The sequence below is a fragment of the Benincasa hispida genome, chromosome 12 (genome assembly GCF_027475165.1).
Source record: "Benincasa hispida cultivar pf3 chromosome 12, pf3_genome.v1.1, whole genome shotgun sequence".
Classification (NCBI taxonomy): Eukaryota; Viridiplantae; Streptophyta; class Magnoliopsida; order Cucurbitales; family Cucurbitaceae; genus Benincasa; species Benincasa hispida.
The window spans coordinates 59,364,070-59,436,158 of NC_143489.1; the positions used below are offsets into that span (position 1 = coordinate 59,364,070).

Sequence of the window (72,089 nt, forward strand, 5' to 3'; positions counted from 1 at the left end):
TCCTTCTTATTATATCCCTTGTGCTTGGTTTGACCCTTCTTTCTTTCATCTGAAGCCCCGTCTGCTGCTCTAATCTCAAACAACAGAACTACTTGCATCTGGGGTGAAATGACCTGCTGGAACCAAACACAGGTTGAGGCACTTTCTTCGACTGCCCCTTTCTATTCAAATTAGAAGTTGCAAAGATCCAGTTCTTCCTCGGCTTCACAGGCTCAGCCATTCAATTCCCAGAATCAAACGAGACCAGATCTCAAAACAAATCGACTCAAAAGGCTGCATTTGGCGACGACTCTTCCACCCTTTGGACGCCAACTCCACCTTTCGGTGACTCCTCCCCCTTTTTTCTACGTGGGGGCAACTTCGCGCATGAGAGACAGCTTTTTCAGAATAATTTGTTCAATCAGCTCGGTTGAATCAAATATCCCACTCCAGGGAAGATCGAATCTTCTTTAACCCTCTTCTTTTATCATACAGATCTTACGTGAAGCCCTTAGCTCGCCAGTCGAAGTGGGACAGCAACACTTGAGATGTCGGGCCTATTGATCAGATCATACGAGATCTCACCCCACATCTCTATCCATTAAACAGAAGACAGGACGCCAAAGCAGACTCCAAAGTGGGAAGCACGGGCAAGGTCAACTACTTATTGTATTACAGTATTACACAAAGGAGCTCACTTAGGAAAAGCCACTTATTGGGCTGGAAGAACGGGCAAAGGGATGGGGCTTGGGTTCGATTTCAGTAAAATAACCTCGTACCCTAACCTTTAGTAAGAGAGATCCAGGGGGTGACCCTTTATCTCACCTATCAGTACAGGAAGGTGGGCAGAGATGGTATGGAAATCCTAACAAATCGAAGACGCCTTTGGGATGCAGCAGAACCAAGCTCTTAGGATTTAAAACCTTCTAGGAAATCAAATAGGGAAGGCAGGACGAGAAAACTCACTTGTCGAACTAGGAGAAGCTAGAAGGTACGAGCTCTTTTATTAACCAGGCACAAATGGGCAGACTCAGGAAAAGGCGCTTACAGACTTCAGATTGACGATCGATGAACTCACTACGGGAAGCCCGAACCTCGACTTTCTCACTAGGATTTAGACCTTCCTCTGTGGTTTGAACTAGTGGAATTCAATTCTTAGAACCACCTTTTCAAAGTTGGTTTTCCCTCACCAGATTCAACTAATGAGCGATGCCCGCAGTTTGATAATCATTCTTGGGGTTCAGCTTAGTCAGGATTGAACGCTCGGCGAAACGTCAAGCAAAAGAACAATTCTGCTTCAAAGCTCATGCTTTTGGCTTAACAAGCTTGTCGAAGAGGGGATCAAAATAATCAAAGTGGAGGAAAGTCGGTGTTTTTCGCTTCAATCGAAAGTGGAGAAGAAAGCTAGCCTTTTTGGCTTCAATTTACGAAATGGGAGATCAAAAGTAGAATCGGGCAGAGGCAGGAAAGCTCTTTTGCCCTAAAGAGAGAAGGCAATGGGGTGAGCTCGTTCAAAATGAGAAGACGTTTCGTGTTTTGCGCTTAAAAAGGGGCGATTTAAGCAATGACGAAGGCTTGGGACCTTGAATGGTGTCGGGGTTAATGAACTTTGACTTCTCTTCTTTGACTTTTATCTGACCCGAGGGAAAGACTGAATCTTCTCACATTGGGACCGTTCATCCGGATCTACCCAATGGTGTACTCTAAAATTCCCCATCTTGGGGTTCGGACTGGAAATCCAATCAATCAGATCATTTAAGGAAGGCAAGACTCACTTCTTCGATGTCAAATTCCTTCTTTGGAAATGCACCTTCACCTGCCCCTTTTCGACGTGGGCAAAGAGCAAGACATGAACAAGATCTTTTGGATAACAAAGTCATATCAAGGGTTTAGCAACCAGCTTTGAACCATCATAAGTTGTTGACTACATAGATGGAGGATTGCACCTAGATACCCGACTTCGTATCCCACCATCTCCTCTGATCTACGCCCTCCTTCAGCTAGACATAAGCCGGATACAAGCTTACCCTTGAAGTGAGGACTGCCATCTCTTTGAATCACCCTTCTAGTTGACAACCCAGAAAGCTTAGCGAACTCGTTACTCGTTATTAATCTTACTCGGACGGTGGTAGAGCCAGCCCTGAAACATCTTCCTCGGACGCTGGTCGAGCTTAAATATAATCTCATCTACCGGTGCGGTGGGAAAGAAAAGATGTTATGTTGCTATCTCAATTGGTCAAGAACCCCTCTCCTGAGCTTGAAAGAGAGACCTAGGTGTTGCACTCCAACTTGCTTAATATAACAAAAAGGAATCTAGTGCGTGACTTCCATTTAGATTCGTAGGGGTGAGTTCACTCGGGTCTGGCACTTTCGGGTGGGATAAAAAAGAGCCTAAAGGAAGCGAAATAGGAAGAAAGGTTACGTGAAACTTAAGCCTTTGGAGGGAGCTTATGGCTAATCAAATTCTTGTTCATAAGCACTTACTTACCAAGGACGTTAATATATCTTCAAAACCACATCAGTTATAAACGATGGAGCGGGAATATGACTGAAAGATGGTATAGGTCCACAATGGAAAGACTAAATCCAAGTAAGCTTTGTTAGGGAAGTTCCCCGTGGAAGTACTATTTTCTTTGCTGAAAGGATAGCAGTCAAGCCACAAGAGAAGAGATCTTTAACATCGACGCTTCCAAGATACAACCTAAAAGAGTAGGGAGTTCGGTCAGAGACTATAAAAGTACGAAATACTCCTGACTTTCCAGTCTTTTTCTGAAGTTCCTGATAGATTACTGTCAAATAGCTTCTTCTGCCGCTTCATTGTAAGATCGGTATACGAAGGTGTCAGCACTAAGAAAGCAAATCTTACAATAACAATAGATCAGTACTAAGTTAGAAGCAAACTAAGCATCAGGCCCTAAGCCAACAAAATGGGATAGTACCGTAAGTGTCATCACTAAATTGGGTACATCTGGCTTGGTGGAAACTAGGTCCGCGTGTCAAAGAAGATCTCCGTTATTGAGTCCCCTCTAAGCAGGCTCAGGATATGGGCAGCGCATATGACAGGCGATCATTTGCTTCTTAATAGAGTACCAGACTTATCACACGACTATATAACCAAAGATCAGGTCTCCGACCCTTAGCTACTTTGAAACAAGAATTTCACACTGAAAAGAAAAGCGCTTAACGATGTCATAGTCTATACACACCTGACTTATCCCTTATTCAGGATTCGTTATTTTATCATACCAAACAAACTTAGTTTCTCTAATTCCAACCGGAGCGATGTTGGGAATGGAATCGGACGCTACGAATACGATGAATGGGGGGCGTTAGACAAATAAATAGGGCACTACTAGTGTATATACTCCAGATATATTCTATAGAAAGTCTAAAAGTAGTCTCTAGTTTGATATTGTAGTCGTAGTCTCTAGTTTCTAGTAGTAGTCTAGTGTTCAAACAAATAGTCTTTGCCTCGTATACATTTTTGTATACACTGAAGTATACAGAAGAAGAGGAAGCAAGGGTCAAGAGAAGTCAGCTCGGTTTATGAGCCCCTTTCCGATTCCCTCACCCAATCTCATGAGAAGCAAGCCCAGAGGGCCCTACCTTAACCTGTCCCCAGACAGCAAGCCCTCACCAGGCTGCTGGCATTGCTAAATGCTCCGCCATGAAGCAAGCTCTTCTGAATACGACAGATTCGGAAGTGGCTAAAGAAGTCAAAGGAAGAAAGAGTAGTTGGGCAACTGTATGCGCAAGGGTACATTATTAGATTAGTCTTTTGGGAATTGGCAACATTGACAGGAAGAGGTAGGAATAAACTTTTTTAGGTCTAGCTTCAAATCGGCCTAACCTTCGGTTCCCATAACCAAGTTTTTCTTTATCACTCCTTACTTTCTTTCACAAGTCCCCCCCTTTATGTACTTTTTCTTCAGTGTGGGGCAAAGGGCGCCCTCTACTTCTACTTCTAACTAAAGGCGAACAGCCGGCATTGCAAGCAAATAGAGTTTAGTAATGAGCATAACGGCCTGTTCCGATGGAGAGAAGAACTCATCTTTTCGACTGGGAAATTTCCAAATTTCTGAAACTGCAACGAAATCTTTCAATTTCTTATTTGACCAGGCCTAGAAAGAAGAGAAGGATGAGTAAGAAAATCAGAATTTGTCTCGAGCACGACATGTGTTCTCCTGTCGTCAATCTTATTAGTCGGTGTCTCCACTAGCTGTAGGGCGAAGCAAGGCATTCAGCTAAGAGCTGCCAGCAGCAACTAGAGCATCCCGTCTGAAGGCCGAAGGCAGGAAAGCAAGCCCTAAAGTAAGAAAAGGTAGTCCGAAAGGGCGGGATAAGACAAGGCGGCTAGGCTGAAGGCAAGGAAGTCCCGTCCGGCAACTGTTGGCTGGCTGTCGACGAGGAAGAGTCAACTAGCGATGCCAGCTTCTGAAAGATTATGATTTGAATAAAGATTTCCTTCCAAGGCCAGTTCTTCAAGTTCTTGAGTTCCATTGCATTAATGAATCCGGCTGGAAAGACCTACACCTACTACCCTTTATCAAACCTTCCCCTTTGAATAATAATAAGGTCCATGTGGTCAAAAGAGGTAAATTCCTAAACTGTGTTCTTATCTGAGAAGATGTGTGGAAATGAGATAAATGAGAAACTTAAAAGGTTATTATGTTTTGACTGTTGTTTTACCATCCCTGGCAGAGTTAAGAGCGGCAGGCTGATTATGCTCTGGTTCCAGAATTCCAAAATCTTGATATCGTCTTTTCCTTAGGCCATACTGATGCTACCATAAATAATGAGAAAGGTTTCTGGAGATTCATCAGGGTTTATGGGAATCCGAGTAGAGATAAACCGGTGGATACGTGGGAATTGATCGCAGGTTGAATGGGTTTCTAATCTTCCTTCGATTCTCGGGGGTGATTTTAATGAAATTTCAGAGGCTGATGAAAAGAGAGATCGTGCTGTAGAAGCCAAAGTCAGATAAACTAGTTCAGAGAAACTATCGATGCCAGTAAACTATGCGATCTAGGGCGGAATTGTAATAAGTTTACTTGGAAAAGAAAAAATCTCAATGGAAGTTTCATTTAAGAGAGACTTTAGTACATACTCAATAATGATTTGGTGGCTAGATTCTCCTCTATCCAGGTTAGTCACTTGAACTTTCATAATGCTGACCATAGACCTATTATTGAAAATCTTCATGTTTCAGGTGCCTCTTGTCCTGGGCGAAGGGTTGCAAAACCTATTAGGTTTGAAGAGTGTTGGGTGCAATTTCATGAGTGCAGAGAGATTATCCTTGACTGTTGAAGTAAAAGCTAGGAGGGGGGAGGGGTGGCATTCTTCCCTGATAAATTAAAATAATGTCTGAATAGTCTCGCAAATTGGAACAAAGACAGGTTGAAAGGCTCCTTTAGAAGTGCAATTAGAGAAAAAAAAAAAAAAAAAAAAAAAATTAGTGCTCTTATGGGTCCCTCCGTTAGACTGGGGTCAAGAGCTTCTTAACGCGCAGAAGAAGCTTGAGTAGTTGCTGGATAAGGAAGAAAAATATTGGAGAGGCAGATTTAGAAATGAGTGGCTCAAATGGAGGGACATAAATACTAAATTGTTCGATGCTAAAGGCTCCCACTGGAAGAAGAAAAACTCGATTGATGGTATTATCGATGATTATGGGAATTGGGTTTCTGGGAACGAAATTGTGACAAATTATTTTTGCAACCTCTTCCAGTCAACGCTCTGGAGAGAGGGGCTGCAACTCTTAATACCATCGGCTGCTGACTGACCAGAATAAGAGAAATTTAAATAAACAGATTATGAAAGAGGAGATTGAGGGAACTATAAAGAGTATGTGTCATGGAAAAGCCCTTGGTCCTGATGGGGTGCATGCCAGGTTTTATCAGAAGTTCTAGGACATTGTGGGCACTGATACGATTAGTATGTGTTTGAGGGTGCTTAATAATGGCGACGATTTTGGGCTTCTTAACAAATCCTTAATTACGTTGATTCCCCATGTCCCTAGATCAAAGCACATGGTTGAGTTTCGTCCCATGAGCCTTTGCAATGTAAGCTACAAAATTATCGTAAAGGCTCTGGTCAATAGAATGAAAAAGGTTTTAGATGTGATTATCTCCCAAGCTTAGTCTGCCTTTGTTTTTAAGAGGCTTATTTCAACTAATGCTATCCTGGGCTTTGAGGGTATTCATGCCATAAACTACTGGAGGAAAGGGAAGGAAGGGTGGGTGACCTTCAAGCTGGATATGAGTAAGGCCTGCGACATAGTCAAATGCCCTTTCCTCCGCACTATGCTTTTCTCCATGGATTTCAGCCTGCCCTAGGTCCGGACCATTATGATTTGCGTAGAATCTGTCAAATTTTTGTGCTTATCAATGGCACTCCCCTAACATGAGTTTGCTTCTTGACCTAAATCGGTCGGACCGGTTCAGTTGGACTGCTGGTTTGGGTCTCACACGTGTAGTCTGGGCTAGGGTGAGCAACATTGCAATGCTCTTACCCCAACGTTGCGACACTGCGGGAGATCTTCAGAACTCTGGGCTATTATGAAGAACAGCATTGCAACGCTTGATGAACAGGGTTGCAACACTGTTGGACAGAAAATCATTTCAAGGTTGCAGCAGCTCGACCTACTTCACTTCTTTCTTCAATTACATTCTAATTTCAACTCTAATGACTCCAATCGAATTATAGACACTTAATTACACATTAAGACCCATCGATCAAGAGCCAATTACAAGAATTACAACATAATTGAAGAGAATTTAATGCCAAAACTTGGAAAACCCATATCAGTTTACCATTTTCATACAACTTATGAAAAACACCTATCAAGCCAAAATTAAACCAAATTGAATGCTTAAATGATACTCTGATACCAATTGATAAACTTAGGAAACATGTAACGGAAGAAAACAAGATCATTAAGCATTCTAGTTCATTAATTTTGGCTTTAAAATCAACATGCTCATGAATTAAAAAGAGGGTTTCATCACTAACCTTTGAAGATACACTTGAATCACGAATTTCAGTTGCAATTATCCCTTCTTTTGGATGTGAACCACCACAAGATCTTCCCTACTATCCTCTTGGTATCTTAGATTGAGTTGTGGGACTCAGGATAAGCTTGAATTGGGGAAATGGAGGAGAAAGGTTTTCTGATTTCACTATGAAGAATAGTTTTCTTCAACCTTTAATTTCTCAAAATTCAGCAACAATTACATGCTCATTCCACTCAATATTCCTGCTTTGTATTGCATGACTTTCATGCAACTAACAACCATGCATGAATCACAGCAACTGCTTTGCATTTGAGCTAGAAATTGAAGTGCTTTGGTGAGTAAGCTACTTCAAAGAAAGTGGGAAAATCCCAAATTTTGGATTTTCTACTTTCTCTTCTTTTTTTTTTTTATTTAAATTTTGTTTTCCAAAATAAAAAATTCATTTCAATTTTTTAATTCTTCAATTTAAACATGAAATTTTATTAATTTTAATTAATTAATTCAATAATTAATTTTCTAATAAAATTAATAAATTAATCAAACAATTTAATTAATTCTATTAATTTAATATCAAATATTAAATTATTTTGTCACCAAATGAATCCCTATTCATGAATTTAGTATTTAAATCATATTTAAATATTAATCAATTCTTCAATTTCGTTTAATTTTAAAATTAAACATGTAATTATATCACATATAATTACTAATTCCCTTAATTTGAACGTTTCAAATCAACTTATCATGCTACTCTAAGGTTAATTCGTTTGTGAGTTAGTAGGGGGACCTAATGGACCTACAGATCATGAGCTCCAATGATTCGAGATTAATTGGCTAAATTTTTTACATTGAATTAACCCCATTCATTAACTACTGGGTCACTCCACTGAAGGCCAGAGTTGCGCTCCCCTCATTGTAGATATATTATGTTCACTCGATATAACCATGGTTAGTAAGTTAACCCTTCACAGATTTTTCATAATAATGACTGGGTCAAATGACTGTTTTACCCCCGAGATTACCTCTTGTTCCTTAAGTCCCACTGATCCTCTAATGAACAATTGGTTTGTGATCCGATCATCAAAACTGAGTCCCACTCGGGCCAATGAGAGGGTGGGGCCTCTTGGTCTAAGTCAGCATTTTAAGGGAACAACCTCTCTACTATCTCTGAAAGTGGGTAGGATTAAATTCCATCTTGCACCCTATGTCCCCAGCTATCTACCCAGTCTTACCCCTGAAATGGGAGGCTTATTGAGCCGGCGCTGTTGAACCAACCCTCACCCATGCAAATCTAAGGATAATCCCGAATAAACAGGAGTTCATAGTTAGCTCAGGATTCAGGTTAAGTTACCTAGGTCATTGTTGTGAAATAGTCAATCTTAAATAGTAAACAACTGTATAAAGTAAGAGTGACTTATTTCGTGGTCCGATCTTGCACAAACTCATTGCACAGGACGCTCCCACTCTTCATGTCATTATATGTACGAATTAGGATCACTTCATCTGTAGCACTTTACAACTCTTTGTAACAACTATAGAGTGAATCGCATCCTATAGTGTTATTTGAATAAGGTACCCAACCTTATTCATATATCATAGACCATTTTGATTATTTACTCAAACCTGATCCACTTTTATGTCTCCACTTAAAGTTCAAGTACTCATGTAATAGTCATAGATCTTTTAGTTTATTGGATTTATTTATAAAATGAAATAAGCAATTCATATATTTAATACATCTTTATTGAATTAAACTTCAATAACAACTTTATTGATTTACAGAATGTGTTTATTGTTTACAACCACGAGTTTTAGGATATAAAATCCAACAAACTTCTACTTACACTAAAACTCCAGTGGTAACATACGTATGAATATATAATGCTGAGTTTTTGAGTTTTACGGAAAAGTACAATAAATTAAGGCATCACATACCCATGGTTTACCTTTAGGTATCACATACCCATGGGTTTTTCTCCCGTTTGTCCTACGTTATATACCTCATAGTCCTAGTTTTACTAGGAGATTCTCAAAAACTTTAGCCAAAAAAATCATTGTAAACACGTTAGTATACAATGGACTTCTTATTAAACTATATAAAGAATGCATCTAATTTTCACAACTCTTTGTTTTTCGATGTCGTCACCAAGATTTGATGACTTGAGTTTTTAATAAACTCACAATATGGCTAGGCTGTCATACATCCCCCCATTACATCGAGGTACCCTCAACTCTTTGAGTAAGATGCATCTAACCTGACCAAACATTTTTTGTTACGGTGTCAGCTTTAATCAATAACTCTTATTGACATGTACCATACACTAACTTTTATGGAAACTAAATAATACATGGTGATCTTGTATATTTTTTCAAAAAATTTAGTATTTGTCAATACAAATAGTTAATTTCTTTCTACTTTGAAAAATATACTACTTTTGGATTGCCTACAGACAGGCATGTCTTTTAAATAATATTCCAACACTCAAGGGTTCGACACTAACATATGTGTCAATCTTTTCAGATTTCTGAACCTTGTAAACATCTTGTACGTATCATAAATAACTTTTATGAGTTCTCCATATCTCATATAAAGCTTTAGAAAATACCTTAAATTGGAATGATATTCAAAACAATTAAGGCAATTACATGTAGAGAGTTTTCACTGGATTTCATGTTCTCACAATAGCCCTAGAAATATAAAACTCTATATATTCTTTATCTTGATCTAATCGAAGTGTTCTGATTATTTTACCTAACAAGTTTTATACACCTTGAACTTTTCAAGTGTTCTAAACTTATTACTTAGGTTAAATAACTATTTGCCTTTAGCCTTTTTAAATATCTAAATATTTGCAAATGGCTTTTAATTGGTTGGTTTTAACAGAAGTAGAACAAATATAACTTTTGCTAATGAACATTTCATTTATAACAAAAGTTTTATACATAATATTTTTTTTGACAAAAGATAAAAGAATTTTCATTACAATAATAAAAGTAAACAAGTTTATCTTCTGTCAAAACTACATCTTCCACTGGTTGATCTGAGAAATTCTCCCCTGTTCAAAACTTGGAGTTTACAGGGAACTAGTTTTCTTGTTTTGCTTTCTCTGCTCTTTCCTCTCCAAGGTATTGTGGGCAGTTTCTCTTCCAGTGTCCTTCTTCGCCACAGTGAAAACAATTTCTTTTATCTGTAGCTTTTGCCTTGCCTTTTCTGCCAGTAAGTTTCTTCTTCCTTTTCCCTTTATTCTTCTTTACTGGAATACTCTTACTCTTTGAAGAATAAGCAATATCATGCTTCTTAAAGGACGATCCTCTTTTCTCAGCAGTGGTAACATTTACTTCTGAGTTCAGTCGTCTAGCTCTCATCATGGTCTGGTAAGCCTGTAGCTCATCAAGTTATACTCTATGTTCTTCGTCCGTACAGAATTGCAAGAAACTCTTCAGAAGAGATTCAAGAATAAAACCAACTAGACTCTTCTCATCAACGACAGCACCGTTTACTTCTGCCACGTTGATGGACCATCATGTCCAGGACATGTTCTTTAACAGAGGCCCTTTCTTTCATTCGGCAATTGTAAACATATTTGATTGCATCATGCCTCAGGGAGAAGAACAGTTGTCTAAACATCCCACATAGAGATTCCATAACCTCCCTAGTAGTACTCATGCTCTCATGTTTCTTGGCCAATACATCAAATATGCTGGTAAGAATATAGGCATGAGCTTTCTCGTTTGCCTTAATCCACCTGTCGTAGGAATCCCATACATTTCCATTTGCATTTGAGCTAGGAACGGGAGGACACTCCTCTATTAAAGAGAACCTCAAGTCATCCATCACGAGTATTGTATTTAAGTTTGACTTCCATGTAGCATAGTTATCCCTGGTAAGTTTATCAGAAGCCAATAGTTGTACTAAAGAACTCGTCATTCTGAAATTATAAACAAATTTACTCAATGAATAACTTTTAAACCCAATCATGTTTTAGCAAAGTAATAATGTACCAAAAATTCATTATTTTTGCATGGATACTATAGTGAATCAGAATAAGTGCTATAGAGGGGCAGTCAATTACTCATTCACTAAAGCAAGACATTATTGACTAAATACTATCTTCAGAAAACTCTTATTCTTATAATCATTTAGCTACCATTTTCGGTCAGAACTTACTAATACCTTAGTAATTCTGTAAGTGTAACCCTCTATTTTCAGACCTTAAAGGTTGGCTCTAATGATGCTACCGAACTGGAAAGTCAAGGTTGGAAAATGACCTAAGAAATCCTATCCATTTCTAGAGTTTGAGTTGTTTCAAATCCTATGTTATAATCCTCCGAGGGGATGGCTGTCGTTTAAACGACTAGCACTGGCCGCTTAAAGCTAACCAGCAGGCACAACATAGGATTCTCACGATCCAAACCAATGGAAGAGACCGTAGGACATGTTGATACATATCCTTCACCCACTTACTATGAACTACTTCCCCATTCACCTTGATCTTGACTCATACAAACACTTTCAGAAGAGGTCACTCCCAGGGTGACACGAAGCGTCATATGAATCTCACGATGTGAACTTTCTAGGGACGTGAGAGTTGAAAGCAATATATCATATATTTTATTTTTCATTGAATAACTTCCCCTCATTCACAATGATATTGATTCACGCAAACATTTTCCTAATGGAGGTCACTCCCAGGGTGACACAAAGTGTCACATGAACCTCACGACGTGAACATCTAAGGACGTGAGAATTAAAATCAAAACATCACATTGGATTTTACGGTGAATAACTTCTCCTATTCACAAATGGAGGTCACTCCCAGGGTGACACGAAGTGAAGCATGAATCTCGATTGTGAACTCTTAGGGACACTAGAGCTAAAAATAATATATCATATACATTATTAATCTCCCACTGAAGTGTTCTAACATATCATATATGTTATTTTTATTCGCACTGAAGTGTTCTCATAGCATATCATATGTTATTAAACTCTCACTAAAATGTTCTAATGTTTATGTGGGAATACTTTTTCTCAGGCTTGTTATGGCTAATTAAACAATCTAAGTCTAGGTGTTTATCCAAGTATAACGTTTATATTTGGATTTAACCTACGATGTTTAGGTGATAAACCAATTTTAAAACCTTATACCGCTCACTTATTGCTCATAAAATTGGTTAACAATGCTTAATTATTCGGCCATAATCCTTAAGTAGGAGGTGTTACGTAAACCGTCAACTTAAATACGCCCAAACTTAGACAGGATTATATATCGTTGAGTTTGTAACCCTAGTTTTACAAGATAACAACCTATTTTAACTATTAAAATAAGTGGTTAATCTACGTGAGCATGCAACTTATCTTTATTATGGATTTTAAATGTCTAACCCAATTTTATAACAACTTACAAAATTTTAGACATGCTAAGCATCCATAACATACATCAAAGGCATTCAATATTTAATATAACACTTATATTAAATAATAGAAACCCTAAACATGCATACTATATATTATAACACTTTATAACATATTTTTAATGTATGTAACATACTTCCTATAGTGGGATTTTAAATCTACATGGCATACTTTATGTACATACAAGATTTATTTAATTAACATACATCACATGCATAAATAATTAAACACAGACTGACATGGTTTTAATTTTGGCATTTTCAAGCAAACAAAGGCCTAACTATTACAAAATTTAGCAAAATTTGGCTCCAAAACACTTCTGGACTGCTCGAATCACCTCGAACCAAACCCGAACCACTCGAATTAGACCTCCAAACCTTCAAAAGTGGCTGAACCAGGCTGAATCAAGTCAGCCCGGACCTTCTTGACCCAAACTGATCGGACCAGTTTAGCTGGACCTTCGGTTGGGTTTCATGCGTGCATGCTGGGCTAGGGTGAGCAGCATTGCAACGCTCTCATCCTAGCATTGCAATGCTGCGGGCGATCTTTAGGATTCTGGGCCGCTACGAAGAATAGCGTTGCAACACTGTTAGGCAGAAACTCATTTCTAGGTTGCAGCAGCTTGACCTTCTTCACTTTTTTCTTCAATTACATCTTAATTTCAACTCTAATGATTCCAATCTAATTATAGACACTTAATCACACATTAAGGCCCATCAATCAAGAGCCAATTACAAGAATTACAACATAATTGAAGAGAATTTAATGCCAAAACTCAGAAAAATTATATCACTTCACCATTTTCATACAACTTATGAAAAAACACCCACCAAACCAAAATTAAATCAAATTGAATGCTTAAATGATGCTCTGATACCAATTGATAGATTAGAAAACATGCAACGGAAGAAAAAATGATCATTAAGCATTCTAATTCAGAATTCCAGCTTTAAAATCAATATGCTCATGAATTAAAAAGAGGGTTTCATCACTAACCTTTGAGGATACACTTGAATCACAAATTCCAACTGCAATTCTCCCTTCCTTTAGATGTAAACCACCACAAGGTCTTCCCTACTATCCTCTTGGTGCCTTAGATTGAGTTGTGAGACTCAAAATAAGCTTGAATTGGGGAAATGGAGGAGAAAGGTTTTCTGGTTTCACTATGAAGAACAATTTTCTTCAACCTTTAATTTTTCAGAATTTAGTAACAATTGCATGCCCATTCTACTCAAAATTCCAACTTTATATTGCATGACTTTCATGCAACTAACAACCATGCATTAATCACAGCAGCTGCTTTGAATTTGAGCTGCAAATTGAAATGCTTTGGTCAAGAAAATGAGAAAATCCCAAAATTTGGGATTTTCCACTCTCTTGTTTTTTTTTTTCCTTTAAATTTTGATTTCCAAAATAAAAAATTCATTTCAAATTTTTAGTTCTTTAATTTAAAAATGAAATTTTATTAATTTTACAAAATTAACTCAATAATTATATTTATAATAAAATTAATAAATTAATTAAACAATTTTATTAATTTTATTAATTTAATATCAAATATTAAATTAATTTGTCACCAATTTCATTACCATGAATCATGAATTTAGTATTTAAATCATATTTAAATATTAATCAATTCTTCAGTTCCATTTAATTCCAATATTAAACGTGTAATTATATCACATATAATTACTAATTCCCTTAGTTCTAATTTGAACGTTTCAAATCAACTTATCACGCTACTCTAAGGCTAACTCTTTGTGAGCTTGTAGGGAGACCTAGTGGACCTACAAATCATAGGCTCCAACGATCCGAAATTAATCGGCTAAACTTTTTACATCGAATTAACCTCATTCGTTAACTACTAGGTCACTCCACTAAATCCCAGAATTGCACTCCCCTCACTATAGATATATTGTGTCCACTCGATATAACCATGATTAGTAAGTTAACCCTTCACAGGTTGTTCATAATAACAACTGGGTCAAATGGTTTTTTTAACCCTGAGATTAACTCTTGTTCCTTAAGTCCCACTGATCCTCTAATGAACAATTGGTTTGTGGTCTGATCATCAAACTGAGACCCTCTCGAGCCAATGAGAAGGTGGGGTTCTTTTTTCAAGACCCAGAGTCAGCAATTTAAGGGAATGATCTCTCTACTATCCCTGAAAGCGAGTAGAAGTAAATTCCATCTTACACCCTATGTCCTCAGCTATCTACCCGATCTTACCCCTAAAATGGGAGGCTTATTGAGTCGGTGCTATTGAGCCAACCCTCACCCATGCAAATCTAAGGATAATCCCGAATAAACAGGAGTTCATAGTTAGCTCAAGATTCAGGTTAAGTTACCTAGGTCATCGTTGTGAAATAGTCTGTCTTAAATAATAAACAACGTTATAAAGTAAGAATGACTTATTTCATGGTTCGATCTTGCGCAAACTCATTGTATAGGACGCCTCCACTTCTCATGTTATTACATGTACGAATCAGGATCACTTCGTCTGTAGCACTCTACAACTCCTTGTAACAACTATAGAGTGGGTCACATCCTATAGTGTTACCAGAATAAGGCACCCAATCTTATTCATATACTATAGATCATTTTGACTATTTACTCAAACATGATCCACTTTTATGTCTCCACATAAAGTTCAAGTACTCATGTAATAGCCATTGATCTTTTAGTTTGTTGGATTTATTTCTAAAACGAAATAAGAAATTCATATATTCAATATAACTTTATTGAATCAAACTTCAATAACAACTTTATTGATTTACAGAATGAGTTTATTGTTTACAAACCACGAGTTTTAGGACATAAAACCCAACAAACTGTCTCCAGGAACTAGTTTCCTGAGAGAAAGTACAGATATGATTAGTGGACTTGAACCTATTATCCAGGTCTTTTTATCATTTTCCACTAAGCATGTTTCGATGACAAGTAAATCATATTTACTTTGTCGTTCTACTAATGCATTCTCATCTATAATCTTCAAAACTTTTATAGATGAGTTGGGAGATAGAGAACATTCCTTTGTTAAAACAAATTTTGAATAATCATTTACTAGTACTTTTGATTTGCATGTTGATATATTATTACCGTTAATTAAAGCGGAAGCGAGTATATCTAAAGAATTCGACGTGCTGAAATTTTAAACAAATTCTTATTAGTAAATTGCAACTAAACCCAATACAATTTTTAGCAAAAGTAATAATGTACGAAAAACCATTATTTATTTGCAACGATACTATAGTGAGTCAGAATAAGTGTTATCGAGGGGTAGTCAAATACTCTTTCGCTAAAGTAAGACATTCTTGACTAAATACTATCTCTAAAATAACTCCTACTCCTATTCTCATTTAGTTACTGTTTTCGATTAGAAATTACTAACACTTAGTAATTCTGTAAGTGTAACGCTTCATTTTCAGACTTTAGAGGTTGGCCCTAACGATGCTATCAAATTAGAGAGTCAAGGTTGAGAATGGACCTAAGAAATCCTATCCATTTCTGGAATTTGAGTTGTTCTGAATCCTATGTTACAACCCTCTAAGGGGATCATTGTGGTTAACGACTAGCTAGTGTCGCCTAAAAGGACAACAGGTACAACATAGGAATCTCACAGTCCAAACTAACAGAAGAGACCGTAGAACACGTTAACACGTATCCTTCACCCACTTACTATGAACTAATTCCCCCATTCACCTTGATCTTGACTCATGCAAACACTTTCCGAATGAAGCAATCGAGGTATAATCAACATGAAGCGTTGAACGGGTCTCACGGTGTGAACTTTCTTGGGATGTGAGAGTTGAAATTAATATATCGTATATTTGATTTACTATGAACAACTTCCCCTTATTCACCTTGATCTTGACCTTTGCAAACAGTTTCTGAATGGAGCAGTCGAGGTATAATCGACACGAAGCGTTGCACGGATCTCATGGTGTGAATTTTTAGGGACGTGAAAGCTAAAATCAATCTTTCGTATACTTGATTTTACTGTGAACAACTTTTCCTATTTACCTTGATCTCGACTCATGCGAACACTTTTCGAATGGAGGTCACTCCTAGGATGACACGAAGCGAAGCATGAATCTCAATGTGAACTCTTAGGGATGCGAGAGCTAAAAACAACATATCGTATATGTTATTAATCTCCCACTGAAGTGTTCTAACAACATATCATATATATTATTAAACTCCCACTGAAGTGTTCTAACAATATATCATATATGTCATCAAACTCCCACCAAAGTGTTCTACTATTTGTTTGGGCAATAGTTTACCCAAGTATAACGTTTATAAATAGATTTAACCTACGATGTCTTTGTGATAAACTGTTTTATTACCTTACACCGCCCACGCACACTTATAAAACCTATTAATAACACTCAATTATTCGACCATAATCCCCAGGTAGGAGGTGTTCTGTAAACCATCAACTTAAAAACCTCCTGCCTTAGATAGGATTATACACCAGTTGAGTTTATAAACCGTGTTTTATAAGATAACGACCTATTTTAACTATTAAAAAAAATGTTTAACCTACGTGAGTATGCAACTTATCTTTGTTATGAATTTTAATGTGTGATCCAATTTTATAACAACTTATAAAATAAAAGACATGCTTTGCATCCATAACAATCAACAAAAGCATTCATAATTTAATATAACACTTACATTAAACATTAGAAATCCTGAACATGCATACTATATATTATAACTCTTTTATAACATATATCCAATGCATGTAACATGCTTCCTATGGTGGGATTTTAATTCTACATGACATACAATATGCACATACATGTTTTAATTTAAATAACATATATCACATGCATAAATATTAAACAACACTGATATGGTTCAACTTTAGAATCTTAAGCAAGCAATAATAACTAAATTATTACAAAACATGTCAAAAATAGCATACATTTAAAGAATCCTCCAAATCTAAGTTGGTTTTCACGAAATCTCAGCTTCAAATCCTTAGTGAACCACCAAGAGATCTTCTCTACTATTCTCAACCTTGAATTTAAGTGGTGGAACTTAAGATTGAAGTGAATTGTGAAGGGTTTAGAGAGGGTTTTTGCAGAAAACTAATATTACAGCAGTTTAGGAGATAATCAGCTTTATCATCCACTTCAATCTGAAATTGAAGTATTTTTATCTCAATTTTTCATGCAAGCACTGAAGGATCAACTAATGCCCACCTTAATTAGATTAAGGAAGTGGGCTAGGTGTAAGTGTATGGTCAAAACACATCCATTTTTCCAAGAAGTGGAAAAATCCACTATCAACCTCAAATTCCATTTTCCATTTCTAAATTTAATTAATTCAAAATGAACTAATTTTTTTTTAAAAAAAACAATTCAATTTCTGAAAATGAAAATAAAAATTAATTTGATTTTAATTAATTAATTAAATAATAATTTAATATCAAATATTAAATTAATCAAGCATCTAATTTTGAACAAGAATCCTATTCAAGTAATTAATTTTTAAATCAATGTTTATATATTATAAACTCTCCAATTTCATTTAATTTCGATAAATTAAATGTTTAATTATATCGAGTACAATTATTCAAACCATAATTGCAATTTGAAGACTTCAAATTGAAAACCCTAAATTCAATTTGAACATTTCAAATTGAGAATTTTAATTTCAATTTGAACATTTCAAATTGAGAATTTTAATTTCAATTTGAAAATCACTCAATTTACTAATCCAAGGTGTTCATGTTTTACGAGCTAGTAGAGGGACCTTATGGACTTACAAATCATGAGCTCCAACGATTTGAGATTAATTGACTAAAACTCTTTAGACCAAATTAATCAATATTTCTTAACTACCGAGTCACACCACTATAGCTCGATAGTTGCACTCTCCTCACTGTAGATATATTTGTATCCACTTGATTTAACCATAATTAGTAAGTCGACCCTTCACAGGTTGTTCGTAATAATGGTTGGGTTAAATGTTGTTTTACCCTCGAAATTACATCTTGCTCTTTAAATTCCATTGATCCTCTAATGAATAACTAGTTTGTGATCCAATCACTAAACTGAATCCCTTTTAGGCCAATGAGAGGGTGAGGCCCTTGTTCAAGACTTGGAATCAATACTTAAGAGAACAACCTTTCTCCTATCCCTAAATTGGGTAGGCATGAATTCCATCTTACACTCTATGTCTCCCAACTATTTACCCAGTCTTACCCCTGAAATGGGAGACTTATTGAGCTGGCGCTGTTAAGCCAACACTCATCTATGAAAATCTAAGGATAATCCCGAATAAACAGGAGTTCATAGTTGGCTTAGGATTAAGATCGAGTTACCTAAGTCATTTATGTGAAATGGTCAGTCTTAAACAATAAACAACATTATAAAGTAAGAATGACTTATTTCTTGGTCTGATCTTATGCAAACTCATTACATAGGACGCCCCCACTCCTCATGTCTCAATACATGAACGAATCAAGATCACTTTGTTTGTAGCACCTTACAACAAATTGTAACAATTACAGAGGGGGCCGCATCCGATAATGTTACCAGAATAAGGTACCCAACCTTATTCATATACTATAGACTGTTTTGGTTATTTACTCGAACTTGATCCATCTTTATTTCTCTATATAAAGTTCAAGTATTCATATAATGACCATGGATCTTAGTTTATTGGATTTAGTCTTTACAAGTGCAATTTACATATTCAACAACAACTTTATTGAATAAATATCAAATAACATCTTTATTGATAATAGAATATGTTTAACTTTACAAGCTGCAAGTTTTAAAACATACAACCCAACAGAGGATTACGTGGGAATGGTGCTAGAATCTATGTTCACAAGGATCTCTGGCTCGAGGGCATATCCTCTAAAGTTCCGTTATGTTTGAATAGAAACATGGAGTTAAAACGTGTGTGATCTCCTAGATCCTGACAAGAATTGGAATTATGCTTTAATCAGTGACTATTTCCTCTCGGATGATGCTAATTCCATCCTTAACATGCCCACAACAAGTCGAAGTGGAGCTGATGAGATTGTTTGGGGTTTGGACCTTGAAGGTTGTTTTTTAGTCAAGAGTGCCTACAATCTACCTATTTGTGGTGAAGTTATGGTCCATGCCTCTAGGTCAAAATTTTTTAGGCATAAGCCTTTTTAGAAGTCAGTTTGGGGGTTTAAGGTACTGCCTAGAGTGAAGCTCTCTGTGTGAAAAGCAGTTAATGATATTCATCCAACTTTTGGCAATATCACTAACAGAGGGATCTCTACTAATCCTCTTTGTTTGTTTTGTAGGAAGTTTGTTGGGACTTCAAATCATGTGTTATAGGGGTGCATGTTCTCAAAAGGTGTGCTTTCTTTCTTCCCATCCTTCTATAAGCTTTTTGGTTTTTTTAGGGAATCCTGGAGCTCGGCGAACTGCTGAGATGAGGTCGTGAGGGAGCTATCTGGTTTAGGATTGGGAGGTTGTGGCCATCCTTATATGGGATGTGTGGAATTATCAGAATCTAGTGAATTCCAGTGGCTCCACCCCTAATGGAAATGTGCGGTGGAGGATCTCTTTGCATGCTTAGGAGTTTTTTATGTGTGTTGTCAGGGTGTCACCTTGCTTAGAGAAGTGAGTCAGCCAAGTCATGGTTCATGGTCTTCTCTTAATTTTGGCCTCTCGAAAATCAACATTGACACATCGTGGGTCAATGATGATGTAGCGGGTGAAATGAACTGGGCTGTTTGTGACTCCGTTAGGTCTCTTGTTCTTGATGGGTGTGAGGAGGTGAAGGTGAATTGGGCCATTAATATCCTAAAAGCCCTTTCTGTTATCTAGGGTTTATCTGACTTTCTTTCTAGGTTTTGATGATGGTCCCTGAAGAATCTCTTATTTAACGCATTCATAAATATACAGAATAGTTATGCAACTTATACAACATTACAACAAGCTTAAGCAATCAAATACAAAAAGGAATGAGAGACATACCTTTGAAGAACACTTCTTCTGTAAATCTCTCGCTCTCCTAAACAATTGGATAGAAATCTCGCTCTCGTGAGCAATTGAATAGTAACCTCTCGTTGTCATCACAATCGTCTAGCCAATCTCTCGTCATCGTTCAGATCACGAATAGTCTACTCCTCGGACAAGAACCCTTCGACATTACCACTTGGCAACCTGGGTATTCTTGGATTGAGAATCCAGGAGGTGTGGGCTCTGTGTGAAATCGAACTACATGATCAAGTAAGTGGGAGAAAGAATTTGTCTATCACATAGACAGCGAGTGCTTGATTTTTTTGAAAATCTCGCTCTCTTGAGAATCGCCTAGCTAATCGCTTAGCAAATCTCGCTCTACATGATCGTTTAATCTCTCACTATACATGATCGTTTAGTAAATCTCGCTAGCACACGATCATTTAGTAAATCTCGTTTTACACGATCGTTTAGTAAATCTCGCTCTACACGATCATTTAGTCTCTTGCTTGAAGGCTGTTGTGTAGTCTCTCGGGAGCAAACCGATTAGTAATTTACTAAATGAAACGATCACTTTGTAAAATGAAAACACTTTTCATTTTATTTTTCAGTTATAAAAAAACTGAACATAACCTCCCACTTCATGCATGGTTAAAGGAGAAACCAAATAACAATCACAATTATCATATAATTGTTTTATTATTATAAATAAATATAATAACCAACTTATCATATTATATTTATAACATGTAGTTTTAATATCACATCATATGTAACATTTAAAACATAGTTCTTTTCTCCTTTATTTAATATAAATCATATTTATATCAAATTCCTCCAATTAATGTATCTCATACATAAAATGAATTATATCACATATAATTGAACTAATTTAATTATATCATATATAATCAAATTCCCTCTTGTTAATTTGAACACTTGAAACTAACCCAAAAACTTATTCTCAACTTGAATCCATTGAGCTACTAGGGGGACTTTATGGACCTGTAGCTTGAAGCTCCAATGGTACGTGAATAACTGACTAAACTCTTTAATCACGAAATCTACCATCTGTTAATTTTCAAACACTCCACTAAAGACCGACAGCTGCACTCTTCTCATTACAGATATATTTCTGTGTCCATTGGATATAACCAATCAACAGTACGATAACCCTTCACAGATCGCTCGTAAGTACAACTGAGCCAATTTACTGTTTTGCCTCTGTAGTTACATCTAACTCCTTAAGTATCACTGATTCCTCTAATGAACAATACATCATAGTCCTACTATAAGTGAACACTTCTCGGGTCATGAGAAAGTATGTGGTGCCACATCGTTCAAGCCCTGAAATCAACCCTTAAGGAAGCAATCTATCTACTTACTTCTGCTTCAGGGAAGGAGTGAATTCCATCTTGTGTAGTTGAGTTCCTAGCTTCCCAATCAGACCAATCTCCAAAGTGGTAGGTTTGAGTCAGAAATCTGGCCACTCACACCCATGCAAATCAAAAGACCGCCCTCATAGGCAGAAGTTCCCAACTCACTCAAGATTAAGGTCAAGTTACCTATGGTCATCCTAGTGAAATGAAAGTCTCTGTCATGAACGATGTTATATAACGAGACTAAACATTTCGTGGTCTGGTCTTACACAAACTCCTTTGTATAGGGCATCCTCGCTCGCATGTTTCCACATGAATGATCAGGATCAGACCATTTTTAGCATTTTACAACACTTGTAACATCTACAAAGCGGGTCGTATCAATAGTGTCATAAGGATAAAGTTTACCTTCTTTATCCATATACTACAGACCATTTAGGTTATCACTTAAGGCATGATCCACTTGTATGTCTCCACATACATGCTTAAGTTACAACGATAACCAGAGATCTTAGTTTATTGGTTTTTGGTTAATGCAACTGAAATATCTCATGTTTCATAGACAACAGTGAAGAAAATATCTCATATTATTGCATCACAAGCGTTTGTTCATATAGGTGTTTACAAACTACAAGACCTTACATGATTTAAGGCATCAATCCCAAAAATCTCCCACTTCTCTTAAAGCGAGTGGGTGTACAAGATAAAAACAAGTACAAAACAATAAACTAGGGAACTAAGGCCCAATACAAAATCTCCCACTTGCCTAGTCTAGTCGCAGACGGCCCCGTGGACCCATGCTCTATAGGTGACCCTAAAAAACTGTAGCCGTGAGAGCCTTCATAAACGGGTCAGCAACGTTGTGCTTCGAAGCAATCTTCGTAACTATCACATCCTCTCGATGCACAATCTCGCGGATGATATCATACTTCCGCTCTATATGTTTGTCGCGCTTGTGACTCCTAGGCTCTCTAGAGTTTACCACATCACCACAATTATCACAATAAAGGGTGATGGGCCTAGACATGTCTAGAACAACCTCCAAATCAGTTAGGACCTTCCTGAGCCAAACAACTTCCTTAGCAGCTTTACAAGCCGCTTTATACTCGGCCTCCATCGTGGAGTCAGCGATGCACCCCTACTTAGTGCTTCACCATACTATAGCCCCTCCGTTAAAAGTGAACACTGATCTTGAAGTGGATTTCCAAGAATCCTTATCAGTCTGAGAATCAGAGTCCGTGTATCCAGTAAGGATTAAATCCTTAGATCCATACACGAGCATGTAGTCCCTCGTTTTCTAAAGATACTTGAGGATGTACTTGATGGCAGTCCAGTGACCCTGTCTTGGATTAGACTGATATCTATTGACTAAACCTACTAGCAGATGTCAGGTTTAATACATAACATCGCATATATCAAACTGCCAACGGCAGATGCATAGGGGACCTGTCTCATTTCCTCAACCTCTTGAGGTGTCTTAGGATACTGTTCCTTACACAATGTAACTCTATGCCGAAAAGGTAGTAGGCCCTTTTTGGAGTTCTGCATCGAGTACTTGATCAATATCTTGTCAATGTACAATGTTTGAGACAGCGCTAGCACTTTGTTCTTTCGATCCCGAAAGATCTGAATATCGAGAACAAACTGAGCCTCTCCCAAATCTTTCATTTGGAATTGGGTCGCTAGCCAATTCTTAACTAAAGTTAGTAAACCTAATCATTCCCAATGAGTAGGATATCGTTTACATACAACACTAGGAAAAGTACTGAACTGTTGATGATTTTCTTGTAGACACAAGGCTCATCAATGTTTTGGTCAAAGCCATAAGATTTGATTGCAATATAAAACCTAATGTTCCAATATCGAGACACCTGTTTTAGCCCATATATGGACTGATTCAGTTTGCAAACCTTTTTCTCTTGAACTTGGGCTATGAATCCCTTGGGCTGCACCATATAAACGGTCTTCTTAAGATTACCATTCAGAAAGGTAGTCTTGACATCTATTTTCCATATCTCATAGTCATAATATGAGGCAATGGATAGAAGGATGTGGATAGACTTCAACATGACAACAAGTGAGAAAGACTCCTCATAGTCAACTCCCTCTACCTGGGTATAACCCTTTGCCACAAGTCTAGTCTTGAAGGTTTGCACCTTTCCATCAGCACCCTGTTTCCTCTTATAGATCTATTTACAACCTATAGGTTTAACCCCATCAGGCTGATCTACAAGATCCCATACTGAGTTGAAGTACATATACTCCATCTTTAGATCCATGGCTTTGACCCATTTATCTCGTTAACATCCTCCATTTCCTTCTGAAAATACAACGGATCCTCAACTTCGCCATCGGCTACCATAGCAAGAATTTCAGTGAAACCCATGTAGCAAACAGGTGGGTTCGCAACCCTCCCACTATGTCGAGGTTCCCTTAACTCTTAAGGTGGATTTGACATACCAGATGAACTTCCATCAACAACTCTTGTTGATGGAGCAAGCTCTTCAACAACTCTTGTTGAAGCTTCAGTAGTTTGGTTAGAAAGTTCACGCAACACGATTTTACTACGTGGACTATGCTCCCCCATATGATCCTCCTTCAGAAGGGTAGCATTTTTCGACACAAACACTTTATTTTCCTTAAGATCATAAAAGTAACCTTCCCGCGTACCTTTGGAATAGCCTACAAATAGGCACAGCCTCGAACATGGTTCCAATTTCTTAGGATTAGCCTCAAGTACATGTGTTGGGCAACCCTGAATGAGAAAGAGATGCAAACTAGCTTTACGCCCATTCCACAACTCCAAAGATTTTCTGGTAACACACTTAGAAGGAATACAATTGAGGATATAAGCTGCAGTCTCCAATATAAAACCCAAAACGAGCCCGGTAAGGAAGCGTAACTCATCATCGACCGAATCATGTCCAACTGGGTTATTTTTCTCCTCTTCGATACACTATTCTACTGAGGAGTACCAGACACTGAAAGTTGGGAAATGATTCTATGTTCTATCATATAGTTCTAGAATTCAGAATCCAAAAACTCTCCACCCTGATCTGATTAAGCGTTTTAATCCATTTATCCAATGCATTTTCAACTTCAGCCTTAAACTCTTGAACTTTTCAAAGGATTCTGACTTTCGTTGCATCAAATAAACATACCCATACTGTGAGTAATCAACAGTAAAAATGATGAAATACTCGTAGCCTCCCTTGGCTTAAACATTCATTGGATCATTGAGGTCTGAATGCACTAACTCTAGAGGTTCTTTGGCTCAATAACCATTTCCAGTAAAAGGTCTTTTAATCATCTTACCTTTAAGGCATGACTTGCATACAGGTAAAGAATTTTCCTCTAACTCACTTAGAAGTCCATTCTTCACCAACCTCTCAATCCTATTGAGATTTATGTGCCCTAATCGAAGGTTCCTAAGTTGAGTATTTTCTTTAGGAGAAATATTAAGTCGTTTATTTTGAGTTACGACAGTTTTAAATATCTCTATGTTATAGAGGGAATTTTTTGTTAACAGTCTTAGCACATACAAATTATTTTCCAATTTTGCTGAACAAATCTCAACACCATATTTTAGAATAAACATTTTATTCACCGAAAAGTTGAGAGTATATTTACATTCAATCAGACACTTTACAGAAATTAAGTTTCGCTTTAACTCAAGAACAATATACACATCATTCAAAATGATAAATTTATTATGTAAAGTCAACTGAAGTCCTCCCACTGCCACAACTGAGACAACGTGCCCGGTGCCTACTCGCATCATCATCTCACCAGCCTCAAGTTGCCGCCAAGATCTAATCCCTGAAAAGAATAACAACATGATTAATAGCGCCGGAGTCAATAATCCAGGCAGAATTATCATTCTCCACTAAACAAGTTTCCAAAACTAGTAAATCATATTTACCTTGTTTTGCCTTGGCCTTAGCCTTTTTCTTCTCCTTCAACCAGCGAGGACAGTTTCGCTTCCAATGCCCGTCCTGGTTGCAATGGAAACATTTTCTTTTTTCAATCAGCACTAGTCGTCTACCCTACTGTGCGGCATGTTGTGGGTTAGCAGGTGTCTTCCCCTTACCACCCTTCTTCTTCTTCCACTTAGAAGTGTTAGAAGTAGAGGGTGCAGACTTATTTTTTGAGGTCGAACCCCGATGGAACTTCTTAGATAATGAAACAACATTTGTCTCACCAACCTTCTTCTTCTTACTTTTCAGTAAGGATTGGAATGTCTACAACTCGTTGAGGAGAGTTGCAAGGGTATAGTCAACTTTGTTCAGCACAGCATTGCTGACAAAATGCAGGAAGCTTTCTGGAAACGAGCACAGAATTATTCTAACCTGATTGCCCTCATCGATGCGTGACCCATTCATCTCCGCCACATTAAAGTGGACCATCATGTTCAGAACATGTTCTTGAACAGATATACCCTTCTCCATTTTAGAGTTGAAGATGCATTTCAGAGCTTCATGTTTGAGTTGTTCAGACGATTGTCTGAACATCCCCCGCAAGGATTCCATGATCTCACGCGCAGAGACCATAGACTCATGCTTCTTGGCCAATACATCGTTCAGATTGGCCAAGATATAAGCTCGGGCTTTCTCGTTCACCCGTGTCCATTTCTCATATGCCTCTCGAACATTTCGAGCAGCAGTTTGAGTTGGAATAGGAGGATATTCCTCCGTAAGGATGAACCTTAAGTCATCGATGATCAATATGGTATTTATCGTATTTTTTCAACTAGCGTAGTTTTCGCCAGTCAATTTATTGGCACTTAATAGAGCTAATGTGGCTGTAGCCATTTTAAAGTTACTGAAAAACATGAACAAACTTAGTGAGTCTATGCATTATCACTTTTAACACCAGTTATAGTTTTAGCAAAATAGTTTCTATGTACCCTAAGTGAAAAAACATTTATTTTGCAATGGTGTCCCAGCGAGGCAGGACAAAAGTCACCGTTAGGGTGATCAAGTGCCCCTTCACTGGGATAAAACATTTTCAACAATTAGACAGAAGCAACTCTTGTAACTGACTCTAACAGTCACCATTTTTTGGTCCAGAACTGTTAACCTTTAACAATTCCACGTAAGTGTAACCCCTCATTTTAGACTCTAGAGTCCCACTCTAATGCGCCCATCGTAGGGAAAAAGTAGATTAGGACAAAAGACTAAAGTTGACCTTATCCTATACAAAAGATCAGATAAAGAGTCGTGCAAAACTGCCATCCTTTAGGGGGACATTCCCAGGGTACCTCGAGGCGATGCACAAAACGTTATCCAACCTAATGAGAGAGACTGTGGGATATGTTGTCACACGTCCCGCTCTCACTTACTATGAACTTTCTCTCCATTCACCTTGGTATTGACATACCCAAACACCATCCTTTACGGGGACACTCCTAGGGTGCCTTGAGGCTGAGGATAGATCTCACACTGTGAAAATTAGGGAGAAACTTGAAGAGGTTTAAGTGAAGTATCATATATCCCAAGTACCTCCCATTGAATGTTCTACCTAGGGGTTCATTAACTTATACAATCTAGCTACTGATTTTATCTAAGTGTGTGTTTAATTTTCTAAAAAAAAAACTCTTTCTTTTGATAATTAAACAAGTTCGAATCAAGTTCTATTAAACACTTTAATGGACTATCATCGAATTTGCATGCACGCATCAAATCTATCTAATTCATCTTTCCATGTAGGTTCCCAGGTAGGGGTGTTCTGTTTCCGTCAGTTTAAGTACCTTAGCCCATACAGAACCTGCCTTAGACAAAAGGTCCTTTATAGATAGATTTGGTACATATTTAATCTTTTATTAGTCAATTTAATCCTATTAAATTTATTAGAAGTTTAAACCTTAGGTTTATAACCTCATTAGAACCGTGATCTTAGGCCTATCTCCATCAAATTTTAAAACTCTTTTAAAATATGATTCAAGCCTAAGTTTGCATGCATGTTTTTCTTATTGATTTTAGTTCTAATTTCCATTATACCACTTATAAAAGAAAACAACCAAAATCATTCACATTGCTAAGCTAAACTAGGTATTTATAACTCTTATAAATTTAACCTATGTGTCATGCTTCATGCAACGTCCATTCATTACTATATATAACTCTTATATAAAGAAGTAATGAGCTAAGCATACATGCTTCCATACACCCTTATACTCTAACATTTATAATATAAAGATGATGCATGAATATGCTTAATGCATGCATAAATATAACTCTTATATTATATAATGCATGAGCATACTCTTGAAGTAATTTAATCATGCAAACTACTATATCATAACTCTTACAATATAGAGATGATGCATGATAAATGAATAACCTATGGTGGGATTTAAAACTATATGACATATAATAAAAACATACATCTCATGTACATTCACTAAAATTAATGGACCGGGATGATTAGCCTAAAAAATCGAAAATAAGTCTATCTATTACATTAAACCATCGAGCAAATTGGTTCAACAAGAGAACCGGGTCTTGAACCGCCCGGGCAAAGCCTTCTTTGTGATCGTCTAGCAAAATTGGTCAAGTAACCACGATCGTGTAGCAATGATCGAGTACCTTTGACTATGCAATGAAGCATGAAGGCCACTTGATCGTGCAGTGCACCAAGTTTAAACACAAGCCTAAACGATCGTGAAGACGACTACTATGCTATGAAGCATGATCGTCTAGACGATCAAAGAGAAAGCACTAAGTAACACTTACCGAGCGATCGTGTAGCCAGTGACTATGTGATAAAGCATGTTGGCCTACACAATCGTTTAGTGCGCGCGCATCTACCTTTCAATGAGTATCCCATACTCAACGATCATTTACCCCATCGTTTACACGACCTGACCAACTCTTGGTGTTCTTCTTCCTCGAAGTAATGCGCATCTCCATGCCTTGAAGCTTCATCAAGAGCGACTTGAAAAGACTCATACTCTTTGAATTACAGACTCGATAGCAAGTTAATATATCCAAAAACACAGGGGCCCTTACAATTAACTTTGAAATGTAAAGGAATTCATTAACCAGAGGCAATCATCTCAAAAAATCCATTAACCCACATCCACAGATACATTTATCACTTAAACATGATGTAGACATGCTTAAACACCCACCAAGAATGAAAATGCAATTCTATACAACAATGGATTTGGAATATCAGAACCTGGCTCTGATACCAATAGAAGGATCTTTTACTCAAGAGAACCCGTGAGAGAAAGCAAGATCTTTCCAAGCCCAATGTGAAAGAATTAAACGAATTCACAAACATACAAAACAGTTATGCAACTTATACAACATTACAACATGCTTAAGCAATCGAATACAAAAAGGAATGAGAGACATACCTTTGAAGAACACTTCTTCTGTAAATCTTTCACTCTCGTGAACAACTGGACAACAATCTCGTTCTCGTGAGCAATTGAATAGCAACCTTTTGCTGTCGTCACAACCGTTTAGCCAATCTCTCATTGTCGTTCAGATCACGAACATTCTGCTCCTCGAACAAGAACACTTCAACACTACCACTCAACAACCTTGGTATTCTCGGAGTGAGAATTCAGGAGGTGTGGGCTCTGTGTGAATTTGGTAAAAACGATCAAGTAATTGGGAGAAAGGATTTGTCTATCGCATGGACAGAGAGTACTTGATTGTTTAGAAAATCTCGCTCTCGTGAGAATCGCCTAGCCAATCGCTTAGCCAATCACTTAGCAAATCTCGCTCTACACGATCATTTAGTCTCTCGTTGTACACGATCGTTTAGTCTCTCGTTATACATGATCATTTAGTAAATCTCGCTAGCACACGATCGTTTAGTAAATCTCGCTTTACACGATCTTTAGTAAATTTCGCTTTACACGATCTTTAGTAAATCTCTCTCTACACGATCGTTTAGTCTCTCGCTTGAAGGCTATCGTGTAGTCTCTCATGAGCAAAACGATTAGTAATTTACTAAATGAAGCGATCACTTTGTAAAATGAAAACATGTTTCATTTTATTCTTCGGTTATAAAAAACTGAACATAGCCTCCCACTTCATGCACGGTTAAAGGAGAAACCAAATAACAACCCACAATTATCATATAATTGTTTTTTTATTATAATAAATATAATAACCAACTTATCATATTATATTTATAACCTATAGTTTTAATATCACATCATATGTAATATTTAAACCATAGTTCTTTTCTCCTTTATTTAATATAAATCATATTTATATCAAATTCCTCTAATTAATGTATCTCATACATCAAATCAATTATATCACATATAATTGAACTAATTTAATTATATCATATATAATCAAATTCCCTCTTGTTAATTTGAACACTTGAAACTAACCCAAAAACTTATTCTCAACTTGAATCCATTAAGCTACCAAGGGGATCTTATGGACCTGTAGCTTGAAGCTCCAACGGTATGTGAATAACTGACTAAATTCTTTAATCACGAAATCTACCATCCGTTAACTGTCGGGCACTCCACTAAAGACCGATAGCTGCACTTTTCTCACTACAGATATATTTCTGTGTCCATTGGATATAACCAATCAACAGTACGATAACCCTTCACAGATTGCTTGTAATTATAGTTGGGCCAATTTACCGTTTTGCCCCCTGTAGTTACATCTAACTCTTTAAGTACCACTGAATCTTTTAATGAACAATACATCATAGTCCTACTATAAGTGAACACTTCTCGGGCCATGAGAAAGTGTATGGCACCACAAGCCTCAGAATCAACCCTTAAGGGAGTAATCTATCTACTTACCCCTACTTTAGGGAATGAGTGAATTCCATCTTGTATAGCTGAGTTCCCAGCTCTCTAATCAGACGAATCCCCAAAGTGATAGGTTTGATTCGGCAATCTGGCCACTCGCACCCATGTAAATCAAAGAACCGCCCTCATAGACAAGAGTTCCCAATTCACTCAAGATTAAGGTCATGTTACTTATGGTCATCCTAGTGAACTGAAAGTCTCTATCATGAACGACGTTATATAACAAGACTAGACATTTCGTGGTTCGGTCTTATACGAACTCTTTTGTATAGGGCATCTCCGTTTGCATGTCTCTACATGAATGATCAGGATCAGACTATCTGTAGCACTTTACAACACTTATAACATCTACAAAGCGGGTCGTATCCGTAGTGTCACCAGGATAAGGTTTCCCTCCTTTATCTATATACTATAGACCATTTAGGTTATCACTTAAGGCATGATCCACTTGTATGTTTCCACATATATGCTTAAGTTACAACTATAACCAGGGATCTTAGTTTATTGGTTTGTGGTTAATGAAACTAAAATATCTCATATTCCATAGATAACAGCGAAGAAAATATCTCATATTATTACATCACAAGCATTTGTTCATATAGGTGTTTACAAACTACAAGACCTTACGAGATTTAGGGCATCAACTCCAATAGTCCCTCCACTCCCTTGATTTTGGAATCTAATTGTGTCGATCTCATTAGTGTTGTTACCCGTAAAGGGCTTGATCTTTTCAAACTCTGTTGTTTGGGTTGGCAACATTTCCTGCAAGATCGGGTCTCCGCGGGGCCCTGTCCCGAATGGGGCAGGGAATCATCGATTTGACCGGTGATGGGGTCAAATTGGGGACGGGGTGGGGATGGAGAGGGTATCCCCACCTCGTCCCCACCCCCGACCCCTCCCCGATTAGGTGTATATATATATATATATATATATATATATATATATTAGGTATTCAACTTTTTACATTTAACTTAGTTTTTAATTTAGTTCAATCTAAGCCCAACTAAAGTGTCCAAGCCAAACCAAATAGAAATTTAGGGGGAAAATAGTCCCCACAAAAAAACAATAGGAAAAACAGGGAATGGGTCCCCGCGGGTCCCATTTCCCCAATGGAGATGAAGGTAAAATCCCTTAACAAGGATGGGGATAAGGAACCCTCCCCCACCCTGCCCCGACCCCTTGTTTTGTTAAGGATATTGATGATTTAGCTAGGACCGCCATAGTTACCTCTTTCGTCTGGTGTCCATGCTCGGCTAATGAGGCTGCCCACCGCTATGCTCATGGCACAGTTTGTGGTGGTAGTCATAGGGTTTGTTTTGTTAATCTTTTTTCTCCTTTCTCTAAAGATGTTGGTTAGAATTCTTTTGTGGTTCCTGGTTGGTTTTCCTCTACTTGTGAAAAGGCTTGGTGTTTGGACCTTTCCTTGTTTCAATGTATTATTCTTTAAAAAAAGAAAAATGAAAACTCTCTAAATAGTAAATACTACATCTTTACCTCTTGAACTTACTTTGGAAGTTTGCACATTGGGAATAATTATTATTGGTTGGCTTTATAGTCCCTCATTTTCACAAAGATCTCTCAAATAATCAAAATTCAATCACAATTCTCAACACTTTAAATCTAATAATTTTTACTTTTTATTATATATATATATACACTCACACACACACATACATACACTATTATAATTATTTTTTTCAAAAAGTTTCTCAAACCCATGTGTCACGTGGGATCACCCAATTTTAAATAGGACCGTAGTATCCTCCATGTAAATTATTGGCTAAATTACTAGGTTTAATCTATCGACTTTCAATTTGAGATCCACTAGATGTATTTTTTAATTCAAATGTGTATTAAATATAAAATTTAAAATTCATATACTTTTTAGGTACTTACTAAATAACTTTTAAGAGCGAAAATTTAAAAAGCTTGAATCTTCAAATATCTCAAATATAGATTTCTAAAATGCATGGAATATTTAGACAACTATGCATTTATTGATATCATATATGGGAATGACTTATGTTTATGTGTTATAACAATAATTTTCTTACTAAAAGTTTTACTTATTAGTCTAATATAATTTAAATTCATAGCACGTGCATTTTAGTCTTGATTAATTTAGAGTCATATTTGTATATCAATTTTAGTTTATACTAGCTTTATGTGTTATTTTGTACAATTAATTAATTTATATATATTAATTCAATTTTAACTCTTTTTTTTTTTTCCAAATGTGACCACTAGTATAATTGAAGGTATTTTAGGTAGTATATGTATATATTAATTTATTTTTAATAAAAAAAATACAAAATGTGAAATAAAGTGAATTAACAAAAAATAAATAAATAAAAGATAAATGAAAGATAAAAATATCATTAGAGGATATCATCCACTTTAAAATCTTAGAAATCCGTGATTCAAAAGGACATCCAATATTGGTTAGATCTCCCTCGTGGCAATACAAATGTCCTAAATCATTGAAAATCTTATATTACCGTGAAACAAATGTCCTCTAAAATTTAAGAACTAAAATTGTAATTGAAGTTAAATTATTTGAATATGACAATATTAAATTTAAGAAAAATTTTCACAAATAAAAAAAATATCAAAATATTTACAGAAATAGCAAAGTGATAGACTTCTTGATAGAAACCTTTATCAAAGAATATTAAAATTTTGTTATTTTAGGTAAATAATTTTCCTTAGTTTTTTATTTTTTAAAATGTGCTTAAATTTAATCGTGTGATATTTTGAGTATAACAAAGATGAGATATATAAATTTGAGTTTGAAGTTTTATTGAGCTATAATTAGATTGACATAAAATTTAATATAGAAGTTAAAAAAAGAGTTTTAAATTTATCTGTTGTCGCAGCATTTAGAGAAAGGATGAATGATTGAATAATGGTGTGGGGGGTTGAGGAGAGTGGGGTCATTTGGATTCAGATGTTTGTCTCCCGCCTTCTCCTCTCCCCTATTCCTACACAGTCTTTTGCAAAATACTCTTCTTCATTATCCCCAAACTACCCTCCCAATTTTTCAATTTTTCTCTTTTTGCCACTGCCCTTGTTCTATCCTCATACTGTCAAAATAGTCCTCTTCAGTTTCAATCTTTCTTTTACCCCCATACCCCTTCTTTTCGCTTTATTTACATTTTCCACCCTCCCTGATTCCCTCACAATCATTTCCCGGGATCGGACAATTGCCCCATTCCAATCCCAATCCTATTCCTACTTACATTTTGAAATTGTGTTTTCTATGCAAATATATATATGTATAGTTTTTAAATAGGGAGTTTTGTATCCATTTATATGCTAAACTTTTTAAATTACAAATTTAATTTTGTGCTTTTTTTAAAAAAAAAAAAAAAAAAAAAAAAAAAAAACTTATGAATCTACTGGACATAAATTAAATTAAATTTACTTTCACCTATTAGCTTAAGTTTTTTAGATCAATTGATGATTTAAGATGATATCATAACAGATTGGTTCAAGATGTTATGTTATGTGTTCAAACCTCTATGATGTTATTTCCTTCCCAATTAATATTCATAGCTCATAAGTGAGGAGGAATGTTAGTGATATAAAATTAAATTTATTTCACCCACCAGCTTAAATTTTTGGATCAATAGGTGATTTAAGATTTTATTTGGTAATCATTCGGTTTTGTTTTCTTAATTGTGTTTGTTTTCTATCAATTTCCTGTCACGAGTTTCATTTTTCTTAAGTAAAAGAGTTGAAATCTTAACCAAATTTAAAAACATGCTTTTCAATTTGTTTTGTTTGTTTTAGTTTTCACAACTTGGTTTGGTTTTTTTTGAAAAAATATACATTTTTTACGATATATAAGTTGAGATAATCGAATATTTTACTTCGAGGTTGATAGTACAAGCACAATACTAGCATAGTTATGCTCATTTTGACATTTTTTTTAAAAATATCGATAGGAAGTAGATAATAAAATACATAAACTTAAAAGTTGAAGTGAGTTAGTAGGGGTGTTCAGATGACTCCATAGGCCATACTCGGAACAACCCGAACTACCCAATCCAAATTGTAAGAATTGGGTTGGGTTGAATTTTTTATGTTTTTTTTTCTGGATTGGTTGAATCTGAGTTACACTTTTAAAATTTGAGTTAACCCAACCCAATCCGAATTTCTATATATACATATATAAACTCATATATTTTCATGATGCTTGTAATAAATATCTTAGATTTTGATATTTAACATTTTATTATTATGAAATTTTAGTTATATAAATAAATAAGTAACTTAACAACCCAACCAATCCAGGATTGAGTTGGGTTTCAGGTAATTTGGATAGCCAACTCAACCAATCCAAAATTTTGGGTTGGTCAAAAAAATCTTCTCAACCCAAGTCATATACATCTCTAAGTAATAGACTTAAAATCTAAAATCAAATGATTCCAAAATCTATTAGGCATAAAATTCAAACTTAAAATCTAATAGAAGAATTATTATTATTTTTTTTTTTAAAAAAAAAACGTACTGTAGACTATTTCTGAAATTTTAAAAACTAAATTAAACTTGTAATTTAATAATTTTTAATTTAACTATATATAACTAATAAGAACTCGCATTTTCATCAAGGATATGTACTTAAATCAATTTCGCCTACGCCAACAGAGAAAAGTTATTTTTAGTAGAAATAGAGTAATAAAAGTATTGGAACGATTGTGTAGGGCAGTTCTATGTGCCTCCCCTCACATTAACAAATCCAAAATTCCAAAACAAAATCCCCACTCTCTAAAAATCTTTCTGTGTTTATTTCTTGAGGCCCTTTGACTCAAAAACCACAAAAAGAAAAAGAAAAAAAATATTATATATGGATTGAGATATGACAGCTCTCTGTTTTTTCTCGTTTTCTGTTTCGATTTTATGACCTTACTCCACTTCACTTCCTCCTCCATTTCTGGCCGGCGATGGCCGTAGTCCTCCTCTACCACCACCACAACCGCCACCGTCGCCACCGCAGCCGTCTAACCCTTTTTCTTCTCGCCGCGGTTCTCCTCTTCCTCACTACCGCCATTGCCGCCCGCCCTATCCCCATCGGTAAGTTCCATTTTCCTTTTCTTTTTCTTTTTTTTTTAAATCCCAATTCTTTCGGCTCAAACCCATTTCTCAATTCTTCTAATTATTAACCCATTTGTTAAAAAACAGAGTTTCCAGCAGGAACAGAGGAGCGAGTTGTGACACGGCGGAGACTCAGCGGGCCAGGGTCGTCACCGCCGACTTGTAGATCGAAGTGCGGCAGTTGCAAGCCGTGTACGGCGGTGCACGTGCCAATTCAACCGGGACTGAGTTTGCCGTTGGAATATTACCCTGAAGCTTGGCGATGCAAATGCGGCAACTCCCTCTATATGCCATGAAATTTTAGCAACGCTCTGTGACATTAAACACTCTGTTTTTTTTTTCCCCCTTCTTCATCTTTGTCAAATATATTCTGCTCGATTGTTTTTGCCACTCGTAGTCACTTCAATGGAGATTTTTTCCTCCCTTTTTTTGCCCTTTTTTAAAATTGTCTATATAATATAGTGTCATCGGAACTCGAAATCCCCCATTGTTGTTTGTTTTGCTGCGTTGGGAAAGAAAGTTTAGGACTTTGGAAATACAATAGTTTTCTTTTTCTTTTCTTTTTTTTTTTTTATTAGGCCATCATTTAAGAAAAAAAAAAAATCCCTTTCATTTTATACCATTACATATTTTCTCATACCATTTTCTAATTTAAAATTTTCACAATAATTAGACTCATCGATGAAGAAGAGCTCATTATTCTTATTTTTTTTTAATGTGGTCAATGTACGTGGGTGTATTTATATTAGGTTTCATAAATAAGTAAGAATATTTTTCATGGTTATTAAAGGGGAGGTAAGTTTTTTGCTTAATTAAAAAAGATTGTGACAAAGGGATGTTTTGAGAGTGGGCAATTAGATGTGAAGGGGAAGAATAATAATAGGTTAGCACATTCCTATAATTAGGGTAGCAAGAGTTAGTTGGACAAAAGGAGTGGAAGAAGGAAAGCAAAGCAAATTAGAGTAATGAATGAGTGACATGTTATGTATAAAAGAAAGTACATGAAAGGGGAAAATGGGACATTTGGGCCTTTTTTTTTTTAGTTCAATAAGAGGGAGCGATGAATTCAAATGTATGACCCCTTTGTCAACCACGTATACTAAACTAGGAAAACATTTCTATGCTGCTGCAGTTTGAATATTACTCTAATTCGTTTGTCATTCTAATTTGTTGTAAGCCACGTCAACATCATTTAAAAATCATATATTAAAACCTTAATTAGTCGAACTATGTGCAAGTTAATATGGTTTGTGTCGAGTCTTTCATAAAATTCAATCTCTTTCCTGCTCTCCTTGAGTAAAAATTTGGCTTTTTCTCCCTTTACTACACACTTCTTTATTTATTCAAAGACTTTGGGTTCGTAAATCCTCAACATGAATTTGTGCGTAAAAAAAGGTATTTCTAAGTTAGAAAATTTCAATCCAAAATGCCTTTGATAAAGATGGGCGATTTTATTCAAGATTCTATGATAGTTTTTCCTGTTATAATTCTCGAAAACCACAACAGAATATAGAACATTGAAATCACTATTTACAAATTTATGATTTTAAAAAGGATAACTCCATAAAATTCAAATATCTTTTCACTCGTTCTATTTTTCCTTAAATGTAATTAATTACGAAATAGTTTTCAAACATGTTAACGACGAATAGAATAAATAAAGGAAAAAATCACACACGAAAGAAAGTTGACATAGACGTCAACTTAAGTTAAAATCTATTAGATTTTTTTCACATACGCGACAATTTAAATTTACAAAGTCGAGCCAATTAGAGAAGATTAATTTAATTATCCTTTAATGAAGACCTTTTTTTTTTTATGAACTTGAAATGGTGTTTATTGAGGAGAGTAAGGTTTGAAGGAAGATTATTTTGGTGCCGCATAAAAGAGAAGTAAAATTTAACCAAAAAAAGAAAAACGTGTAAACAGTGGTATACAAATTATAACGTATGGCAAGATGCTAAAAGTGGAGACTGTACATAAATAAATAAATAAATAATGTTCATTATTTTTGTGAGAATATTCCAGAAATGCCCTTCTTGAAATGATTAAATTACTTTGATTTTGAAAATTATATATTTATTTAATAAATAAAGGATCCAAGTTTTGCCCCCCTCGTGCATGTGCCAGAATTTCTCAGCTCCCACGTGGGGCCGTTCTCACTGCTGTCAACCTGTTTTATATACAATGTATTTTACTAACCAATTTTTTCCCACAAAATTATAAATATATAAAATTGGTGTCCGGAGAATTTTGAATGGTCTATTCTATCTTAATTAAGCTTATTTCATAGAGTAAAAAAAAACCAAATTAGAAACGACTGTTCCAAAATTAAGAATTCGAATTAATGTAGATTAGGGATTTTTTTAATCCCAAATTACATGTTTATTAATCATGCATAATATACTAATGTTACGATATTATGATATTGTCAACAAGAAATTTAAACTTCGGAGGATTTTAAACCGATAATAAGAATGTCCCCACATTTATTAACATTTTATCCACATCCTAACTTTCTAATTAGGAACCATACCAACCCAATTTTTTGGAATATATTTTTAGGAGAATTTTCAAAAATAGAAAAATAAGATAAACGGATAGAAGTCTATAGTGATGGAAATTACTAAAAGTCTACCACAGATAGACCTGGATAGAAGTCTATTAGTATTTGTCAGTATTTTTTTACCCAACTTATAGGTCGAGGGTATACACTATTATGCCTAAATCAATATAATCATGGAGATCTATTCATAGACCATGGGCAATGATTTTATATTATAACTGTGGAAATAACACTGTTATCCCAAACTTTCATTGAAATAGCATTTTAGTTCCTAAACCATCTTGTAACGATTTTGTCAACATACTTGAGAGTTTGTAACAATGTAGTCCTTAAATTTTATCATATAACAATTTAATCTATATACTTTCAACTATGTAACAATTTATTTCATTTATTTTGAAATTATTCAAAATCAAGTATCGATGCAGCAACTAAATCTTTATGGTCTGTAAGCAAATTTAATCCTTAATCAATATATCAATCTACATCTACATGTATAAAAAAAATATTATTAAATCTTGATAATATTATTCACAACACGAACAAAATTTTATAACCTACAAAGTTCAAGAACCAAATTATCATTTCTATTAAAGTTCAAACACCAAATGATTTTCAACTCAAATTAATTATAATTTCATTTGACTTTTAGTATACGATAATTGTAATCGATAATACTTTTAGAGTTAATAATTAAGTATATACCAACATTTTTTTAAAAAGAAATGCAAATATAACAAAATTTACTGGTGATAGACTCCTATCAAAGATAAATTGATAGATTCCGAAAGCTTGATCTAAAATTTATTATATTTGCAAATTCTTTGAGCCTAATTGCTATATTTGCAAATGTCCATTTAATATAAGAATTTATAAATATACACAATAAAATGAAAAAAAAAATTCTTGAGCATTTCATTTTCGAAAAGTACAATATGATTTAGTTATCAACAATAATTTGCATTTTTCACACAGGGAAAAGATAATTTTCACAGAATACACTAGATCTTACTTTTTAAAAAAGGATTGAATATTAATATTCATATACTCTAGTTCTACATTCTTTTAGTTATAGGTCCACCTCAACATTTTTGTTAGAGTGATGGGGTCCACCATGGGTGATGATAAAGGTTTAGGGAAAAGGTGAAAAGAAAAGTATATAAGGCTTGAGGAGAGGGATGGTGGGGAATGCTTGTTTAATAAGAGCAAACAAGATGAGATTTGGATTGGTTTTAGAGTCTTTAGACTTGGAGATTAAAGAAACTAAGGCATTGGAAAAGGGGGAAAAATAGGAAGAAGAAGACATTCAAAGAAAGGACCCACTAGTTTTTTAGGGATAAAAAAAGGGGAAATTGAACAGTGAAATGAATTGAATTTACAAAATTATATATATGAAAAAAAGATTGTGTATGTGTTATGTGGGTGGGGAGAGAAAGGTTTGACAAGGAAGATGTGAAAGGTGTGGGCCATTGCTCCATTCCCTTCACCATCTCCTTTTGGTTTTAGTTCTCAGATGGGTCAAGAAATAGGAAAAAATAATTAAATTTAGAGAAAAAAAGGGGGGTTTATTTTGGTGAAGTGATGGCTGATTTGATGGAGAGGTTTGGAAAGAAGGTGGGTGTTGCAGACTTTTGATGCTGCAGTCAAGACCAAAGACCATGACCCTCCATTCCCATGTCTATGAATTTTCATCCATTCATTTTAACTCTCCCCCCCTCCTCCTCAACAATTATCCACTGCCAAGGACAATTTTCAGACACTTTCATGGGTTGTTCTGATTTCTTTTAAGGAAATTCTTCAAATGTCTAAGAGATAATCTCATATTTATTTGCATTTAATGAATCTTTAAACTATAGAACAAATTCTATCCAAGTAAGTAAGGTGGTTCATGTCTCATAATTATTTAAGCATATGAAGTTGAAAATTAAGAAATACGGATATGAATACAAGACATAGATATAAAATAATACGGACATGGAGACATGACAAAGACAATGTTTAATCAAAAAAGATATTTAAACATATACCATTCCCAAACAAGAAGGGAATTCAAAGTCAATGAGTTTATTTATTTATATGCTTAAAAAAATTAGTTTGATGAATCACTCTCAAATTTTATTATTTTTGTCATATGTGCCTATTCAATAGACACAACGAGTGTTCAATGCATGATTAACAAATGCGGGTCCTATTTTGTCTTTGTACAACAATGTCTAACACATTAGTGCCATAACAAGTGTTCTATACGTATCTAACAAGTGTAGAACACATGTCGAACATGGACATACTAATCAAACTAAAGTGTTCCTGCTTCTTAGGTTAAGAGTGACATCATGTCAAGATGTTATACTGGCTTCCAATTTGGTTACTTACAAGAAACAAAAGTCATTATAGTATAATCTCAAAGCAGCTCAAGGATGAAACCTAGAAATGTGATTTAATCAAAATTTGCATATCATTATCTGCAGAAAAGGGAAGAAAAAGAAAAGAATAATAAAGTATAGAGGGCCTGACCTGATGCATAAGGTAGTATCTAAGTATGATATGACGCTAAAATTATGAGAGCATGTATTGTTAATGTCAGTAATTCAGTGTCGAGAGCATGTGCTGCCTCTGCTGTTTGCTTTGAGGAGATGGGAATAACCTAGGGAAACGAAAATCTCGGCTTCTTCTTCCATGTACAGAGTATTAGGGTTTATTTAACAAACAAAAGAATAGTGATAAAAAGAAACACAACTATTTTCATTGTTTAGCACTCAAAAGCTTTCTTTGACTTTGATTTCTCACAGTCTATTTATGGGAACTGTCCCTCTCAGTTTCATCTTTCACCTGAAACCCATGTCTGCACATTATGAATAGTTTGAGTTACAGGCAGCTCATTTAATCTTACATCTACCAACAATCACTTAATTCTCGAACTGGGTTCAAGTCTTTTCCATGGGTTCGTCATTGACATCCCCAGCTACTTCTTGTTCCTCCATGGTTTCGGCCTCTTTACCTTCCTTTGGAGCTACTTCGGATGTTGGTTCATTTTGAGGTGTAGGGAACACCTGTTCCACCATCGTCACAAGCTCTTGCATTCTTCCTCCATCAACTCCATCATCTCCCATTCGAGCTTCACAGCTCTCTATAATCTAGAAACAAAAGGAATAGACCCCCCATCAATCTACATTTCAATTTAACCACTCATCCAAATTAATGTATTCATTTTCTTCGTCCATCAGATTCTTATATGAACTCGTAAACAAAGCATCCCAAGTTTCCAACATAGAAAGAGGACCATGGTAAAAGCACCGACAACAATTCGAATGGGAACTATTTTGGAAAACAACATTGCCTCCCAAGAATGGCCCAGTATTAGTTGACATGAGTTCTGGAATGTTGGGAGATATAAAGTCTTAAGTTCAAGGTTCAAGTAGAAAATTATAGAACTAAAAAAATGTGTTTGAGATTTAGTAAGATTGTCAGAAATAAGTAAAATATAAGAGTGCTATAGGTACCTTTGAGGTATGACGGAAAGAACTTTTTACTTTCATCTACAGAACTATTTTCAAGAATAATTTTTGGGCAGCTTGCAAAGGTTAAGTTATATTTTGCAGTATACACGGGGGTCCATCGTTTTGGAAGGAAAAAGAAAACACTTCACTATACTATTTCTGAAGCAACTTAACCCACGAGTAGAACTTTTGTCCAGAAAGCCGAATGCTATTCAGGAATCCTTCCGACCACCCCCAAGTCAGTCTTTACAGAACTACAGATTAACTGATGAAGATGACTATAGTTGAATTTTAACTACAATTCCTGACACCTACTCCACAACGTTCTTAATAACTAGACAAATGTGCTTCATAGCCAGAGAATCTAAAGCTTTTGTATTGTCAACAGAAAAAAGAAAGGCTACAAAGACTACGTAATTCTCTTCCAACACATTAAAAGGTATCATTTTAAAATAGCTGAAATATTATGGATCTCCTCCGTCCACCAAACATTCTAAGGCATTCACAGTTCCTTGACCTCCTAACACAAAGACTATTCAGAAAGAAAATTAAGACACCAATGAAAAGAAATGGCCTCATTCACATATGGGAAAATGTAAGATGAATTTAAAACAGAGAATACATACCAAAACATAGCATAATATTCATATAAAAATTTACAAACATACGGGAAGAACTACTGTCATGAAAGGGGGAAATTACCGGAAATAACTCAACCGGGGCAATCGGCCGACAATTAATGATATTGAGAATTTCAGCTTTCGCGAGATCATACTCTTTGGACCTCTCGACAAACTCAAGAATAGCTTCTCTCGATTGATTACAAGCAGGAGTTTGATTCAAATAATCATAAACCTAAAATAAAGAAAAAAAATGATTCGATTAAAACCTGCAACATCAACTCGTCCAGCACAAAAGAAGAGGAGAAACATATATAACCTTGTATTCAGATGGTGCTACTTTCGCAAGAACCCTAGTGGGATCTTTCGCTGCCCCCTTTGATCTTAAAAAGTCGAGAACCTCAAAATTCGTAAGAGGGCCTGCATTGGCTTCTAATCTGCAAACAATACTTCCGACTAGATTGTTAGCGACAGTAATTTGACGTCGATATTAAACAGAAATCATGGAATCAAATAGTTCGAACAGTTTTGAAACAAATAACAGGAAGAATAAGGATTAAGAACTTACATTTTCATGGAGAAGAAGCTTCAAGATTTGGCCGGAATCAAAAACCACTCGACGACGGCGACTAAAACCCTCGTCGATCCGAAATCGTCCATTACCAAAAATTTGTCAAGAAAGTGTTTACTTGGGCTTCGGAAAATGACTGACTATTGGGCTTTTAAATGAAAATTTTGGCCCTTTTGGAGGTTTATGTGCCGGGCCAATATGAGTGGTGTAATTTTGCTCCGTGTTAAATTTAGATTAATGGAATAATATGAGAGGTAATATTGAAAATTATTTGTAACTAAATTGAACTGTGGTAATCATTTTTTTTAATATATATATATATACACACATCATTTCCATTTATTAATTATTTAAATTTAAGAAATTTTATATAGGAGGAAAAAGCTATTAGTAAAAGCACACACACCAACAATGTTTTTAAATTCCATCTGATAATTTTTTTGAAATAAAATGCATTTATTTAATTTTTGTAATTTCAAATGAAAATCGTCATCGTGTCATGGAAGATTTACAAACTTGAAAACAAAAATCGGCATGATCAAAATAGTATATGATAAATGAAAACTGGAAATCAATATCAAATCCAGAGAAAACCCTTATGTATACGAAGAAGAAGAAAAGGGGAAATTTGATAAGAGAGAAAATAGGGTGATTTTTTTTTTTTTTTAATGAATTCCAAAAGTTCAGAAGATTGCTCCTGCTTTATTTTTTTCCATCTACTATGGAAATTTATATGGATGACCCATTTTTTGTGTCTAAAATGTCAAATGACCCATTTTTTAAAAATAATGTCAATTGATCCTCTGCTGACATCATCATCATACCAAATTACATAAATTGTCCTCACAAGTGCCTCACGTTATAAGTCTCGCTCTCGTCTAGTTAAACACTCTCGCTTTCACTTGAAATTCCTTTGGTTTGATGTGATTGCTCGTCAGTGTACGAATGATTTGACAATTTTCACGACTGAAGCCTCAAATCAATAATACCTAAACACAATACAATGGTGAATTCTTTAAACTCTAAACTCCATTTCAACGGTGATTACTTCTCTGGTTTTCGACGATGTTTTGTTGAATGGAGACTTTTCGAACGAGGATTTCCAAGAAAAGGCTTTTTCATAATGGAACAGGTTTTTCAGAATGATGTTTCATTATTTTAAGTTTGTTTCATTATTTTTGTTGTGTTATTTCTGGAAAGGTAGCATTACGAAATTTTGTATTGGGAGAGAGAGAGCGAGAGATAGAACGAGAGTGAGAGAGAGAAAGAGTAAGAGAGAGAGCGAGATTAAAATAGAGAGCGAGATTAAGAGAGAGCGAGAGTATACTTCAATTGCTTGTACAACTTAATGATAAATGTTCTCTTGCTTTGTAGGATGACAGAAAAGTGTCTATTGATTTGATATGAAGGTGATTAGGATGAGAATGAAAGTTCGTATATTGGGGGAGAGTTGACAGGATTCATTGTGCCTGTTACATTGAAGTATGAAGAACTTAAATCTCACAGGGTTACAAATGTCAGTTCTTCAGAGTTTGATCTTATAATGAGAGTTAAATATAAGCTTGAATATGAAGCGCTTCTACAATACATAAGGAATAATGATGATGTTCGCTTCCTTCTTTTCCGAGATGAGCTTAGTAGACTTCAGTTATCTATAACACTAAAATCAAATCAGGACGAAAATATTAGAATGGGGTTTGGAAATGTGAGTTATGATGATATGACTGTGGACAGACAATACGAGGAATCATATCAGTTTCATCGAAAAGAGGATGATATTCCATTGTCTACCAACACTATACCATTAACATTCTTACTAGACAATGACCGCACTAATCCAGGAAGATTGAATTCAGAATTGGGCGTGTTGGGGTTGATGCCCTAAAGTCTTGTATTCTATAGTTTGTAAACAGTTTGTAGAAACGTTTGTGATGTATAATATATGATATTTTACTTCGCATCTTGATTTTGCTCAGTTGTTTGTTTTTTTTGCTTTACCACAAACCAATAAACATAAAATCCTTGGTTATTTGTATGTAACTTAAGCATGTATATGGTGATATACAAGTGGATCATATCTTAAGTGATAACCAAAATGGTCTGTAATATATGGATATAGGAGGGAAACCTTATCTTGGTAACACTATGGATGCGGCCTTCTTTATGGAATGGTCACAAGTGTTGTGACTTATCATGGATGGTCAGATCCTGATCATTCATGTAAGGGATATGCGAGTGGGGGCGTCCTATACAAAGAGTTTGTATAAGACTTGACCACGAAGTGTTAACGTCTCGTTATATAACACCGTTCATGACAGAGACTTCACTTCACTAGGATGACCATAGGTAACATGACCTCGATCCTGAATGAGTTGGGAACTCCTGCCATTGAGGGTTGTCCTTTGATTTGTTTGGGTGCAAGTGGCCAGGTCGCCGATTCAAACCTATCATTTTGGGGATTCGTCTAATTTAGGAGCTGGGAACTCAGCTACACAAGATGGAATTCACTCCTTCCCTGAGGCAGGGGTAAGTAGATAAATAGCTCCCTTAAGGGCTGATTCCAGGGCTTGAACGATATGGCACCACACACCTTTTCTTCGCCCGAGAGGTGTTCACACATAGTTGGACTATGTTGTATTGTTCATTAGAGGAATTTGTGGTGCTTAAGAAGTGAGATGTAACTACAGAGGCAAAATGGTAAATTGACCCGACTGTACTTACGAGCATCTGTGAAGGGTCATCGTACTCATGATTGGTTATATCCAATGGACATAGAAATATATATGTGGTAAGAAGAGTTCAGTTGTTGGTCTTTAGTGGAATGCCTGGCAGATAACGGATGATGGATCTTGTGGTTAAAGAGTTTAGCCAACTATTCATGTACCGTTGAAGCTTCGAGCCATAGGTCCATAAGGTCCTTTAGGTAGCTTGGATAAAGTTGAGAATCAGTTTTTTGGTCAGTTTGAAATGTTCAAATTGACAAGAGGGAGTTTGATTATATATGATATAATTGAACTGGTTAATTATATATGTTATAATTGACTAAATGTATGAGATACATTATTTTGGAGAAAATTAGATATAAATATGATTTATATCAAGAGGAGGAGAAATTACTATAGTAGATATATGATATCAAACTATAGGTTAAGAATATAATATGATTATATTAATTTATTAATTAATTGATTGGTTATGTGATAATTGGCCAAAACTTTCTCCTCAGTCGTGCGTTAGTGGGAAAATAAAATTCGGTTATTGTAACTGAAGAATAAAATGAAAATTGGTTTCATTTTACAAAGAGTTCAAAAAAATCACTCAAGGTGTGAAAACGTAACGATCGTTTAGCTGAGAGCCTATACGATAGCGCCCTATCGCCTAAATGATCGGAAACCTCACGTACTAAACGATCGCACGCGTTGTCTAAACGATGACTCAGTTTTCTTAAATGATCGTTGATAACTTGTAGAAATACAAGTTATTTATACCATCTTATTTAGAATATGCGGCAAAAAGAAGGAAAAAGTTGCGTCGAACATATAGAAATTGGCTTAGAAACGCAAAAGTTGTAAAGTGTCAGAAACACACCCGCTAACCCCATTGCGATGGCAAAAAGGGATGTCCAAGTCTTTGTTTTGTAGGAAACAGGTCACCGCATGCGACGATCGCTTGAGGACAAAAAGAGCAACGCATTCGCACCGAATGCGATGATCGATCGTGCATGAAAAGAGCAACGCATTTGCATCGCATGTGACGATAGATAAAAAGAGCAACGCATTTGCGCCGCATGCAACGATCGATCGTAGATGAAAAGAGCTACGCATTCGCGGGGATTTTTTAAATTGTACAGATTTTCTATTGTACGATCTGAAAAATTAAATGTGGAGCAGAGCGAACGTTTTCACTAAATCATGGCAGAAAAAACAGCTTTTCAGAGCGGGACCACTAATGAAGGAGGTGCCAAGGTCTATAAATTGCTACATTAATTCCAAAGAAAAGAGGTTGGTCTGAAGAGACATTGATAGAGAATTCGCGGTAGGCTGGTCTGAAGAGACACTGATAGAGAATTCATGGTAAGCTAGTCTGAAGGGACAGTTAGAGAAAATCCGGGAGAACGATGAGAAAGTTCGAAAGGAAAGTCTCGGGAGCCAGAAATTCTTTCACAATTCCGAAGAGAAGCTCTGTGCAAAGATCAACTTTATTTGGGAAACTAACCTGAGAAGGAAGTCTTCCATCACACTCCTCCCACACGCCGGCAAGCAAATCGTCTCCGATCGGGATCTGTGTCAAGACATTGACATGCTTTTCTTATTTGTTCTCACTTTCTATTCATCAACTGAGTTCATTTCTAATCTTTCATTCATCCATTTGTAACAAACGCTTATCTTTATCTTTTAATATCATTATCATATTTATCATCATCTCTCTGTTCTCATCCATACATTCATTGTCTATTTCTTTCACTATGTGTAACTAATCCCCTAGGGTAAGGGGGAAGGATTAAGCGAGTAAGTTAATCCTTATTGAAGAAATCAGCTAAGTTTAGCTAACGCATGCTCAATGGCATCTTCACCTGTGAGAGCAGAAGTGAAGATAATAATCCACCTCTCGAAAGAAGGTTGGAAGAATGCGTCAACTAAAGCGAGAAGTATTTCTAAAGATGGAAACAACCTTGCATTCGCAACGTTCATCCCCGATTCACCATAGAAATATGGGAATGCGGCTGATCACTGAGAGATGTACGCCAAGGGAAAGTGGAACCTTAGTTGCATTCTCAATATGATTGAAAAACTTGCGATGTCCTTTCCCCCAACCCATTCTTTTTCTGACACATTTCACAAGACTTTCCATCACATTCCATCAGATATTTGCACATCTTCATAGTTGTTTGTTTGTTTATTTATTTAATTGTCACCGCATTTTATTTGTCATTGTATTTTACTTTTTCAATACAATTCATTATTATTTTGTTTTCAGTCGCATGTATCACATTAATATCGCATTGATCATCGCAATCCCCGTGTTCGACCTTAGATCACTCTGAGAAACTTACGGTGGAATTATACTTGGTTCCAGCGCAAGAAAACTTGTAACATGCACGTACTACATGAACGCATACTACGAGTGCATCTAAGCAGCATCGCATACATTACTTTAAAACGTAGTATCACATTTATTATTGAGAAATGTGATTCATCACCGCATACACATCAACCACACGTCATCACTATCAATCCATTTCACCATCTTTGTGGCAGCATTACATTGCATTACGTTACGTTCCGTCCGCCTAAATTTCTTTTCAAAATTCATTCGAACAATTGCTTAGCGCGCCGAGTTTTCTAAACGATCACTTATTCTTTACTAAATGATCGCTTAGTAAAACCTACACGATCATGTAGCTTTCTCTAAACGATAAGCATCCGCTATACGATAACCTTCTCTCACTTGCTTGTCGTTCTATACGATCACCCCTTTTCTCTTTCCTCTACCAATTCCATCAAAGACCACTATTTTGATTCTCACTCCAAGAATACCAAGGGCTCTAAGTGGTGGTGTCGTCCCCGGTCCTGCTTGTTCGTGTAGACGATCGTGCTATTGGTAGCCGATTGTTTGCTAGGCGATAAAGAACGTAGAAGGTTGCTTTCGTTGGATTGAGTTTGAAGTGAAGACAGTCTTCAACTGGTACGTATACTCAATCTTTTCTTATTTATTTGTGAAAGAATGCCTATAATTAGAGTTAAATTGCATACCTATTTGTTAGAATGTGTGTGTGGTAATTCGATCAAAATGAAATAGGAAAGATCCGAACGCGCTCATGGATGCTCTTGTTTAAGAGTTCCTTCAGGGCAGATCCGAATGCGCTCATGGATGCTCTTGTTTAAGAGTTCCTTCAGGGCAGTACTTCAGTTAATGGTAATAAGAGATCATCTAGACTTAATTATATGGATTGTGGTCATCCAGAGAACCGTTGTGGTCCTTTAGTGGATGTTAATGAGCAACCAACAAGATTGAATGAAATGGATCGTGATCATAGAGATGTGCGTTGTTCTATAGCAATTTTAGTGGTTCCACCATCTATGTCTTTAAGTCATAGGGGAGAGTTGATTATGTCTGATACCTCTTCATTTGGGACAGAGGACATTGAAGTTAGTCAATTATTTTTTAGTAAAAATGACTTGAAAATGGGATTATCTATTTTGTCTATCAACAAAAATTTTGAATTGAGGTCAGAAAGTCAATCAAATCTTTATTCACTGTGAAATGTATTGGGGAGACTTGTAAGTGGAGCCTTCATGCAGTGAAAATGGAAGGGTCTAATATATTCAAGATCACAAAGTACTGCAGTTCGTATATTCCATCGGAATTCTGAATCACGACCATAGACAAGCAACTGCTACAGTTGTTGGTCAGTTGATTAAAGATGAGTTTATAGGAATATGACATATTTATAAACCTTGTCATATCATTGAGAATATGAAGAGAGATTATGGCGTGAACATAAGTTATGATAAAGCGTGGCGTGTAAGGGAAGCCGTATATGAACTCACTAGAGGTACTCCATAATACTCATACTCCATACTACATGCTTATGAGGAAGCTTTAAAAATAGAGAATCCAGGTACAGTGTTTGAGATCAAACTTAAGAGATGAGACGCATTTCAAGTATATGTTTATGGCATTAGGGCCTTGCATTAGAGGTTTCGTGAGCTGTCAGCTTGTGATAATTGTTGATGGGTCGCACTTGAAAGGAATGTACAAAAGGACCATGTTGGTTGCGGTTTCTATAGATGCCGGACGGGAACAATTAATTATACCCACTAGCATATGCAATAGTGGACAATGAAACCGATCGATCATGGAAATGGTTTATGTTGAACTTGAAATGCAATATCAAAGAACCCGATAATCTGTTGTTTGTGCCTGATCGGATGGTATCTATCAACAATGCTATTCGTGCATTTTTCCCACGACATTTCATGGATTGTGCACGTGGCATATATAAGATAATCTTATTACAAACTTTAAGGATAGTATGATTGTTGGGATATTTAGAGATGCAGCAAGGGCATTTCGCATGAAAGAGTTCCAGACAAAATGAGACAAACTCCGTAGTTTTTGAGACGGTGTTGTCACGAAATATCTAGAAGACATCGGTCTTCAAAGGTGGGCACGGGTTTACCAAATAGAACAAAGATATGACAATATGACGTCCAACAGTGCAAAGTGTTTCAATTCCTTAACTAAAGAGTATCGGCTATTACCTATAGTATCTTGATTGAACATGTTAGAGGAATGCTCCAATCGTGGTTCTATGAACGGAGGAATTATTGGGCATGTCGAACGACATTACACTCTGACTACTGTGAAACCCGATTGGCAAGTAAGGCCGATAAGGGCAAATGTTATCGGGTTGAGCCTATTGATTGTTATCAGGTCCACGTGCGAGACAATCGATTGGACAGTATTGTGAATCTTCACACGAAGGAATGCACATGTAAGGAATTCGATTCACTTGGTATCCCATGTTTGCATGCAATTGTTGCCACCAAGGAACGAAACATACCCATTCAGAGTCTTTACAATCGATTTTATATAGTGGACTCTCTAATGACTGCGTATGCGGAGCCTATAAATCCACTTGGGCACATATCTGAATGGAAGAGAGCTCCTGGATATGTAGAAAAGACTATCATTCCTCCAAAGTTTGTGGCACAAGTCAGACAACGGAGAGTGAGAAGAATACTATCTAGAGGAGAATTTTGCAGATAAATGAAAGGTGGTCGGTGTGGGGATTATGGGCATAACCGCCAAAATTGTAGCGAACTGCTCACAACCGTACGACGTACTAAAAATACCAGAAACTGTGACACAAATACCTTTCATCTAGTTTAGTTTATAACTAACTTTATCTTATACGGTCTGTTGGTATGTGTTATAAATACCATTGATCAGGCCCTAAAGAAGAGTTTTTCATACTTTCTATTTTTCTGTAAACAAAAACATGCTGTAAGCAATCTTCATTTTTCTGTAAACAAAAAACAATAACAAGCTAAAGTATGAGTATTTTTTCTGTAAAAGAAAGTGAATCTTTTTACAAATCACGAAAACACAATATTGTTATCAAATCATATCGAAATTTCGCTCTCTCTCAAAGTCTCGCTCCCCCATTTCGCTCTCTCTCAAAGTCTCGCTCTCCCAATTCGCTCTCTCTCAAAGTCTTGCTTTCTCAATCTCGCCCTCTCTCAAAATCTCGCTCTTTCAATGTTTGAACTTTGATATAATGTTTTATATATAATGAAAAGAGTAATAGCTCAATTATACATGTTTTGATAAAATGTATAATATTGAACTTTGAACTTTGAACTTTGATAAAATTGTTTTACACATGTTTTACATACATAAAACATACATGTTTTTACATTCATAAAAAAATACATGTTTTATACACATAAAAAATACGGAGTGTTCGCCCACAATTGACACGCTAACTGAATTCTATATTCACTCATTTTCTCTTGAGTGATTACGGACAAATCAGCATCAATCACCAAATGTTCTAGTAATTTTATTGCAAAGATGCCATAATCAAGCGATCTGTGCTGTATGTCAGCGTTCATAGGTCGCGAGATTTTCCAACAAGATGTGGATAGGTCCGACTTTGAACGATCCATGTCACAGTAGTGAAGTAGGGATGGTACTATGATAGTCAATGGCTCTAGCCAAGTCCCCAGCTTCGTCATTGGTGTGTATGAAGGAAGTGAATCAAACACGAATATATGGCCTCTGTTAATGTCCATTGCAAGGACCATCCAGTGCTCACTGATATTCATTGTTGTATACATGAAATCCACATCTACCCATTTGACATCGAATTTACCAGTGACGTAGTCCTTGTACGTGTCTTCATCCTCCCATACTAGGGCAGCCTCCAGTCTCGTCTTATTCTTTATTCGTTTAAATACCCCACCACGAGCATTAAAGTGACTTTGCCAAATAAAATGAGAAATTAAGTAAAGAAATATACCATAATAAAATGACTTTGCACAACAAAATATATCAAAATTTACCGTTACACCAATTGACAAGATGGTGAATTTGTGCATGCACATGTCAGGTCGGGTATACAATTTTTCTTTCAAAAAATGAAATAAAGTATTTATGGTCTGCATAAAAAATTACTATGTCAGTCAAAATACAAGATATCCAACTATAAAGAAGGCAAGACTAGGAAACTTACATTGCACTCGACCCACGAACTCAGTTCAATCAATTCCTTGAAAAATTGCTTGGCAAGTGGTTTAAAGGAATTCTTTCGAACCTCGTTATCGGTATTCTCATCTGAGATCTAGCCCATCATTTCTGTAAAGATATTAAGTGGAACATCATGTGCTACGTTGTACCCAACAATCACTCTGGATAGTGATGTAGGCACACCCGGGAGAGGATACTTAACCACACTTTTCTTCTTTACTTAAGCTGGAGGTCTATATTTATTAACAACTTTCCTCTTACGAGTAGTTCTTCAAGATTCCTATATAAACAAATAACAAAAAATTACTCATCAAGAAATATAAAAATATAAACAAAGATTACTAATCAATAAATTATTCACCAATGTAACTTCTTCTGTGATCGTAACAATACCAGAAGTGTCGGCCTCTGGGATGTTAGACATGTTGGCCTCTGTATGTGGCATGGTGAGTAAGTCAGATATGTCGGTCTCTGTATGTGGGACGTCGGGCACTATAGGTTGGATGTTAGTGGGTGATATTGTGGCATCGAGCTCTAGAGGGGGGGATGGAAGTAGGTGAAGTGGTGGTATTTTGAGGCTTTATAGGGGGGATGGGAGTATCAGTGGTATCGGGATCTTGAGATGGGATGAGCGACATTGTGGCATCGTCACCTAGTATGTAGGATGGGTGAACTTTTCGTCTCCTCATTCACTGTGGAATCCTTCAATTAGTAAAGTAAAATGATGAGTTCACGAACACGTAAAAACTAAACACGTAAAGACATAAAATGATAGTAAATGTAAACCTTGCACATAGACTACAACAGTGATAAGATGGCCGACAATTGTCCTTTCATGCCTTTCATATTTTTCTCGATATTGGATACACGACTATCTAAACTCGATATACGACCATCAACATCGATAGTGAGCTATCAATGGTCCGCAGGTATGAATAAATAGAATCGTTGGGATTGGCTCCCTCCCTGCAAGCAGTACACTCAGGACACTCTTCATCCATAGATTGCTCTCTATGAGAGTCCGTAAGATGGACATCAGGTGGGTTCAACTCATCCTCATCGCGTACATCCCCCACCACATCATGGAACATATCATCACTAGATGTGTATGTCCCTCCTTCCACCCTTCCACATTCAGCATCCTCGTGCTCAGAATGCTCGTGTTCATCCCCTCCCTCCACCCTTCCACATTCATCGTTGTTACCTCTACGATGATCATCACCATCGCTTTCAAAACTACCCCCATTACTCGACCTACTTCCACTTTCAGCACTATCATCATTGGCACCTAGATCAAATATAGGTCGTTTTTCCACTGGTGTATCCTGAAACTCCCTCTTAGCATCTGTCATGATAAGACCCTCTTTAACCTTTATCTGCATTAACAACCCAGTAAACTAGTTAGCGTCAATTTAACAACCAAATAAACATATTATGCATAGAGTAAACATACATTTTTAGACTCGAATATGTCTCTCTCGAGTACTTTGAAGGACACTGAGTGGAAGCATGACCATCGTAATATGTGAGGCAAAGTCACCTTGCTCCTTTGCTCCGCAATGTTCCCAACTATCGATGCTGCTAGGATCTCGTACGTCCATATCTAAATAAAATTTAACATATATTAAGAACAATAGTAATGTTAAATCAAACAATACAATTATTAAGTTAAGCAAATTTACCTGGAACGCTTATGAAAATCCACGCAAAGAGTACTTCACGACGTAATTTTTATTTCCTTTCACCTTCGTCTTGTATAGACTACTCTTATCATTCAATGCATTCTTTAGGGCATCAAGTATCCTCTCCCAAATAATGGTACCTCAGTCTAGACTGTTGTAGTACTATATGTTTTGAACGTTCTTAAAACATTTAAGGTCCACTGCATTTTTCTGTTTATTCTTTCCCATCATTTCAACCTTTGTATAGTAGATTAATGTGATCTTCACAACATCCTTGTCATTTTTAAACTACAACTACTTATATTTTTCTTCCAGTAGATGGACATGTAAGGTGTCCTTTGTTGGGATTGGTGTCCTAATTCTCCCAGAGTCTCATTATTTGTAATTATACACATTGTTTATGAATAAAATAAGAGTTATTTCATTTTGGTATTTACTCATATCCAATAACCAAAGCTTCATGGTTATTGTATGTAAACTTAAGCATGTATATAAGATATACAAGTGAATCATACCTTAAGTGATAACCTGAATAGGTCTGTAGTATAAGGATTAAGGAGGGATTCCTGATTCTGGTGCTACTACGAATACAACCCATTTTGTAGAGGTTTACAATTGTTATAAACTACTATAGATGGTAGATCCTGACCATTCATGTGGAGACATGCGAGCAAGGGTGTTCAATACAAAGAGTTTGTATAAGACCAGATCACGAGATGATTCGTCTCTGTATATAACGCCATTGATATTGGAGACTTGCATCTCACCTAAATGACCATAGGTGACATGACCTCAATCCTGAGTGTTTTTGGAACTCTTACCTTTGAGGCCAGTCCTTTGATTAGTATGGGTGAGAGTGGCCAGATTGCCAACTCAACATGCCTACCTTTTTAGGGACTTGTCTGATTTGGGAGCTAGGAACTCAGTTACACAAGATGAAATTCACTCCTTCCCTAAAGTAGGGGTAAGTAGATAGATTGTTCCCTTAAGGACTGATTCTGGGGCTTGAACATAGTGGCCACAACTTCTCTTTAGAAGAGATGACTCAGTCATAGTAGGACTATGACTTATGTTCATTGGAGAGATCATGGTACTTAAGGAGTTAGATGTAGCTACAGGGGCATAACGGTTATTGGTCGAGCTATAGTAAGGAAAGTTCAGCTATCGATCTTTAGTGGAGTGCCTGACAGTTAACGGATGGTGAATCCCGTGACTAAAGAGTTTAGTCAGTTATTCACGTACCGTTGGAGCTTCGAGCTACAGATCTATAAGGTCCCCTTGGTAGCTCAATAGATTCAAGTTGAGGATCAGTTCTTAGTATTGATTTGAAATGTTCGAATTAACAAGAGGTATTTCAATTATATATGATATGATCGGTATGGTGTATGAGATACATCTAGTGAAGGATTAATGTAAATGAGATTTACCTTAAGTGCCATGAAATAGAAAAGGAGCTATGGTTTGTATGTTTCATGAGATGAAATATTAAAACAATAGGTTATAAATATAGTATGATAAGTTGGTTATCATATATATTTATAATAATATTAATTATTGGATAATTATCTTTCTTTTTCTAATAACCAATTGAGTGAGAGGTTATTGGTGGTTTCATGTAACCTTGAGATAAAAGAAAAAATGTTTTCCTAAATTTGAAAAGTTGTTGATTTGAGAATTCCATTCTCGGAAAGTTCTCACGAAAGGTTATCAAGTAAATAAGATTTACTAAACGACAGCTTGGAGAGACTAGACGACCGCAGAGTGTTTCTACTGTTGGACTGGTAGCAGCACGCAGCGGAAGCGACCATAATTGATAAACACTCTAATTGATTAATTTTGGCAGAAATGAAAACATGCTTAAACAAAATTTAATGGGTTTCAAGGCATACCTTTGAAGAACCTTTGAAATCTTGATTCCAGCTGCTAATTCCTCCAAATCTTTGTGCGGACTACCACAAGATCTTCCCTACTATTCTCTTGGTGCTCTAGATTGAGTTGTGGAACTCAAAATAAGCTGGAATCAAAGGGAATTTGGAGAATGCTTACAACAGCAACCCAAAGGAAGAACATCTTCTTCTACTCGAATTTTCAGCTAAAATTCTATCGGTTGCATTCATTTCAACTTCATTCCAATCTCTTCAATATATTGCAGACTATCATGCAAAGAGATTTGCTACATGGGATGCAGCTCATGCTTGGAGTTAATGAAGCTTGAAGATAATGGGTTCTTTGTGAGCTAGTTGAAGATGAAGTTGAAAAATCCAATTTTTCATTTTTGTATTTTTCTATTTCTAAAATCTATATTTTGGTTTTAAAATCATATTTGATTTCTAAAATCAAAATTTATTAATTTTACAAATTAATTTTCTAATAAAATTAATAAATAATTATTTAAAAATTTTAAATAATTCTAATTAATTTAATATCTAATATTAAATTAATTTTATACAAATCAATCTTCATATATTTAAATATATATTCTCCAATTCCGTTTGATTCTAATTTGAACGTTTCAAATTAACTTATCACACTACTCTAGAGCTAATTCAATTTCGAGCTAGTAGGGGGACCTCGTTGACCTATAGATCATGGGCTCTAACGATCCGAGATTAATAGGCTAAACTCATTAGACCGATCTAATCTCTATTCGTTAACTAATGGGCACTCCACTAAAACCCATAATTGAACTCCCCTTACTGTAGATATATTATGTTTACTTGATATAACCATGATTAGTAAGTCAACCTTTCACAGGTTGTTCGTAATAACGGCTGGGTCGAATCTCTGTTTTACCCCTGAAATTACCTCTTGTTCCTTAAGTCCCCACTGATCCCCTAATGGACAATTGTTTTGTGATCCAATCAACAAAACCGAGTCTCTCTCGGGCCAATGAGATGGAGGGGTCCCTTGTTCAAGATCCAGAATCAGCACTTAAGGGAACAACCTCTCTACTATCTCTAAAAGTGGGTAGGAGTGAATTCCGTCTTGCACCCAATGTCCCCAGCTATCTATCTGGTCTTACCCTTGAAATGAGAGGTTTATTGAGCTGGCGCTGTTGAGCCAACCATTGTCTATGAAAATCTAAGGATAATTTCAAATAAACAGGAGTTCATAGTTAGCTCAGGATTAAGGTCAAGTTACTTAGGTCATTACTTTGAAATAGTCAGTCTTAAACAGTAAACAGCGTTATAAAGTAAGAGTGACTGATTTCATGGTCTGATCTTGTACAAACCCTTTTGCACAAGGACACCCCCACTTCTTATGTCCCAACATGAACGAATTAAGATCACTTTGTTTGTAGCATTTTACAACTCCTTGTAATAACTACAGAATATGCCGCATCCAATAGTGTTACTAGAATAAGGTACCCATCCTTATTCATATACTATAGATCATTTTGACTATTTACTCGAACTTGATCCACTTTTATGTCTCCACATAAAGTTCAAGTACTCATCCAATAGTCAAGGGACTTTTAGGTTTATTGGATTTCTATCAAGCAAAACATTTATTCAATAACACCTTATTGAATTTTCAGAATAAGTTCCATTGTTTACAAACCACGAGTTTTAAGACATAAAACTCAACAAACTCCCACTTGGATTAAAACTCTAGAGGTAATTTATATATCCGATATATAAGACTGAGTTTCTGAGTTTTATAGAGAAATACAATAAACTAAGGCATCCCATACTCATCTTTTACCATTCGGTATCCCATACCCGATATCTATACGATAGACACTCAGCTGGCTGATGAGCTAAATGATCACATAACTTTTGTTAAACGATTGGGCATCGTCCTACACGATAGGCTTTGACATCTCCCACTTGCTCAATCATTTACACTATTGTCCGCCTTCGGTCTCTGCCTCTAACTAAGTCCACACATAGCCCACACTCTGTATTCTCACACCGAGAATAACAAGGTAACCTTTGTGTTGGTGTCATACTTAACTCGACACTAGTCGAGGTTTTGTGGAGTCTGTTCGTGGTGTTTGGAGTGTTCGTGACCTTGGTGATCGCTTTATTTGAGTTCGTTGTGATCGTGCAGTGTAACAGTCGTGCTACGAGTGTTCGAGTGTTGCAGTATTGCTGATTGTTCGAGCGTTCATGATCAAGGGTCTTGAAAATGGGTCTTCAAAGGTTTGGTAGTTTTATCCCTTGATCTTTAGAAAAGCATGCTGTAATTTCTGTTTTGCGCGTTGCCTGTTGTTTTTGTTTGTGATTGTAATTGTGTATGTTCATATACGATTGAAATTTGGAACGATCCTTCCGTTGCTCATGGAAATTCTCGTGCACGATTTCCTTCATCCTTTGTCATTCGATTACCAAAATACTTGATTACAAGTTCATATGAGGACTGTTCATTCTGATCAACTCACGTAAGGGATCGCCACAAACCAATCATCAATAAAAAATCATCCTTAAAAAAAGTGACGACCTTTCCACCAACAGAGAATGAGATTGAGTCAGATCTCGTCCTCTTCACTTCTCTCAACAACATATGATGGATAATTGGGCTATTGAACACCATGTCAACGTCTACAAATAACTCAACAACTTTTCTCTTGAACATCTCTTATTGCCTTGGGTAAACTTCTCCTTCATAATCTTGTTCGCATTAGCAATGTGGGCCAAACTCGTTACTTGATTGGGAAATCGGTCGACTACAGGTATTCTGAAATGTGTTGACATCTTAAATCACTCCTGCATGAAATAAAGATTCAATCAGTAAACTTCTTCAGAAAAAAAAATTGTAAAAAACATTATGTTTAAGTCTCGCTGGTATCGCTCTCTTTAGTATCACTCTCTCTGGTATTACTCTCTCTAATGTCGCTTTCTCTAGTAACTCTCACTTATCTCGCTCACATTCTCTCTTTTTTCTCGTCTTCAATCACAGAACACATCGAAAACAAACAAAAAACCATAGGTTCACAATATTTCTAAACCCAAAATGACCCACAAAATCCCATTACTGATAAGTTTAAAACATTTTCAGGCATAGATTGAAAATTTTTTCGATAAGATTTGATTTGTTGGCGGTAGTGGAATCGTTTGCAAGCCCAAATGATGGATTTTAAAACGCAGCGAAACTGTCCGGAGCTTATGAGCGATACGAAGCCATTACGCTTGGGAAATTTGAAGAGTTTTTAGTTTTGGTTGGTTTTCAGTAAAAGGGTAAGAAGACAAAGATGTGAGGGCAATTTACGTAATTTGATATGGCGATGATGTGGATCAATTGACATTATTTTTTAAAAATGGGTCATTTGACATTTTGGACCCAAAAGATGGGTCATCCATACAAATTTTCCCATCTACTAAATTAAAAACTCTCTCTCTTTTTCCCTTTCATTTTTTCCCTATTTTTCTTAGTTTCTGTTTTTTCTTCATTTATTTAATTTTTCTTCATTTCTCATTTTTTTTAAAATTTTGATTTTATTTGTTTGTTTTTAATTAAGATGGTGAATACGTTTTAGTGATTTAAATGAAAAATAAGATATTGAACCCTTAAGTTTGGTGAAGTAATTTATTTTTAATATAATTTTTAACTATAACAATATCAACTATTTTTACAAATAGAAAAATCTCAAAAATATTTACAAGGCAAAAATAGATTTAGAAAAATTTCTAAGAAAGTACCCGATTTTTTATTAGGGCAATCCAAAAACATATAAATATGTGAGACTTAAATAGTATTTTACACCTTTGAGAGTTGGAAATCAATCCAAAGTTTCTGTCGAAATAACTCCAAAATTAATTTGGAGATGTTTCCAAATCAAATCTCGAATTTATAGAATACTATATATATGTATACCATAAAATAATAAGTAATTATACAAAATAATTAACAAATTTATATTACATGATACAATTAATATAAAGTGATAGCCTAAATCCGAAATCATCAACTCGAAATCCAAAATATTTTAGTGATGAATCAAGATTTTAGATTCTGTGTAACTCATGAGTTTTTTTCTTTTGTAATTTACTTTAAATTTATATTTTATAATTAACCTATATTTGAGTCATTAAGAACCCTATAATTAGAGAATTTTTAAATTCTAAATTTTGTGAAAAGTAGATTAATTTTATAAACTTTAAGTTTTAAATTTTGTGCAAAATAAAATAATTCTATAAACTTAATAATTCAAAAGAAATTACTTTTCTAAACTTAAGTATTCAATCTCTCGTTTTTTTTAAAAAAAATTAAAACTCTAAAAAATATTCACCATCTTAAATTAAAACAAAAAAAAAGGAGAAAACAGAATTTTACAATAAAAAAGAGGAAAAAAAAATAAAATTAAGAAAAAAAATGTAAAAAAGAAGAAAAAAAGGATTCAACGTAATTCCTAAATATATGAAATAACTTTTATAAAAAAAATTGGTCAAATGCTGCCAACGTGAAATTTTTATCTTTTTGGAAGTTTCAATTTTTTTAAATGCAACCTTCTATTTAAAAAAAATGGTGAAATCCACATTTTAAAGATGCAACATTCAATAAGAAAAAAAAAATTCTACTTTTGCAAATAGTTTTAAGACAATTCTATTTTTGCAAATATTTTTCCAAACAACCCTATTTTTGCGTTTCAGTTGGTTGTGTCTTCCTTCGGTTAATAAATATCCATAAATTTGTGGTGTATCACTAAATTTTGCTGATATATATTGACGTACAATCATGATTAGTCGTTGAAATTATTTTGAGTGATTATGATTTTTGACTTTTTCCCAATTTGATTCATCATTGAAAAGAAATCGTGGGTTGTAAATTGTGTCTTGACATACATCCAACATAATTAACTTAAAAGGTGTGTTTGTTTAATTTAAGAAAAGATAGGTTGATTTGGAAAGTCCAAAATTGGATTGTTGTTTTCAAATATATTTTAATCAGATTTTATTAAAAGTATTTAAATAAAAATAATTTTTAAAAAATAATTTTTTCTTAAATCAATCCAAACGAATCTTTAATTATCTTCACATTCTGTTCAATTATTGTACAAGAAGTATAAATGAATTGATATCAAAGTTCAAATTGAGAGGAGACAAACCTAGCAAATTTAGTGAGGCAAGTGTTTTGTGACTTTAAAATATAACATTTTTTAGTATGCATATTAGTGCAATGATATACTTATATTGTGTATATTAGTCAATTGATAGACTTATATATCAATAGTATATCACATATAAAACATGATTGTACTAGGTATCAATCAATAATTTGAAGCAAGACATGAGTGTATCATCACTATATCTAACTGTATGATCGGTATGACAATCCTAAAGGGGATGAATTTAAAACTGTTCCCATGAGATTTCAAGAGATTTATTTTGTGGAACTTGAACTTTGTATTTGCATTAATCTTGTGGAAAGTGAGTACAATTTCTAATACATACTATTTTAATGCTTTCAAAATAAATTATAATCTTTGAGTAGTTGATCTCCTTGGATGACCGGCCTTTGGGCTTGTTGATCTTCTTGGACGATCGGCCTTTGGGCTTATTGATCTTCTTGGGTGATCGGCCTTTGGGCTTGTTGATCTTCTTGGATGATCGACTTTTGGGCTTGATGATCTTCTTGGACGATCGGCCTTGGGCTTGTTGATCTTCTTAGAGGATTAGCCTTTGGGCTTGTTGATCTTCTTGTATGATCGGCCTTCGAGCTTGTTGATTTTCTTGGAGGATTAGTGTTCGCACGAGGCTTCCGGAGAAACTTGTTTCGTGGAGTTGAACTTAAGTTGGTGTTGATGTTGACGTTGATTTGATGCGATATGGTTCGATCTCTACTACTTGATCCTCTGATTCTCTCTCGGTTGGGTGGATGTGCTTGACTTGAAGAAGAAAAGTACCTAATGTTCTTGAAGTAGAAGTCTTGGAAGAGTGTTTGTATCTTCAAGGGTCTTCCGTCTTCTAGGAGTGCAGCTTCATGAGTCTTGGGAGTCTTCTGCTTATTGATGAATTCTCTTTGGGCTGTCTGAATGTAGAATTGTTTATATTTTCAAAGGACTTCAGTCTTCAGAATACTTGTATCTTCGAAGGGCTTCAGTCTTTAGGCATGGTCAGCTTTAGGAATTAAGCAGTCTTCTGATTGTAGAGAATTCCTTATAAGCTCTCTGGATAATAGAATTGCTTACCTCTCTAAATGAGGAGAGTTTCTCTATTTATAGAGTTCACAGGTGGGTTTGGGCTTGGCCCTTGAGTTTGAGGAGATTGAATCTTTAGCTTGTAGGTTGTGAAGATACGGTCAGTTTGTTGAAATCTTCTAATCTTCAAAGCTTCAAATAGTTTAGATCTTCAATTCTTCAGAATTTGTGAACTTCAGTCTTCGAAGCTTGAGAAGCTTCGGTCTTCAGCACTTGAGAGCCCGAGTCTTGGATCTTGGGAGTTTAAATCTTTAGAGCTTTAATATGTCTTGTGATCTTCAGAGCTTTAGTATCTTCTGATCTTCAAAATTTTGATATGTCTTCTGATCTTCAGAGCTTTAGTGTCTTCTAATCATCAGAGCTTTGATATGTCTTCTGATTTTCAGTGCTTTAGTGACTTCTGATCTTCAAAGCTTTGGAGGAGTTATATTCTTCAGATCCTTAGAGCTTCAGACTTCAGATCTTCAGAGAGCTTTTGCCTTCAATTCTTCCAATGTTTTCTTCCTTTTTTTTAATCTTTTCTTTCTTTCTTCTTTTTTTCTTTTCTTTCTCTCTCTCTGTCTCTCTCTCTCTCTCTCTTTTTTTCCGTAGGTTTACTAACTTGTCCCCCTTACTCTTTTGTAGGAGTTAAAGTGCAACTCAAGGGAGTAAAACCGCTTTTTTTGTTAGCCCACCCATCAATAATCTCGAAGGGTGGGTTTCTCCTCTCATAAGCTTGGTTTTGTAATAACAATTCTTTTTTTTTTTTTTCTATTTTGTTTGTTGCAGAAATGTCCGGCCGCGTGACCGAATTTTTAGCGCACATAAGGATGACCTTGGTATGGTCTATCTACTGCATGCCTGTTCGTGCTTCTTGATCGTCATGGGGGACCCACAAAGGCTTATGACCCCCTCATTCGATCATCGACTATGTGTCGTTCATGCATCCTAATTGTCATGGGAAGGGCTCTGCAAGGCTTACAACTCTCCCATGTTTTCACCCTAGGGAGGATCCGATAAGGTCAACCTTGTAGCACCGTTCACATATCCTGATCTTCATGGGAGGGGCTCTGCAAGGCTTACAACTCTCTCATGCTTTCACCCTAGGGAGGATCTCGATAAGGTCTACCTTGTAGCACCGTTCGCATATCCTGATCGTCATGGGAGGGGCCCTGCAAGGCTTACAACTCTCTCATGCTTTCACCCTAGGGAGGATCCCGATAAGGTCTACCTTATAGCACCATTCGCATATCCTGATCATCATGGGAGGGGCCCTACAAGGCTTACAACTCTTCCATGTTTTCACCCTAGGGACGATCCCGATAAGGTCTACCTTGTAGCACAGTTCGCATATCCTGATCGTCATGGGAGGGGCTTCACAAGACTTACAGCTCTCCCATGCTTTCACCCTAGGGAGGATCTCGATAAGGTCTACCTTGTAGCACAGTTCGCATATCCTGATCGGCATAGGAGGGGCCCTGCAAGACTTACAACTCTCCCGTTCTTTCACCCTAGGGAGGATCTCGATAAGGTCTACCTTGTAGCACAGTTCGCATATCCTGATCGTCATGGGAAGGGCCCTGCAAGGCTTACAACTCTCCCATGCTTTCACCCTATGGAGGATCCCGATAAGGTCTACCTTGTAGCACCGTTCCTATATCCTGATCGTCATGGGAGAGGCCCTGCAAAGCTTACAACTCTCCCATGCTTTCACCCTAGGGAGGATCCTGATAAGGTCTACCTTGTAGTACTGTTCGCATATCCTGATCTTCATGGAAGGGGCCCTGCAAGGCTTACAACTCTCCCATGCTTTCACTCTAGGGAGGATCCTGATAAGGTCTACCTTGTAGCACCATTTGAATATCTTGATTGTCATGGGAGGGGCCCTGCAAGGCTTACAACTCTTCCATGCTTTCACCCTAGGGAGGATCCCAATAAGGTCTACCTATAGCACCGTTCGCATATCCTGATCGTCATGGGAGGGGCCCTGTAAGGCTTACAACTCTCCCATGCTTTCACCCTAGGGAGGATCCTGATAAGGTCTACCTTATTATGTTACTCCTTGATCAAAATTTGAAGATAAGGGAAATATGCCATCGAGTATTGAAGATGAGGCGGATATACCATCAAACTTTGAAGATGAGAAGAATATGCCATCAAGCTTTTGAGTGGAGTCAGGTTGACTAAAGTCGATCTTGCATATAGGACGGAGCCGGATAGACCAGAGTTGTCCTCGCATATGAGGTAGAGCTAGACAAACCAAACTTGATCTCACATATGAGGTGGAACCACACCCACATTTTTGGAGAGGAAGCGAAGCTACACCACCATTTTAGAGAAGGGGTGAAGTTATACCAACATTTTAGAGAGGAAACGAAACCGCACCAAGACTTTGGAGATGGAGTGAAGCCGCGTCATCAATTTGGAGATGAAGTAAAACCGCGCCATCAGTTTGGAGACGAAACAAAGCCACACCATGACTTTGGAGATGAAGCGAAGCCGCGCCAACATTTTGGAGAGGAAACGAAACCGCACCATGACTTTGGAGATGAAGCGAAGTCGTGCCATTAGTTTGGAGATGAAGGGAAGCCATGCCACAACTTTGGAGATGAAGCAAAGCTACATTATGATTTTGTAGATCGAGTCATTGAAGATGGAGCCGAGCCATGCACACCGGCCTTTGAGCTTGAAGATAGAGCGGAGCCATGCACACCGACCTTGAACTTGAAGATGGAGGTGTGGCCATGTATACGAATCTTGAACTTGAAGATGAAACAACATTGATGGAGCCTCTGAACTTTAAGATGGAGAAGCATCGACGAGATCCTTGCATTTGAGTTTGACAAAGCATCGAAAAATCCTCCGTATTTGAGTTTGACGAAGCATCGGCGAATCCTCTACACTTGAGCTTGAAGAATCAGTGAATCCTCCGTATTTGAGCTTGAAGCATTGACAAATCCTTCGCACTTGAGTTTGATGAAGCATCGATGAATCTTTACATTGAGCTCGACTTCGCAACTTTGAGCATGAAGATGAAGCATCATGAAGCCTCTAAACTTGAAGATGGAGGAGCATCGATAAGCCTCTGAACCTAAAGATTGAAAAGCATTGACGAAGCCTTTAAACTTGAAGATGGAGGAGTATCTAAGTTTGATTTTAAAGAGGAAGTGAAGCGCATTCCAAGTGTGTGCCTTTTATTTACTGTGCTGACTCCTTACAAGGGATGAACATCTTCCATCCATTATGTTGCCCCCAATAGGGATGAACATATTTAATCTGGAGTGTCATTCTTTAACGGGGATGATTAACATCAATCTTGTAGTATCATACTTAGGTGGTTGTGGTACCTTTTCTGATGGACTAAACTTAAATTTCTTAAAGTTTCCTTCGTACCTTTAAAAAAGGGATCAAATCATGACGTGGTTCAAGTTTTTTTTTTTAAATGGACTGAACTTGAAGTTTCTTTCAAGCTGCCTTCATACCCTTTATAATGATAGGGATCAAGTCATAATGTAGTTCAAAAAGATTTTTTTTTTTTATGTGCGACTGAACTTAAATTTCTTAAAATTGCCTACATACCCTTTATAATGATAGGGATCAAATTGTAACATAGTTCGTACAAAGATTTTTTTTTGGGGGGCCGTTCACATTTTAAGCTCATGCAGGCCAGAAGCATCATGCATTTAGGCTTTTGCGATGAGGAGTTTCTTCATTTAAACTTCAGAAGCTCTTATTTCATCATGGTTTTGATCATCCTCTTCATTTATAGGATTCGTCAATATGATGAGTTTTGGCTTCACTATCAAGGAACCTTCTGTACTTATGTCAACAGAAAATTTCCTCTTCATGCGTGAAGGGACACGACTGTGAATATTTTTGTCGATGTTTTCTTCATGGAATGACGTTGGCTTCAAGATTTTCATCCTTCCTTTACGTTAATCACTTGTTGTCTTGAGACGATCAAAAGCAGATGTTGAAGGTTGATCTTTCTTTGATGTGGATATACTTAGCCTTTTGAAGGCTGAAGTTCGAGCAGAAGTAGTCGTTGGACATTGGTCTTCTTCTCTTACCGTGGCCATACTCAATCTTTGAAAGACTGAAGATCGAGCACTTAAAAACTTAATACGATCGAAGACAGAAGTTCTTTACTTCATTTCTTCTGAGTCGTTGACTTCTTCAATAGTCACATGATTGTTGTCGACTTCCACTATGCCGATAGTGTGACATGCAATAACTTCTGATACTTTCTCTGGATGATTATTGAGAAAGCTTCTTGGGAGAAATTCTGCCGAAGTTGCCGGCTGTCGGAATTGAGGGAAATCCTTGTCTTCTTTCTTAGTAGGCTTAGGCTTCCATATCATCTTTTTTCCTTTCTTTTTATGAGTCTTCTTTCTTCTTCTATAGCTTCGATAGGAACACGACTTTTTTTGGGTGGAGTTTTACTGTCTTATTTTTCAACGAGTCACAACTATCCACCCTTCGTTGTCATCTTCAACGAGCTAATCTTTCTTTTTGGAATTTGTGTTTGAATCTCTTGCTGGAACCAAACAACTATAGGCTCGAAGGCTCCGAACTGGATCAGGCTTTGTCTTTGAGCATGAGACTCAGACAGTGTTGGAACACTTGAAGTTGCCATTACTGTAGCATGATTTGTTTGAGCTACTTCATCCAAATCTAACTCAATCTTCTTTTCACGAGCCAAATTCAGAATTCTTTCCTTCAGCATGAAGCACCTTTCAACTGGGTGACTAATGACCCGATGATAGTTGCAGTAGTTAGGATCATCTATATTTCCTTCTTGTTCCGGTCGCTTGCATTCCCGCAGCTGGATAAGTTGCTCTTTAGTAGTTGCTCCAACATATCTGCCACATCAGAGTCAGGGAATAGATAAACCTTCTCTTGTCTTTCTTTAAGTGTTGGTCGACGCTTCTCGCTCTCGTTGTGCCTTCTTTCAAATTTTGTTTGATTTCCTTTGGAGGAAAATTTCAGTGAGGTCACATGAACGACCATAGATTCTTTTGTGGAATTATTCATGATCTTTCAGTGCCCTTGGCTTCATTTTTATTTTTTATCCCTTCAGGGACTAGGAAATCTTTAATTCCCCTATTGGCAATGCTCAGCTCCATATCATGAGCGCGTGTTACCAGCTCCTCAAATGTACGAGGTTTTATCCCTTGTAGGATGTAGAGAAGCTCCCAGTGCATGCTTTGAGTGCACATCTCCACTGCAGATAATTCAGTGAGTCTATCTTTGCAATCCAGACTTAAAGCTCTCCATTGGTTGATGTAATCGATGACTGTCTCTCCCTTCTACTGTTTAGTGTTCATCAGCTCCATCATGCTAACAGTGCGCCTTGTACTGTAGAAGCGGTTCAGAAACTCTTTTTCTAGCTATTCCCAACTATCAATCACTTCTGGCTCCAAATCAGTATACCAATCGAAAGCATTTCCTTTCAAGGTATAGACGAACTGCTTGACTAGCTGGTCTCCTCTGGTTCCTGCATTTTCGCAGGTTTCAATGAAGTGTGCAACATGTTGTTTTGGATTGCCCTTTCCATCGAACTGCTGGAACTTTGGAGGTTGATACCCAGCTGGCATTCTCAGGTTGTCGATTCTCTTGGTGTATGGCTTAGAGTACATAAAGGAAGTTTGCAACGATCCTCTGTACTGAGCTTTTATGGAGTTTGTGATCATATCCTGGAGTTGTTGAACTGACAGGGAGGCAACAGAGGTGGATTGTGGTGGCTGACTTTCCTGCAAGACAATCTTTCCTTTGTCATTGGATTTTGTACCTGGAGATTGACTTGATTCAGCAGTATCTCGAGCCTGTATCTGATCTCTTAAAACAACGATTTCATGATCTCGCTCCTCTATAGCCTTCATTAGGAGATTTATCTTTACCTCCATCTTTGCCATGATCGACTCAGTCGTTACGTCAGTCATCATGATAAACACTACATCAAAATGTGATTCTTTCTCTAATAGAATAGTAGCAGAAGCATAGTTTTCAAACAAAAGATTTTCTCTGATGACGATCCCGCCTTTAGGAAATTCCATCAGCTGGTCCCAAATTTCCTCCGTGATGACAGAACTTATATAAGTGTTGCTTGCGATGGTAGCTTTGGATGCAATTTTCTTTAGTACCATTTGTAGATTTGTTGACTCGGATGACGAGAGAGAGATAAAAGGTAGAGAGGTCCCACGGGGTGTGCCAATTTGTTCATAGGAGATTTCAAGAGAAATTTATTTCATGGAACTTGAACTTTGTATTTGCATTAATCTTGTGGAAAGTGAGTACAATCTCTAATACATAGTATTTTGATGCTTTCAAAATAAATTATAATATTTAAGTGGTTGATCTTCTTGAACAATCGGCCTTTGGGCTTGTTGATCTTCTTGAACAATCGTCCTTTGGGCTTGTTGATCTCCTTGGGTGATCGGCATTTGGGCTTGTTGATCTCCTTGGGTGATCGACCTTTGGGCTTGTTGATCTCCTTGGATGATCAGCTTTTGGGCTTGTTGATCTTCTTGGAGGATTAGTATTCACATGAGGCTTATGGAGAAACTTGTTTCGTGGAGTCAAACTTACATTGGTGTTGATGTTGATGTTGATTTGATGCGATATGGTTCGATCTCTAGTGCTTGATCCTCTGATTTTCTCTCGGTTGAATGCGTATGCTTGATGTATAGAAGTAGGGCATGTGGGTGTTCTTGAGCTTCAAGTCTTAGAAGAATGTTTGTATCTTCAAAAGACTTCAGTTTTCAAGCGTGTTCAGAATGCTTGTATCTTTTTCAGCCTTTAGAATGCTTGTGTCTTCAAAGGACTTCAGTTTCAAGCGTGGTCAGCTTCAGGAGTCAAGGAGTCTTCTAATTGTAGAGAATTCCCTCTATGCTCTTTGGAGTGTAGAATTGCTGACCTCTCCAAATGAGGGGAGCTTCTCTATTTATAGAGTTCACAGTTGGGCTTGGGCTTGGTTGATCCATAGGCCTAGCCTTTAGGCCTAATTAGTTGGACTTGTTTGGTTGGTCCATGTGTCTGGCCTTTGGGCCCAATTAATTGAATTTAGGCACATTTGGGTCAAATTCAACCTATTTTTGGACTTAGTTGGACTTTGACCCAAATAATAATATCAAATTGGGCCAAATTAATCTTATTGATTCAACGATCATGATAAAACCACGTGGCGTCATCGAAATTTGTCTTCAATTTGGGACATATGTCAACTCCTAATTGAACCCAAATTTAATGATTTGGAATTTTATCATTAATTTCGTAAATGACGTGGCAACTTGTGATTGGTCCAAAATTTCTCATTCAACAAAAAATATCGATTCTAAAGGTTTATTTAAAATTAATGATTTTTTTTCTAATGTGGGCTAATTAAATAAATTAACAAACTTTTTTTTAACAAATAATTTAAATAATAAATTTAATCCAAAATTAACAAAAAATTAATAATAATATTTTAAAGTACCCTATTTGATTTTTTATTACAAGATTGATAATAAATATATAAAGTTAAAGCTACCAATCAAAATAAATAAAAATAAACAATTAACTTCAAGAAAGAAAATTTCAATTAATTTCAAGTAATAAAATCTAATAGCAAATTAACTTCAAGATTAAAGTTAGTATAGGGATAGAAATGTTGGCTTCCCTTAATCTCAAATTAATTAATTTTAATTAATTAATTAATATTTGATTATAACAAACCTGAATTTATTAACTAACAATTTTAGTATTTTGAATAGTCTATAACTAGAGTTCAGAATGGAGATTTCAACGCAATTTGAATCACTCAAATCAGAGCTCAAATAAATAAGATATAGCTTAAACAAGATTAATGGAAAAATCTTGAGTTGATGATGTGATTGCTTTTTTTTTTTTCCAAAAAAAATCAAAATGGGGCCGTTGAAAGGTGCCAGTTGGAGCATACAAGAAATGACACATGGTGGATTTTTTATTTTTGGAGTGGTTTTAAAAAAATCAATTTAAAAGGAAATAGATTTAATATTATTTTATGTTTGTGTCTAACTATTAGTTTTGGACACCTAATGAGTTTTTACTTTTTGTTGGGTTTTTAAAAAAGAAATGAATTTGAAAAGAAAAATAATTTAATACTATTTTGTTTGTGTCTAACGGGGACTTGATTCAAAAAGTAAAAATTCCCACCATTGATTTTTCTTTTTCTAGATCTAAAGGCCCAAAATGAATTTGATTTTTACTTTTTCCCTCTCTTTTTAAACTTTTCATCTTCTCCAAAATTAAAACAACTTTTATTAATTTTCAATCCTCCATAACTCTTCAAGCCATCATTGTTGCTCTCTCTTCAAGCTTCAATTTTCTTCCTTTCATCTTATTCTTGAGAGAGGTCTATGTATTGTGAGGATTAATTTGTTGTGAGTTCAAAACTTGTAAATCCATTCTATTGAGAGAGTTATAAGTGTGCTCTTTAATTTTTCCAAACTTTTGTAACGGTTGTTCTTGATCCCAGAAAAAAAGTTGTTGTAACGGTTTGATCCTCAACCGTGGAAAGGATAAGTTTTTTCTTTCTCCCGGAAAAAGAACTTGTAGCGATTCAACTCTAAACCGTGGAAAGAGTCAAATAATTCTAATGAAGTACCCAAGAGGAGCTTGAAAAATGGATGTAGGCCGGTTTTGTCGAATCACAATAAAATTATCGGCGTCAATTTCTCTATCTCTCCTATTTTAATTTTGCAATTAATTTGTTAATATATTTCATTGCATAAAATTAGTTGCTACAATTTGTTCTTGAATTTGTTTTTAGGTCAATCTCTTGATTATTTTGGGTTGATATTATATGCTTAAAATTAAATTATTTTCTAACAAAAAGTTTGTTAATATGTTTGACTGGGCCCACACTAGAGAAATTTTTTTAACTAGTTTTATTAAACTCTATTCACTCCCCTCTAGGCTTGCCAATCCACAATTGATTTCAAAGTGAGGCCGCTCTTGTTTTTTTTAATCAAATTTTTTTTATCCAAAGTTATTTCATGGGGCAATTGCAACTTTAATTAAAAAAAATTGAAAATTGGGTGCATGTCCCTAAATTTTGCATTTTTGCAAACATGTAAAAAAAACTTCCGCTTGAAATTTGATTTCTATCTGATTTCTATGCGATTGTTTTGTGATTGCTATCTGATTTCTATGTGATTGTTATATGATTGCTATGTAATTGCCACACCTGCAATGGCAATCACATAAAAGTTAAAGTCATGGTTTTGGTTTTTTAAAATATATTTGTCATACAATGCAATTTCTCTATTTGATACTTATGGGTGGAATTATTTACTCCAACAATTAGTATTAAAGAGGCTGCGTTTTTAATAAAATTATTTTTCAAATAGTATTTTGGTACTTGAGTAACTTATTTTTTTGAAAAATTATTTGACAAGCTTAATTGTTAGAGCTATGACAACTTTAGATCATTGTGTTGATAGACCTCCATTCTTGAATGGCAATAAAATTATAATGTTTGGCAAAATAGAATGAAAACTTTTTTGCTTGCTATAGATTTTAATATTGTATATGTTTGTGAGCATGATTTGTCAAAATTGCAATTGGATTGTGAGTTACTTCTAATGTCAAAGCTACAAACATCATATATTGTGCATTAGATAGACAAATATGTGATAAAATCTTACATTTTGAATATACATATGATATTTGGAACTTTCTTGATAATATGTATTATGTAGAAAATTCTCCTTGTAGTACTAATGATTTATTTTATGTGAATGAGAATTATAATTTTGATAATCAAGAAAAGTTTCATGAAGTGAAAAACGAAAAATGTGATAAGTCCTCCTTGTGCTTGATGACCCATTTGAAGAATGACTTCGGTGATGAGACCAATAAAGATGAGGTAATTAAGTCACAATCCCTTTCTTATGATTGAGCTACATGATGCATGTGAAAGTATGCAACGTGATTTAGAAAAAAATTAGCTCTAAATATCTAAAACTATTAAAGAAGTTTAAGACATTATCTAATGAAAATAAATCTTGATAAATGAAAATGATTGTTTGAAAAAGAGAGTACTAATGATATTTTGCATGATAATAAATTTTGTGATGATGAGAAATGTGTTTTGATAGATAAGATTAAATTTCTTGA

General features: G+C 36.0%; 2 protein-coding genes and 1 long non-coding RNA gene across 3 annotated transcripts; 1 reads left to right on the plus strand and 2 right to left on the minus strand.

Moving 5' to 3' along the window:
• Positions 1-3,947: 3,947 nt before the first annotated feature.
• Positions 3,948-10,917, minus strand: LOC150032101 (uncharacterized). Its single transcript, XM_090308391.1, has 2 exons — positions 10,510-10,917; positions 3,948-4,100 (listed from the first exon to the last, which is right to left on the minus strand). Exons 1-2 carry the CDS (start codon positions 10,915-10,917, stop codon positions 3,948-3,950), a joined length of 561 nt encoding a protein of 186 aa, XP_090164517.1.
• Positions 10,918-35,316: 24,399 nt separating this feature from the next.
• Positions 35,317-36,065, plus strand: LOC120068042 (uncharacterized). The gene is made up of 2 exons (XR_016525352.1): positions 35,317-35,621; positions 35,730-36,065. It is a non-coding gene; the product is annotated as an uncharacterized LOC120068042 (long non-coding RNA).
• A 4,858-nt stretch (positions 36,066-40,923) lies between these two features.
• LOC120067805 (uncharacterized) lies at positions 40,924-43,096 on the minus strand. The gene is made up of 4 exons (XM_039019396.2): positions 42,894-43,096; positions 42,645-42,762; positions 42,408-42,560; positions 40,924-41,342 (listed from the first exon to the last, which is right to left on the minus strand). The coding sequence occupies exons 1-4, from the start codon at positions 42,899-42,901 to the stop codon at positions 41,133-41,135; spliced, it is 489 nt and encodes a 162-aa protein (XP_038875324.1). The 5' UTR covers positions 42,902-43,096; the 3' UTR covers positions 40,924-41,132.
• Between the last annotated feature and the right edge of the window lie 28,993 nt (positions 43,097-72,089).

Coding starts and splice junctions, on each gene's coding strand:
- LOC150032101 (XM_090308391.1), bottom strand. CDS start 10,917: ATGACGAGTTCTTTAGTACAACTATTGGCTTCTGATAAACTTACCAGG. Junction 4,101..10,509: donor AACATGTCCTGGACATGATG/GTCCATCAACGT, acceptor TCTTCTTTCTAG/GCCTGGTCAAATAAGAAATT.
- LOC120067805 (XM_039019396.2), bottom strand. Junction 42,561..42,644: donor TAGCACCATCTGAATACAAG/GTTATATATGTT, acceptor TCTTTATTTTAG/GTTTATGATTATTTGAATCA. Junction 41,343..42,407: donor CCCCGGTTGAGTTATTTCCG/GTAATTTCCCCC, acceptor TTTTGTTTCTAG/ATTATAGAGAGCTGTGAAGC.